A 70,902-nucleotide genomic window follows, 5' to 3' on the forward strand; every position below is an offset into this window, starting at 1 on the left:
GGAATTTTTACAGCGATTGTGTATTCTATGTGTTTGAGTTCTGTAACTTTGAAATTCTGATTACAGATTGTTTCGCAAGTGACTACTTTAGTGTTTAGATGCTAATTTGAAAATCGTCTATTCAAAGAATAAATTATCAACTGATTAGGGAGAGCGAAGCTAGCAAGAATGAAGTTAACCACAAATTAGATTAAGATTGGCAACAAAGTGATCACAAACTGATCATGGGACAAAACGGAAAAATGAAAATGTTTACAACGTGAACATCAGTATCATGTCTATAACTATAAACTTTAAATTCAAGATCAAAAATAAAATGCAAATTAAAAATGAAATTGATTTGAATATAAAAATACGATTTGACATATAGCATTTATGTCCCATCCGTATATTATTACCCCTTTTGTTGCGAAAAATGATAATGTACATTTTAATAAAATAAAATTAAAAAATCAATAACTATTGTCTGGTTATATATTATTTAATATAACTGCTGATATAGTTGACTGAATCATCGGCATCGCCTTCTGCTGTAGTAGCTTTGACTTGAATAACTTTTGCTTGATGTTGCGTTGGTACGTTTGCTTTTGTGTTCTTTTTGGCTTTCTACAAATTTCTGGAATGTGATTAAAAAATCAACAACCATTGCAGTTTTTCTTTTTGCGAGACAGTTTTGTCCATGATTCTTGTTCCAACTTTGTTCAAATATGCGGCAGCTATTTATGTTACAATTTTAATTGGAGGCATATGCGTTGCAATTGTAGTTTTGTAGTTGTTTGTTGAAGTTTGCGTTCCGATTTCTACTTTAGTAATTGTTAATGATATTTACAGATGAATTACTCTTCCAATTTTGGTTAACCTTTTGCTCATTTTGTGCGCCATTTCCATGTTTATGGCCATTTCTTTAGCTCTGGCAGGTGTTGCGGTTATTTTTAGAAGTTCTTTCTTTGTATCAAAACCCAACATATTCAGAATGAAAGTGTAGCGAATGAGGGTAGAAAGAGTAACGAATGAGGGTAAGCTCTCGGCTTAATCTAAAAGTCGTCTATAGAAGCTTTCAACAGATTCGCTTTTTGTTTTTTTGGATGAAAAGAACGCAATCTGTCATAGGTGATATTCGGTTCCGTGTTTTAATGAAGGAATCTTCCATTGCTTTCCACAAGCTTTTATGAGTCATTTTTCGGTATGGAAATGTGGATTTTTCCCTTTAAATATGCGACGTACTTCAGTTCCTATGCAGAGGTATAAAAGGGATGTTGCTTTTTGATCGCAGATTGCCCATGATTTATCACCTCAGATGATTCCGATCTCCTCAGCTTTTTTCATCCGTTTTGCCAGTTGAATTTTAGCTGATTATTTTTTACTTTCCGATCGCATTCGGATGCGTGAATGTGTCCATCGACAGGTTCTTTGTATGTTAGTTTTGCTTTTTTGCGTCTTCTCTGAGCCCACTGAGCCATGTTGTGCTGTGCAAGTGTTTATATTAGTAAACTGCATTGCAACTGTTATGTTTGAAACTTGAATGGGAATTTGTACTGCGATTGTATATTCTATGTAGTTGAAATCGGTCACTTCGATTTTCTGATTATAGATAGCGTTGCAAAGGACTACTTTTGTATTTAGATACTACGTTGAAGACCCTTTATTCAAAGTTTGAATTATTAACTGATAAGAGAGAGCGAAGTTAGGAAGAATGAATTTAACTGCAAATTAGTTCAAGATTTGCAACAAATTGATCACAAATTGATCAAGCGGCCCAACTGAAAATAATGCAAATTTTTATAACGTGAACAGACAGAATCCTGTCTTAAATATGAACAACATAAAAATGAAGATCAAAATTTATATTGCAATTTACTGAAATAGATATGAAAAAAAACGATATATCATATAGCAATGCTGTCCTAACGGTATGATAAAGGCATAGAAAACATTATCTGTTAAATTTAACAACATTTTACAATTTAGACTGGGCAGGAAATGATTAATTATGTTGAATACATAACAAAGGGAAAATTTAAAACCAATTACCAAAACGGAGATGCAAAATTAACAAGTTTAGATCCAGATGTTGGTGACAAAACCCGTTAAAAAATTCTTTTCAACAAGTGCATCAAGTGAAAGGGAATTTAAATGATGAAAGTATTTGATGCATGCAATCTTTCGTAGTGAAACTTGTGGAGAGTTTCAATCTTCAATTAGTCTTCTAAAATTTTCGTGCATGCACTACTATGTAAATTGATGTACTCTATTGATGCTATACAAATTGTATTGCCAACACTAGAATCTTGAAAGTCATTTTTGTTGTAAAAGCTCAGAATTTTGAAAGAAATTTTTTGCTTTGTGAAAAGGTGAAAACAAAATCAGTTGACTATAAGAAAAAAAGGTACAACTTCTGAAAAAGAATAAACTGAACAAAAGATGCAACTTGTTATAAGTTGAGAGAGAGAGAGAGCAATCTGTTATAAATTGTGCATATTGTAAACTTTCCATAGCTTGGCAAGCAGCTCTTGTTGTTTGACGTATACTTGGCTAGAGAGACAAGGCCTTGGGGAACGTGGCAGAACATTAGAGTGAGTTCTTAGCAATGCTCAATTTCGAGAGCTTAAAACCCGTTGGTGCAATGGTTAGCACACAAGATTTGCCATTAGAATATACTGATTGCAGTCCAGCCTTGTTCGTATGTATGGCGCGTACTTAACAGTATGGCGCGTACTTAACCCCCTAACACAACTGAATACTTGAATTTATATTCCACCTTACAACAAAAACAATCCAACCACACCAGTTCTTATGAAACCTTCAATATTTACACCTCAAAATATCCTCAATTGCTTAAGCTAATAATTGATCATTTTATTTCAATGCAAAGTGTCTGCTGCAACTAATTTACACAGATCTGTTTCAAAGAAAACTTTTGTTGTTCATTCGACGACTATATTGTTGTTATCGCTTTATAGTGAAACATAAGTTGCCAACGTTTTCATTGAAATACATGTTGAAATACATAAGTTGCCTCACTCTCTGTTTTCAAAGAGTTTTTTTCACAGATAGTGTTGTTGTTGTTTGAAAAATGATTGATGCAAATCTCAGAAGAAAAGCAATTGATTGGGTATAGTTATTCGTTTGATATCTAACATGACTTTCGTAAAGCTTGAAAAGTTTGAAAAACTTGACGTGTATCTAAGATTCCACTAAAAAATTTTAACAACTAGAATTAATTTGGTCACCGATGGTCTGAACCTACAGTGAACCTTTGAGTATAAACTTAGATTTTCATCGCCTTAGATAAACTTAGATTTTCATCGAGAATTTTAATCAAATTGAAAGGATTTTTTGCTCGAGCACTTCAATCGAGTTTAACTCTATCAACCTAGATACCAACATGCACTTTACATTAGTGGTTCTCTGTGGAAGAAATATTTTTTGTATTTATCGTACGATTTTCTAAAGTTTCAGAAATATCCTACAAAATTTCACAAGTTCGACAAATCTTCCAAATTTTAGAAATGTCACAAATTTTTTATTGAAAGTTGGCAACTATGAAATTTCTGCCCTGGACCTCTTTCCCAGATCCGATGAAGTAAACTATTAAAGGTATTATTATTAGTTTTTGTGTTCACATTTACATTTTGTGTTCACAAAATATGGCATAGTTTACAAAAAAGCAAGCAATGTAGTTATGGCGGGCAAAGCAGCCCCACATATCAAATTGTTTCCTTCAATAAGAAACCGAACAAAAAATTGAGAGAAAACAAACTAAGTAGACTTTACAAAAATATATTCTGTAAATTTAATTGTATTTTAGTTTAAATGTATTTAGCAGAAATGAAGTTTTGAGACCTGGACCAATTTCATCACACACATTGTTGAGCAATTTTGATTTTTAGATTTTTTTGGCCCTTTGAATGTGATTTTTTACTTGTTTTCTTGGGCCTAGTTCAACTGACACTTTTATTGGTTTGAGGAATCCTACGACAAAAAGACTCTTCCGAGGCCTGACAGTAGAAAAAAATAGGACATCTGTTATGAAAAATCAGGGAATTTTTGGTCGAATGGCCAATTTCAGTGTCGCTTATTCAAACCGTTTAAAATAAAAAATCAATTAAAATCTGTATATCCAATCGGGAGAGAAATCCAGATTAAATTCGAATAGACTCATTTATAAACTTCATAAATATCGGTCAAGATGCTCGAACTTGCCAAGTAGAAAGACGTATCTATACATCTAGATAGAATACTTATCAACGACTTGCAATAATTTCTCAAAATTATTTCACTGTTACATTACAGTGCAGAGGTATACCCAAATCGTCACGGGCAGATCTACCCGATGTGTGTCTCTCGTCTTCATTTTTACTATGTTATTACATTGAAAGTGGTACAATATTGCGGAAAATAGCTACTTTAGCAGAAACCGGCAAAATGGAAGGGAATATCGTATCCCGTGTTCGCAAAAGTGTCCTAATTTTAGCCGCAAAATACAAGTACAAACTCAATAACCTATCTTTCGCGCGAATTGTATCACACATCCGCTCAATTTACGTATCGATTTTTTGCACGCAATGTAGTTCGATTTCGCATATAATCCGCAATTAAGCCTAACTTAATTACTACTTATTTAATTAAGCCTAACTTATTACTACTAGTAGTACTTATTACTACTTTATTACTACTTTTAGTACTTTATTACTACTTATTAGTACTATTTATTCCTACTTATTAAAATTGGCCAGTCCCACATTGATAGACAAAGTCTTTGATGTGCGAGGGATTTTTCATTAAAAAAACAGGTTTTGTGGTTGCATGTATTTAAAGCACTTTAAAGCTTTGAAAGCTTCGGTTAAATCTTTATTAAAGTGCTTATTGCATGCTCAAAATGCGCGCGAATAATAGATACCTAAATTGAGCGGAAACGTGCTACAAGATTTGTTACCTACTTTTCGCACCGAATGTTTTTTATTTCGCAAAATTGGCGGAACCCCTTTTGCGAAAAGTAAGATACAAGGGATGTCATCTAATTTCTTTCATTTTATGTAACTCATTTTCGAGCCAATTTTACTAAGGCGGAAATTTTGGGGTATACCTCTGTTGCTCAAAAAAGAAAAACTATACATCAGATTTCATAATCTTGATTTGATGAAGATTGAAATGACCAGTTTCAGCGCTATGAAGGCTTCAGTCCGGTCGCAGAAGATGATGATGGCTAAAATCGCATCTGACCGCACAGCCAGTAGCAATTTGCGAAAAAGATCTGCCGCAACTGATAAAATTCAGCCTCTTTCTCAATTAATGGGGAAAACACATGCTGAAAATTTTAAGTATAATAAAATTCTATCTAATTTCGGGCCAGAAAATTGAATACGACCTCGCAGTAATTGAATTCACTCGGACATTTCTGCACCACCCGACTTTTTGTACAGGCTATAATTTCATTTTAGGCTTGTAAAACTATATATGACTACTATGAACTGAAATTATTATTTTGGTAGCGGGCACCAAAAAATGTTCTGAAAACGTTCATTTTTCTGCTATTTTTATCACCTTTTTGTTCGGACACCAATTATACTCAAATGGGTTTTTTTGTTCAGTCAACTTTCGCCGACCGATATATTCATTGTAGGAAGTTGTGTGTGGTATTAATAAAAAGCCCGTAAAGCTTAAAATGTAGAATTAAAAAGATTTTTTTTAATTTTGTTTTTTCCGGAGATATATTGAGGTTTAAATTTTTTTCAATAAAAGACCGATTTCCGTTGTTTTCCGTAATTTGGCCCGAATTTTCGTTAATTTTGCTAAAAAAGACTTCCTCAACAATAGTGTTATTGGTTTTACTTATAAGGATAGCGGAGGATGAACGAATAGTTTCATCTGAGTTTTTTCCTGCTAATTTTTTGCTAAATGTTTTGATTTTCACAATAGCACATCAAAAATGTTGCCAATTATGCTTTTCCAGCCCACTTTGTTTAAAATTGCCAGAATTCGAGAAATGAGAACCTGCAAAAACATAATTTCACTCGATAATTATCCCAAATGCATCATTCGTTTTTGATAAACCGAAATAATTCTTGCGCCTAACTATTTATTTCGCAACTATTTGGAGCTATTGAGTGTTTAGTTAGACTCGCACTCTTCGTGTACTCCTATAATCGAAAATTTTTCGGTCTGTATTTCTTTTTCTTTAAAAAATTACTATTTTTGTTTTTTTAACGTTGAATACTGAATAAGATGGTTTCAAGCTAAGATTCAATTGAAGCAGGCCACTTTTGCAAGACTCTGAATTCAAATGAACAAATCATAATAGCGTTTGAGTATATAATGGGCATTAAAAAAGCGTTTAAAAAAATGAATTGAATATTTGTGTTTTGCTTGCAATTTTAGTTGTTTTTGTAGACACATGACTTAGTCTCACCAATCAGAAAATCCAATTTGTGTCTTATATTGTACAGATAAAACTATACCGTGTTTCCGATTAATGTCGAAAGGCTCTGATTACTCTGTATTTTTTTTGAAAAAAAAGGAACTTGTGCATCTTCTATATGCTACTGTCGGCCTGTAACTTATTCTCAGTAGAGACAACTCAATGAGTTTTTCATGTAGAAGGGAAATGGAATTCTGTAATGGTTTTAATTTCAACTAATGTTTCTCGGCTTCAGTACTACGGGTTTCAAAAAAAAACGTTCTGGATTTTGTATGTTTGCAGATTTTTGAGGATCGAATTTGTTTACTTGGCGAATTCTCAAATTGATGGCAGGGCCACATGACATCTGAATAATGCGCAATATGATTATTTTTCTTGGTGAGTATTTTACGGTTTTGACAACTGCGACACAGTTTTCTTGCAAAAATTATTAGACTTTTAAATTTTTACAAGCGTTTGTCGTTGTTTTGTAGTGGCTCACAAAATTCATGAACAATCTCAATGGCTTCTTTTGGATGTATGAAAGAATGAATCAAATAATGGCATATTGTAGCTAATGGTTATAATGATTTTCACATATAAGAATTTCACAAAAATATTAAAGATTAATTGAATATTTTGACTTTTTTTAACTCGACATGATCTGAATCAGCTTCATTATTGATCGGTTACACCAATTTTTCGCCTATGCAAACAATAATTTTTTGTTGGCTACGTTATTTAACTGATATTTACAGAGCTTGGACATTTTGTACTTATAGGAATTTTTATGAGTTTTGTCCAATGGTCAACATTTCATATGTTTTTGTCTTTCTCACGTAGAGCCACAAAAAAGAGAACCAATTGATGATCAAATATGAACCAAACAAAATTTTAAAATTTTTTTTCATAGAAAACTTTAATTGTTTTTAATATCTGACAATATTTATGCCTTCGATACTGTGGCTTCATAAAGTAGTTTGTTTATTTTGAGTTCAGGCAATGTTCATTTTTTAGACCCTTTACACGTAGACCCATTTCCAGGTAGACCCTTTACAAAGAGAACCAATTGATGATCAAATGAGACCCAAGTACAATTTATAAACCTTTCTTTTCATAAAAGACTTTAATTTGATTTAATATCTGACAATTTTAATGCGTTGGATGTTGTGGCTTCATAAAAAAATTTGTTAGTTTTTCATTCCGGTAATGTTCATTTTTTGTAGTCATATGACTCAGTCCCACTATGAACAATTTCCATTGTATTCCAAAGAAGTTTCAAGTCAGTGTTTTGGCTGCAGTTGGAAGCTTATGGTTTTCACGACTTTGAAAATAGTTCTTTGAAAAGGTAAATATTTTTTCAGCTTTGTCACCTTTGTTTTACGTCCTTCAAAGGTAGCTTATCTCTGTACAAACAAGCTGTATCCTCTTTCTAGCAAACCATGGTCCAATTTTTCAAAAGTGTTCATCTTCAACTAATGGCTTCTTTGCTATGTTAATACGCCTTTTTACTGAAAAATTGCTATTTTGAATATCCCAGATATCTGAGTACTTGAGGTTGTTCTCTGTTTCCTTGCCGCAACCGCAAATCTGAGGGACTTTTCGGTTTGGCGTTGAAAAATTGCATTATTGAGGTTTTAGTGATTTCGGTGAATAGATAATCGGTTTAGCAGTTTAACTTTATCTGGTCAATGAAGGTTCTGATATGCTTCATTAAGAGGTAAAAAATAACAGGTTTTATTTGCTTCCTCAGTTATACATCAGGAGTTTAAAAGAATCTTTTTTTATGATTTCAGTTTACACCTAATGGTTTTAATTGCCTAGAATAAAATGGTTGGTTTTCAAACAGAAACTTATATTTCAACTTTGCCCTTTCTGCAATTGTTTTTCTAATTGATACGATTTCTCACAAAATTTCATTAAGGAGAGGTTTCACATCTTTTAAGTAATGTAGAAGTCAATTTGTTCATTTGGGTGTTATCTACTTCTATTTTAATTTTTTTTATTCTGTGTTCTTTTAAACATGGGCATCTAGTTTTGCTTTTAATTGATATTTGTTTTTTTGTTGTGCGTTTGTCTTATCAATCGCAGGTTTCATCAAACACCTAGAGCAGCATTACTCTCTTTTAGTGGTTTGTTGTAAAAGATGTGACTCTTCGAAGGTTTTCTAACTCCAGATTTGGTAGACTTTTCAGTCGAAAAATGCAGATGAGCAGGGTCGGAACATTGTGTGTGGAAGCACATTACCGAGCTCCTTTTATATGTTTAATATGATTTCTTTATGTTAATAGTAAATTTTTCTTATTTTAGTAGAATTCCAAAAAATCATATATGAATTGGTATGCTGGCTAGGGAAAGATTTTTCAATTCAAAAATGAACATCAAAAAGGGACTTATCACGGTGTTGTGCTTATTGACTGCGTTTTTGGTTTTTTCACGTAGAGCCTTTACAAAGAGGACCGATTGAGATCAAATGAGAACCAAAGAAAATTTTAAAATTTTCCTTTCATAAAAGTCTTTAATTGCCTTTAATATCCGACAATTTTATTGCCTTCGCTACTGTGGCTTTACCAAATAGTTTGTTAATTTTGAGTTCCGGCAAGGTTCATTTTTCGTAGATCTTTTACACGTAGACCCATTTCCAGGTACACCCCTTACAAAGAGGACCAATTGATAATAAAATGAGACCCAAGTTTAATTTAAAAAGCTTTCTTTTTATAAAAGACTTTAATTTGTTTTAATATCTGACAATTTTAATGCATTGGATACTGTGGCTTCATAAAAAAGCTTGTTTATTATGCATTCTAGCCATGTTCATTTTTTGAAGTCTTATGACTCAGTCCCGCTATGAAAAAGCTCCATTGTATTCCAGAGAAGTTGCAAGTGAGTGTGTTTTGGCTGTTGTTGCAAGCTTAAGGTTTTCACGACTTTGAAAATATTTCTTTAAAAAATAAATAATTTTTCATCTTTGTCAGCTTTGTTTTACGTCCTTCCAAGGTAGCTTATCTCTGTACAAACAAGCTGTATCCTCTTCCTATTAAACATTGGTCCTGTTTTTCCAACTGTTCATCTTCAACTAATGGCTTCTTTGCTATGTTAATACGCCTTTTTATTTAAAAATTGCTATTCTGAATATCCGAAATATCTGAGTACTTGAGCTTCCTCTTTGTTTCCCTGCAGCAACCACAATTCTCAGGCAGATTTCGGTTTGGCTTTCAAAAATTGCATTATTGAGTTTTTAGTGATTTCGGTGAATAGATAATCGGTTTAGCAGTTTAACTTTTTCTGGTCAATGAAGGTTCTGTTATGCTTCATTAAGAGGTAAAAAATAACAGGTTTTATTTGCTTCCTCAGTTATACATCAAATAGTTTAAATGAATCTTTTTATTGATTTCAGTTTACACCTAATTGTTTTAATCGCCTAGAAAAGATTGGTTGGTTTTCAAAGCAGAAACTTATATTTCAACTTTGCCCTTTCTGCGATAATTTTTCTAATTGGTACGATTTCTCAAAAAAATTCCTTAAGGAGAAACTTCACATCTTTTAAGTGATGTAGAGGTCAATTTGATTATTTAGGTGTTATCTACTTCTATTTTAGTTTTTTATTCTGTTTTCTTTTAAACATGAGCATCTAGCTTTGCTTTTAATTAATATTTGTTTTTTTTGTTTTTTGTTTTGCGTTTGTCTTAACGTTCGCAGGTTTCGTCAACCCTCTAGAGCAGCATTACTCTCTTTTAGTGGTTTGTTCTACAATATGTGACTCTTTGAAGGTTTTCTATCTCCTGATTTGGGAGACCTTCCAGTCGAAAATGCAGATGAGTGGGGTCGGAATATTTTGTGTGAAAGCAAATAACCGAGCTCCTTGTATATGTTTAATATGATTTTTTTATGTTTAAAGTATTTTTTCTGATCTTAGTAGAATTCCAAAAAACAATATATGAATTGGTATGCTGGCTAGGGATAGATTTTTCAATTCAAAAATGAACATCAAAAAGGAACTAATCACGGTGTTGTGTTTATTGATTGTGTTTTTGTCTTTTTCTTGTAGAGCCTTTACAAAGAGGACCAATTGACGATCAAATGAGAACAAAAGAAAATTTTAAAATTTTCCTTTCACAAAAATTGTTACGTGTTTTTAATATCTGACGATTTTAATGCCTTCGATACTGTGGCTTTACAAAATAGTTTTTTAATTTTGAGTTCCGGCAAGGTTCATTTTTCGTAGATCTTTTACACGTAGACCCATTTCCAGGTACACCCCTTACAAAGAGGACCAATTTATAATAAAATGAGACCCAAGTACAATTTGAAAAGTTTTCTTTTTATAAGAGACTTTAATTTGTTTTAATATCTGACAATTTTAATGCCTTGGATACCGTGGCTTCATGAAATAGTTTGTTAATATTGCATTCCAGCCTTGTTCTTTTTTTGTAGTCTTTTGACTCAGTCCCGCTATGAACAAGCTCCATTGTATTCCAAAGAAGTTGCAAGTGAGTGTTTTGGTTGTTGTTGCAAGCTTAAAGTTTTCACGACTTTGAAAATAGTTCTTTAAAAAAAAAATAATTTTTCAGCTTTTTCAGCTTTGTTTTACGTCCTTCAAAGGTAGCTTATCTCTGTACAAACAAGCTGTATCCTCTTCCTATTAAACATTGGTCCAATTTTTCAAAACTGTTCATCTTCAACTAATGGCTTCTTTGCTATGTTAATACGCCTTTTTATATAAAAATTGCTATTTTGAATATCCGAGATATCTGAGTACTTGAGATTCCTCTTTTTTTCCTTGCTGAAACCACAAATCCTAGGGAGATGTCGGTTTGTCGTTGAAAAATTGCATAATTGAGGTTTTAGTGATTTCGGTGAATAGATATTCGGTTTAGTAGTTTAACTTTATCTGGACAATGAAGGGTCTGATATGCTTCATTAAGAGGTAAAAAATAGCAGGTTTTATTTGCTTCTTCAGTTATACATCAAGGAGTTTAAATGCATTTTTTTTAATGATTTCAGTATACACCTAATGGTTGTAATCGCCTAGAAAAGAATGGTTGGTTTTCAAAGCAGAAACTTATATTTCAACTTTGCCCTTTCTGCAATTATTTTTCTAATTGGTACGATTTGTCAAAAAAATTTCCTTAAAGAGAAGTTTCTTATCTTTTAAGTAATTTAGAGGTCGATTTGTTTTTTTAGGTATTATCTACTGCTATGTAAATTTTTAAATTCTGTTTTCTTTTAAAAATGAACATCTAGTTTTGCTCTTAATTAATATTTGTTTTTTTTGTTTTGCGTTTGTCTTATCGTTCGCAGGTTTCATCAATCCTCTAGAGCAGCATTACTCTCTTTTAGTGGTTTGTTGTACAATATGTGACTCTTTGATGTTTTTCTATCTCCTGATTTGGTAGACCTTCCAGTCGAAAAATGCAGATGAGCGGGATCGGAACATTATGTGCGAAAGCACATAACCAAGCTCTTTGTATATGTTTAATATGATTTCTTTATGTTAATAGTAATTTTTGTGATCTTAGTAGAATTCCAAAAAACCATATATGAATTGACATGCTGGCTAGGGAAAGATTTTTCAATTCAAAAATGAACATCAAAAAGGAACTTATCACGGTGTTGTGCTTATTGACTGCGTTTTTGTCTTTTTCACGTAGAGCCTTTACAAAGAGGACCAATTGACGATCAAATGAGAACCAAAGAAAATTTTAAAATTTTCCTTTCACAAAAGTCTTTACGTGTCTTTAATATCTGAAAAATTTAATGCCTTCGATACTGTGGCTTTACAAAATAGTTTATCAATTTTGAGTTCCGGCAAGGTTCATTTTTTGTAGATCCTTTACACGTAGACCCATTTCCAGTTACACCCTTTACAAAGAGGACCAATTGATAATAAAATGAGACCCAAGTACAATTTAAAAACCTTTCTTTTTATAAAATACTTTAATTTGTTTTAATATCTGACAATTTTAATGGCTTGGATACTGTGGCTTCATAAAATAATTTGTTAATATTGCATTCCAGCCATGTTCTTTTTGTAGTCTTTTGACTCAGTCTCGCTATGAACAAGCTCCATTGTATTCCACAGAAGTTGCAAGTGAGTGTGTTTTGGTTGTTGTTACAAGTTTCTTGTTTTCACGACTTTGAAAATAGTTCTTTAAAAAAAAATTTTCAGCTCTGCCGCCTTTGTTTTACGTCCTCCAAAGGTAGCTTATCTCTGTACAAACAAGCTGTATCCTCCCTCTAGCAAACCATGGTCCAATTTTTCAAAACTGTTTATCTTCAACGAATGGCTTCTTTGCTATGTTAATACGCCTTTTTATTTAAAAATTGCTATTTTGAATATCCGAGATATCTGAGTACTTGAGGTTCCCCTTTGTTTCCTTGCCGAAACCACAAATCTTAGGAAGATGTCGGTTTGGCGTTGAAAAATTGCATATTTGAGGTTTTAGTGATTTCGGTGAATAGATAATCGGTTTAGTACTTTAACTTTATCTGGACAATGAAGGGTCTGATATGCTTCATTAAGAGGTAAAAAATAGCAGGTTTTATTTGCTTCTTCAGTTATACATCAAGGAGTTTAAATGCATTTTTTTTTAATGATTTCAGTATACACCTAATGGTTGTAATCGCCTAGAAAAGAATGGTTGGTTTTCAAAGCAGAAACTTATATTTCAACTTTGCCCTTTCTGCAATTATTTTTCTAATTGGTACGATTTGTCAAAAAAATTTCCTTAAAGAGAAGTTTCTTATCTTTTAAGTAATTTAGAGGTCGATTTGTTTTTTTAGGTATTATCTACTGCTATGTAAATTTTTAAATTCTGTTTTCTTTTAAAAATGAACATCTAGTTTTGCTCTTAATTAATATTTGTTTTTTTTGTTTTGCGTTTGTCTTATCGTTCGCAGGTTTCATCAACCCTCTAGAGCAACATTACTCTCTTTTAGTGTTCTGTTGTACAATATGTGTCTCTTTGAAGGTTTTCTATCTCCTGATTTGGTAGACCTTTTAGTCGAAAAATGCAGATGAGCGGGGTTGGAACATTATGTGTGAAAGCACATTACCGAGCTCCTTGTATATGTTTACTATGATTTCTTTTATGTTAATAGTATTTTTTCTGATCTTAGTAGAATTCCAAAAAAGCATATATGAAATGGAATGCTGGCTAGGGAAAATTTTTTCAATTCAAAAACGAACATCAAAAAGGAACTTATCAGGTGTTGTGCTCATTGATTGTGTTACTAGCCGATTGAGCCACAATTGTTTTTATCTTAACTGAATTAGGCAATTGCGGTGCCATTGCCGAACTAGAGATCTTGCATTTTAATTCCAATTCCGGAATTGAGCATTGGCGACCCGAATGGCTATTCTGAAATGAAGCTTACTTTTGAAGAGCAGTTGACTAAATTGAATTTCAATTGAGTTACTTGAGCGCAAATGAGAAGAGTGGAACTAAAGATGAAATGAAGTTAGATCAGGAGGAAGTTAGCAAAATTATAGGTTTACTCACACATGAAAGAAGAAATCAGAATTTGCTTACATGTACGAACAGAAAGTTTCCTGTCTACGAACTGAACAACACGAAATGACAATCGAATGACAAATTGAACTAAATAAAATAGCCTTGAAGATGAGGAAAGTTTAACTAAGAACTAAATACGGTAATGGATATTCTAATGACATAAATCCATTTTGAATGACATTTCCCTTGTTGGAGATTTTGAAAAATTTAATAGAACAAAATTAGAAAATTTATACTTATTCACCGGTTATATACTAATAAAATATTAAATAATAAAGTAAAATATAAAGTTTAAAGAGTTTTGAATCAGAATTATCTGACTGTTCTTCTGCCGCAAGTACTGTCATTTTGCTTGGCAGATTGGGGTTAGGATCCACTGTCCCCTGAGATTCTAGGGGAAGCTACACCAATTGAAGTTGTATCCGAATTTGGAATTTCAGGACAGTACCCCTCCGTATTCTGAATATTCTGAATAATAGACTTAGTTTAAGAATCCGAAATTGTCTTCTGTTTATTTAATTGTCTCTTATTTCTTCTTACAGTGGACATATCAGAATCAGAAGTATCGCTGACTTGAATGGTTCGCTTCTTCTTTCGTGAAATCGGGGTTATTTGCGGCGCAGATAGGCCTGTTACAGAGGGTTGTGTTGGTGGAGCCGCTATTGGTTCTGCTGGACTAAAATGAAGGACTTGCATCAGATCTGGCCCATTTTTAAATGCTTCATCATGCTTAGGTTTTCTATTGGGAATTATCATTTTTAGGGCTCAGGTTACGTTGATCGACGTAGAAATACATGATCGTCCGGATGATATGATACTTATATCATCAGGCTATTTGGGTTTACGTTTAATTTTCTTGCTCCCGAGACCTTTCAACAAAAGATCTCTTTTCAGGAGTCGTTTCATGATTATTCTTGGGCCGTCTCTCAATGTTTTGGCCGAGTTCTGTTTCACGTTCGTGTCGTGTCCCGAATTTAGCTATGTCAGAGTTGCGGAGGCGTATTTCGGTTTTATTGGGTTCCTTAATAAAGCTAGTTCTAGTCATAATAAAGCTTACTGGGGTCAAAAATTTGTTTGGCCGGGTTTTTCTTGTGTCGATGTGATGCATGTATTTTTCTAGCGATTTTGACTTTAAAGCTCCGCTCACTGCGCGGAATTGATCTCGAGATACCATCAGACCACTTCCGCCTAGTCTCCTCATCTTTCATTTTTTGTTGCTCGTCGTGAGCACTGGCGCAGCGCAGATTACCTTTTCTATCTCCACATTGGAGCACATTCCGGTATCCGCCCACTGCTTGGGATACGATCTGGGATGCGATCGATGGGATACGATCTGCATGGGATACGATCGTTGGGATACGATCGTTGGGATACGATCTGCATGGGATGGTACCTTGGTCTAAATAATATTTAATTATTTTATTGTAACTTAGATTTCTGTAATTGGATTTAGTTTTAATGTTAGAAATTGGTGTATCACATCGTCTGTCAAAATGTGCTTCAAATGGTGTGATATTTGTTGTTTTTTAAGTTGTTCGGAGGCGTTGAATAATTGCATGTATTGCGGGTTCAAGATTAAATTCTATTGAATGTGCTTTCATGCAGGATAATTGTCGTTTAATAGTTTGAATAAGACGTTAAACTGAACCTATTTCTCTATGATCATTTGCAGGTGCATATATTTGTTTCATGTAATTTTCAGTACAATATGTTGCAAACTTTTTGTCTTTTAGACGTCTAGCTTGGTCTAATCTAATTGTTCTGGGCACTCCGTGCTTATATTTGTATATATTTAGGAATTTAATAACGTTTGTACTAGAAGCGTTTTTTACCATTTCTTATATCTGGTATTTTGAATAGCGATCAATGCTTGCTAAGAAATTTTGTTCAATTCCCTTTTCTTTAATGATAGATCCATCAAAGTGTGTCTGGATTTCGTCATTTCGTTCAATGCAATTAGGCAACGGTAACCATTTGCTATACGGAATCAATGATTTTAAAATTTTACCAATTTATCTGCAGGCTTTGCACTCAATGGCCTTAGCCAGTATATCTCGGTGGGTATAAGGCCACCAGATATTTTGGGCCTGCAAAGGCATGGCAAAAGTCCCTGTGTGGGTAGAATGAATATCCTCCAAAACGGTATCTCTGATTGCCTTCCGTATCGCCTTTCTTTTGTCAGTACTAAGCATCCATGTTTCACGCTAATGTCTGGCCAATTGGAATGGATATATGGACTTAAAAGCTGTAGCCGTTCCTCATCGTTGCGGATGACGCACACTCTCACCCCGTTTAAAATGGCATTTTTTCCGTTGAGAATTGCCAATAGTTTTTTCACTGAAAATTTGATTGGTTGTATCAGTCATTCTGAGGCCATCCGCGGTATCCATGGCACTAGTAGATGCCGTTGTCTCTGTATTGGAAGAGGTGTTTTTTCCGGTTGTTGTGTTGGAGGGCGAATTCTCCGAGAAAATTACTCGGGCTTTGGTAGGTGTCGATTTATTGGATTTACCTTTCGGCATTTTTAAAATGGCGTTGATTGAAATTTTTTCTAGAGTGTAGTGCAAACTAGAGTGATTTTGGGCAAAAGGCGAGATATTTTCCTGATGGTTGTACTTATAGTTGGAATTTTGTATTTAAACTAATTTAATTAACGTAATTTAAAGAATTTGTGGAGATTATTTCAGTTGGTATCAAAATGGGCTTTACTGGGCTTAATTGTTCAGATTTTTCGTATTTTTATTCTATGACTTTTGCAGTGTAGATGCAGCAAATTTGTTAAGGGAATGTGATTTATGCAAGGGTAGATTATTCAATTATTAATTAATTAGATAATTTATGCAAATTGTGATTTAGAACTGTAAAAGGTATTTGCGACGCGATTGACGTTTTTAAGTGGGACTAATAGATTTATTTGGTTGTGTCAGTTGCGATACGAATGATAACAAAGTATTCTGAGGTGGTCAATGCGATGCAAATGTCTTAGTCAGAATATGTGAATTGGCATGAATTAAATTAAGTCTTTGCGGTGCAATTGACCTATTTGACTTTTGTAAAGGTGAAGTTTAGAATACTATCTATTTTTGTAATTTTTGTGGTTTATGTTTAATAAAGTGTTCAAATAGTTTCCAAAATTTAAATATCGTTGCTACCACAACATTTCTGTCGTAGGAAGAAATTTTTTAGCTATGGCAAAAGGATTTCTAAAAATGTAATCTACAAGGCCCGTTTTTGCACCAGGCATATGTTCAGTCGTGAAATTATACGGAAGGAGATGGTCGATCCATCTAGAAAGTCGGCAAATATATGATTTTTTCATCGATTTTCTTTTAGGATTGATACTAAAGCTCGGTGATCGGTTATTACAGTGAGATCCATTTCGTTGAGATAGTAATTAAAATAGTCAATTGACCAAACAACTCCCAATATTTCGTGTTCGTTGACACGGTAGCGTTCTTATGTAGAATTGATAAATTGTGATGCAAACGATATCGGTTTCCAACAATTAGGAGGGTTTTGCTTAAGTGCCGCCTCGAGACCGGAACGGGATGCATCACACCTTACTCGATCGTCCAGTTTGTGGTTATAGTGACTGTTTTCAGTGCTTGCAGCATTTTTTCTTTAATGATAGTGAAATGCTTTATATGTTTTTCAGTCCAGTTGATTTTGTTAGACTTTCTAAGGAGTAGTCCCATGGAGTGGCAAAGTTGTGCAAGATTCGCTATAAATTCATTAATGTATTGTACTGATCCAAGAAAAGATCTCAAACGTTTCAATGTTGATGTTGGCGGTATAGCTAAGATAGCTGCAGTTTTTTTCAATTAGTGAAATACCAGTTTGGGTAAAATTATAGCCTAGCCATTCTATTTCTGTTTTGAAAAAATGACGTTTTTGAAAGTTAATTCTCATGTTATCTTCATCTAGTTTTTTGATACATTTTGAGACATAACTGAGGAGCTCAGATTCTGATCCCATCCTAACGATAATAATATCGTTGAGAAAACAATGAGTGTTTTGGAGACCTGCCAGTGTGTAATCCATTGCTTTTTTAGATTCAGCTGATTTATCTGTGAGACCGAAGAAACCAGTTTTAAATCTATAGGTGTCTGTGGATTTTCCAGAAATGATGTTGAAATTATAGTGTTCCGCGGTAACTTTGTGTAGTTGTAATTGACTATAGATATATTTAAGGTCTATTGTTGAAAAATATGCTTGTTGACCGTTTTGTGTGTTTGTTAGATGTTGTGATACTGAGTCTATTAAAATTTCAATGTTAGGCATTTGGTATTTGTTTTTTGAATTGATTTGAGAATTTAGGGTCTAAGGCTAACTTTACTGATTGATCTTTCCTTACTGCGATTACTATTGGTGATATAAAGTGTTCGTCAGAGCAGTTAGATAACTTTTCAATGTGTGCTTTGTTTTGTAGAAGATATAACTCAACTGTAACTCTGGGTTGGAGACTAATTTGGACTCAACGACCCTTTTGATGCTATGCTGTAATCTTTTGATGAAACTTTGATTTCAATACGTGTGTCTTTCAATCCGCCCACTGCTTGTCGTTGGGATACGATCTGCTTGGGATGGTATCTTTGTCTAAATGATATTTAATTATTTTATTATATTTTAGATTTCTATTATTGGATTTAGTTTTAATGTTAGAATTGGTGTATCACATCGTCTGCTAAATTGTGCTTCAAATGAAGTGATTTTTTTTTGTTTTTTGATGTAGTTATTCGGAGGCGTTGAATAATTGCATGTATTGCGGATTCAAGATTAATTTTTTTTTAAAATGTGCTTTCATGCAGGATAGTTGTCGTTTATTAGGTTGCATAAGACGTTAAATGAAGTGCTTCAAATGAAGTGATGTTTTTTGTTTTTTATGTAGTTATTCGGAGGCGTTGAATAATTGCATGTATTGCGGATTCAAGATTAAATTTTTTTTGAATGTGCTTTCATGCAGGATAGTTGTCGTTTATTAGTTTGCATAAGACGTTAAACTGGACCTATTGCTCTATGATCATTTGCAGGGGCATATATTTGTTTCATGTTATTTTCAGTACAAAATGTTGCAAACTTTTCGTCTGTTAGACATCTAGCTTGGTCTAACCTAATTGTTTCCAGGCACTCTGTGATTATATTTGTATATATTTAGGAATTTAAATACGTTTGTACTAGAAGCGTTATTTACTATTTCTACTGTGTTGTATTTTGAAAAGCGACTAATGCTTGCTAAGAAATGTTGTTCAATTCCCTTTTCATTAGTGATAGATCCACCAAAGTCTATCTGGATTTCGTCATTCGGTTTAATGCAGTTATGCAACGTTGACCATTTGCTATACGGAATCACTGATTTTAAAATTTTACCAATTTCTCTGCAGGCTTTGCACTCAATGGCATTAGCCACTATATCTCGGTGGGTATAAGGCCACCAGATATTTTGGACCTGCGAAAGCATGGCGAAAGTCCGTGTATGGGTAAAATGAATATCCTCCAAAACGCCATCTCCGAGAAAATTACTCGGGCTTTGGTAGGTGTCGATTTATTGGATTTACCTTTTGGCGTTTTTAAAATGGCGTTGATTGAATATTTTTCTAGAGTGTAGTGCAAAGAAGAGTGATTTTGGCCAAAAGGCGAGATATTTTCCTGATGGTTGTATTTATAGTTGGAATTTTGTATTTAAACTAATTTAATAAACCTAATTTAAAGAATTTGTGGAGATTTTTTCAGTTGGTATCAAAAATGGGCTTTACTGGGCTTAATTGTTCAGATTTTTCGTATTTTTACTGTATGACTTTTGCAGTGTAGATGCAGCAAATTTGTTAAGGGAATGTGATTTATGCAAGGGTAGATTTTTCAATTATTAATTAATTAGATAATTTATGCAAATTGTGATTTAGAATTATAAAAGGTATTTGCGACGCGATTGACGTTTTTAAGTGGGGACTAATAGATTTATTTGGTTGTGTCAGTTGCGATACGAATGGTAACAAAGTATTCTGAGGTGGTGAAAGCGATGCAAATGCCTTTGTCAGAATTTGTGAATTGGCATGAATTAAATTAAGTCTTTGCGGTGCAACTGACCTATTTGACTTTTGTAAAGGTTAGGTTTAGAATACTATCTATTTTTGTAATTTTTGTGGTTTATGTTTAATAAAGTGTTCAAATAGTTTCCAAAATTTAAATATCGTTGCTACCACAAAATTTTTGTCGTAGGAAGAAATTTTTTAGCTATGGCAAAAGGATTTCTAAAAATGTAATCTACAAGGCCCGTTTTTGCACCAGGCATATGTTCAGTCGTGAAATTATACGGAAGGAGATGGTCGATCCATCTAGAAAGTCGGCAAATATATGATTTTTTCATCGATTTTCTTTTAGGATTGATACTAAAGCTCGGTGATCGGTTATTACAGTGAGATCCATTTCGTTGAGATAGTAATTAAAATAGTCAATTGCCCAAACAACTCCCAATATTTCGTGTTTGTTGACACGGTAGCGTTCTTATGTAGAATTGATAAATTGTGATGCAAACGATATCGGTTTCCAACAATTAGGAGCGTTTTGCTTAAGTGCCGCCTCGAGACCGGAACGGGATGCATCACACCTTACTCGATCGTCCAGTTTGTGGTTATAGTTACTGTTTCCAGTGCTTGAAGCACTTTTTTTCTTTCAGGATGTTGAAATGTTTTACATGCCTTTCAGTCCAGTTGAATTTTATAGATTTTTTAAGGAGTAGTCCAAGCGTGCAAAATTCGGTATAATTTCACTATTGTAGTGTACTGATCCAAGAAAAAGTCTCAAACGTTTTAATGTTGATGTTGGTGGTATAGCTAAGATAGCTGCAATTTTTTTCCAATTGGTGAAACGTGCTAACGATGATAATATCATCGAGAAAACAATAAGTGTTTTGGAGACCTACCAGTGTGTAATCCATTGCTTTTTTAGATTCAGCTGGTATATCTGTGAGACCGAAGAAACCAGTTTTAATTCTATAGGTGTCTGTGGATTTTCCAAAAATGATGTTGAAATTACAGTGTTCAGCGGTAACTTTGTGTAGTTGTAATTGACTATAGGCATATTTAAGGTCTATTGTTGAAAAATATGCTTGTTGACCGTTTTGTGTGTTTGTAAGATGTTGTGATTATGAGTCTATTAAAATTTCAATGTAAGGCATTTCGTATTTATTTTTTTGAATTGATTTGAGAACTTTAGAGTCTAAGGCTAACTCTATTGATTGACCTTTTTTTACTGCGATTACTATTGGTGATATAAAGTGTTCGTCAGAGCAGCTGGATAACTTTTCAATGTGTCCCTCGTTTTGTAGGAGATCTAATTCAACTGTAACTCTAGGTTGAAGACTAATTGAGACTCAACGACCTTTTTGATGCTGTGCTGTAATCTTTTGATGAAACTTTGATTTCAATACGTGTCTCTTGGTACCAAATGAGGGATTTAAGTGCGACGGGATTGTCTGTCTGTTTTACTTTGAATGTGAATTTATTATTATGGTTAACTCATTCACCCCTTTTAACTTGTTGTTTCTTCACAAATACAATTACTATAAGTGACCGTAGTTGCAACTTTCTCCAAAACTGTTATCGGCTCGTTAGAAAATGTTCTGAGATCTTTATCCTGTTTTGTAGTAATCGATCGTGCGGATGGTGTAATTTTGAGAATTCTTTTAGCCAGAGTCCGTGTCATGATACTGCATACACTGTCGGAGTCAATCACTGGGTTTGCTACGATTTTTCCAAATTGAATTCTCGCATTAAGGGGTTCAAGTTGATTTGCAGTATCCCTAGAAATAGCTGCTACATAGTCATCAGAATCACTATCATAAATGGAGTCGTAGACTTGATCATAGAGTTGTTGGTAACTAGGTATTTAGTTAACAGATTCCTCATCATCACTTTGATGATGGTTGCGTCAATCTGATTGACGTTTGTTTGTTGAGGTTTGACGTCTGAGCCTGTGACACTTTAGGTTTGCGGCATTTTTGGCGAATTGTCCCGTAACCCCACGGTTATCGCATTTTTTAACGTTTGTGGGGCGAATTTGACGATGATTATGGCTCCAACGCTGACGAAAATTAGCACAAATGCCAGTGTATTAATACTTTTGGGGACTAATTGGTTATCGAGTGAAGGCTTTTTTTGCTGCTTGCAATTCGTGTTGCGATTTCGTCCCTGGAAATTATTAACAAAATTTACTGATTGAGCGATGTTTTTAGGCCCCCATCTCCGTGTGGATTGCATAAACAAGAGCTTCTGTTGGCGATACATTCTGTTCAAGTATCATGATCTAACATGTTATGAATGAAAATGTCTCAATTTAATGTTGTTTCTTCATCCTCCAGACTACATTTTTCTGATTGTTCTAAAAGTCTCCCATCGAAGCTCTCCGCAGATTCAACTTTTGTTGTTTTGATGGAAATAAAACGAAGCGGTCATAGGTTATGAAAGTATCTTCCATCACACGCCAAATTTCTTTCATCGGCTCTTTTTCTATGTGGAGGAGCGGGTGCTTGCTCTTGAAAATACGACGACCCTCTGTCTCAATAACGAGATAGAGAAGTGATGATGCCTTCTGCTCACAATGCTCCCAAGGTTTATCGCCACACATGATATCTATCTCGTCGATTTTCTTACATCTGTTTTACCACGCCACCTTTAATTTCTATTGCCAATTTTTTATCACGTTCAGTCGCCTTGGTATGGATTTCCACATGTTTTTCGTACACCAGATCAGATGGGTATGTAACCGTTGTTGTGTGCCCATTGAGCACAGTCTCCAATTGTATCCCATCTTTAGCCAACAATGCCAACTTCAACTGTTGCGTCCATTTGTTCCACAAAACGGGTGGTGTGATGGTTGCCTTCTCCCAGAAAACGTCAATGTGGAGAGAAGTCTTTCGAGAAGCAACTGCTGATTGCGCCATGTAGTGCTTATTGACTGTGTTATTAGCCATTTGAGCCACAATTCTATTTGTTTTAACTGATTTAGGCGAATGCGGTGCGATTGCCAAACTAGAGATATTGCGTTTTAATTCCATTTCAGGAATTGAGCATTCGCGACGCGAATGGCTATTCTGTAATGAAGCTTACTTTTGAAAAGCAGTTGACTAAATTGAATGGCAACTGAGTTACCTGAGCACAAATGAGAAGAGTGAAACTAAAGATGAAATAAAGTTAGTCCAAGAGGAAGTTAGCAATATTATGGGTTTATTCACACATGAAATAGGAAATCAGAATTTGTTTATTGGTATTAACAGACAGTTTCTTGTCTACTAACTGAACAACATGAAATGACAATGAAAGACAAACGACAAATTGAGCTAAATTAACTGCCCCTGAAAATGAGGAAAGTTTATTTAAGAACTGAATACGTTAACGGATATTCTAATGACGAACATCCATTCCCTATGACCCTATGACACACGGGCTGACTAATCTTTGCCTGTATTATCAGCAACATTACGCTTTCAACACCATAAAATTATCATTCGTCATTGCAAATTCTGTAACATAATTTCACAAAGTTTGTTTTTTTTTGGCATTTTGGTGTTGTAATGAACTCTTAAAGAACTTGACTTTTGAGCAGTCAGAATCATAATTTGAATATAGAACGTGCAAAATGAGGTAGACCAAGACAACACACCAAGACAATATGAATTGATGATTAACAACTTTAAGCAGAGTTATAGATGTAGTTGATGACATGACGCACCCACGTTAGAAGGCACGAACCCTTGACTGCAGCCTGCCAACACTCGAAGCTAAGTCCAAAGCCATAGCACCCCCATCATTATTTTTTCGAATATTTTTCTAACACCCCGCCGTTTTTTTTTACGGACAGTACCCCCACCCAGGCAGTGGAGGTACCCCAGCCAAGTTTCGGTCTACCCAACCCACCCTCAGAGGTCGAACCCCGTGGTTTACGGACGGCACCCCCCAACCAGGGAGCGGAGGAATCCCAGCCAAGTTTCAGTCTACCCAACCTACCCTCAGAGGTCAAACCCCGTGGTTTACGGACGGCACCCCCACCCAGGGAGCGGAGGAATCCCAGCCAAGTTTCGGTCTACCCAAACCACCCTCAGAGGTCGAACCCCGTGGTTTACGGACGGCACCCCCCAACCAGGGAGCGGAGGAACCCCAGCCAAGTTTCGGTCTACCCAACCCACCCTCAGAGGTCGAACCCCGTGGTTTACGGACGGCACCCCCCAACCAGGGAGCGGAGGAATCCCAGCCAAGTTTCCGTCTACTGAACCCACCCTAAGCGGTCGAACCCCGTGGTTTACGGACGGCAACCCTCCAACCAGGGAGTGGAGGAATCCCAGCCAAGTTTCGGTCAAACCAACCCCCCCTCAGAGGTTGAACCCCGTGGTTTACGGACGGCACCCCCCACCCAGGGAGCGCAGGAACCCTAGCCAGCTTTCGGTCTACCAAGCACACCCTCAGAGGTAGAACCCAGTGGTTTATGGACAACACCCCCAACTAGGGAGTGGAGGAACCCCAGCAAAGTTTTGGTCTACCCAACCCATCACCAGAGGTTAAACCCCGTAGTTTTTCGGACGACACCCCCAACCAGGCAGTGGAGGCGCCCCAACCAAAGTTGAGTCTACCCAAACCACACTTCTCCGGTCACTCGGCAATTCCACCCGCAAGCGGCATTCCCCAGCCTAGTTTTTCCTGGCCAACCAGGATTCCCCACCAGCAACTACCAACCTGTAGCAGCTTTCTGCAGCAGTTTTTCCTGGCTAACCAGGTTTCTCAGCAGCAGCAAGCAACGACAAGCGTCTTTCCCCAGCCTAGTTTTTCCTGGCCAACCAGGATTCCCCACCAGCATCTTCTAACCAGCAGCAGCAATCTGTAGAAGTTTTTCCTAGCTAACCAGGGTTCTCAGCAGCAGCAAGCAACGACAAGCGCCTTTCCCCAGCTAGTTTTTCCTGGCCAACCAGGATTCCCCACCAGCATCTACCAACCAGCAGCAGCAATCTGCAGAAGTTTTCTTGGCTAACCAGGGTTCCCAGCAGCATCTATCAAGAAGAAGCGTTATTCCCCAGCCTAGTTTTTCCTGGCCAACCAGGATTCCCCACCAGCATCTACCAACCTGCAACAGCATTCTGCAGCAGTTTTTCCTGGCTAACCAGGTTTCTCAGCAGCAGCAAGCAACGACAAGCGTCTTTCCCCAGTCTAGTTTTTCCTGGCCAACCAGGATTCCCCACCAGCATCTACCAACCAGCAGCAGCAATCTGCAGAAGTTTTTCCTGGCTAACCAGGGTTCTCAGCAGCAGCAAGCAACGACAAGCGTCTTTCCCCAGCTAGTTTTTCCTGGCCAACCAGGATTCCCCACCAGCAGCTACTAACCAGCAGCAGCAATCTGCAGAAGTTTTCCTGGCTAACCAGGGTTCCCGGCAGCATCAAGCAAGAACAAGCGTTATTCGCCAGCCTAGTTTTTCCTGGCCAACCAGGATTCCCCACCAGCAGCTACCAACCAGCAGCAGCAATCTGCAGAAGTTTTCCTGGCTAACAGGAGTTCCCAGCAGCAGTAAGCAACTACAAGCGTCTTTCCCCAGCCTTGTTTTCCTGGCCAACCAGGATTCTTCATCAGCAGCTACAAACCAACAGCAGCAATCTGCAGAAGTTTTTCCTGGCTAACCAGGGTTCTCAGCAGCAGCAAGCAACGACAAGCGTCTTTCCCCAGCTATTTTTTCCTGGCCAACCAGGATTCCCCACCAGCAGCTACTAACCAGCAGCAGCAATCTGCAGAAGTTTTCCTGGCTAACCAGGGTTCCCGGCAGCATCAAGCAAGAACAAGCGTTATTCGCCAGCCTAGTTTTTCCTGGCCAACCAGGATTCCCCCCAGCAGCTACCAACCAGCAGCAGCAATCTGCAGAAGTTTTCCTGGCTAACAGGAGTTCCCAGCAGCAGTAAGCAACTACAAGCGTCTTTCCCCAGCCTTGTTTTCCTGGCCAACCAGGATTCTTCATCAGCAGCTACAAACCAACAGCAGCTTTGTGCAGCAGTTTTACTGGAGAACCAGGGTTCCCAGCAGCAGAAAGCAACGGCAAGCGTCATTCCCCAGCCTTGTTTTCCTGGCCAACCAGCAGCCACCAGCCAAGAGCAGCATTCTGCAGCAGCTTTCCTGGCTAACTAGGATTTCCAACAGCAGCAACCCAAATCCACTTCACCTGAGCACCCAGAATCTTTCCTCTACATCATAACTCACTTATTGTCTCGACGTCCACTGATTGTATGTGACATGCGATATCATCTTTTCAAGTCTTCGAAAACGAAGTTCATATTGATCACAGATTCGCAGGGAAGACATTTCGAATCTGGAAACCTGAATATAGTATCTCTTCCCGGCGCAACCATCAAAGACGTATATAACTTTGTTCCCCCTATCAATCAGTACTGTAAAATTATACTGTTTATTGGCGGTAACGACTTGTATAACGGCTGCAAACCTTCAGACAAAACACCAATTGACATCGCAAATCAGTTGATTGAACTCGCAAATTTTTTGACCGAAAGAACCAAAGAAGTATACCTCATAGGAATACCAGAACGAAACGAAAACAAACAGCGATCAGCAGCCGTTAACGAAATCCTCGAGAAAGTGTCCAACAGAACTCGTAGTCACAAACCCTCAGTCAACTGGAAGTATAGAGGAATCAGTCAGCATATATCAGGCGCTAAATACTTCAATCCTAAAGATCATCTTCACCTTAACGAATGTGGTCGCTCAAACCTTCACCACCTTATCAAACAAAAGATTCTGTACAAGGATTATAACGTAATGTTGAATAACAGTGGTCACAGCAAGATTTACGAGTGTAAACGGAATTCATGTACGTGCATCTGCTCAACCTGGTAGTTTCTACTTCAACTTAAATTTCACAAATCCTCTTTACCTTAAATGTTCACCAGGCTCTGTGAGTAGCCTCTTGAACTACTTGGGAGATAACAGATTACTTCCAAAACATCTCTACTAGCTGTCCCCAGGTTCCGTGAGGTGCCATTGGTCAGCTGGTAGAGACAGCATTGTCTTCTAACTGTCCCCAGGTTCCGTGAGGTGCCACCGGTCAGTTAGCAAGACAAATCTCCCCAAGTCAAAAGACCTCTTACATATTCAACGTAGTAATTCGGATTTCTTGTGACCAAATACCAACATCAAATCGTCCGCAAGAAATTATAATAGACCAACACAGCCTCAATTCTTTTGAGCATACGTAAAAAGATAAAACTTTACCTACAGAGTTCTATAGAGAAAAGTTCACCATGCCTGCCAAAACCGTTGAAAGTCAGCGTAGTTTTCACAAATATTGCGTTTCGAGCATAAACGATCTGATCGAAGACCTTTCAACTGATGAGAATCTGCCATACGACGAGTTCATAGAAGGAGAAAAGGAAGTTCAGCAGTTGCTATCTGAGCTAGAAAAGACTAATGAGTTTCTCCTACTCAATCTAGACGAATCAGAACATTGTCAGTTTTTAGATGAGACATTAGCAGTTGAACGCGACTCCCGCAGAAAACTTAACTTTGTTCGGAGAGAATTAAAAGTCAGTTCTGATCTTGTCAACAATTCAACGGATACAGAAACAAGATTACCAACAAACCTCCAACAACAAACACTACAAAACGAATCAGAACACAGAGAGATTCCGCAGGAAACTTTATCAGCTTCAACTGGTATAACACTTAGTTCCAATCAGCCGGCAACGTTTCAAAATACAGAAACATCAAACTTTTCCTTCCATGCATCAACCACAAGAAATTTGTTTGATCAAACTACGTTTCCACAACATCAAGCCTCATTTGGTCTGGCAAATTGTCAGGATCACACTCATAGGCAACAATTTATCACTACCCCGATCTCATCAGGAACTCTCCCGACACTAAAACTTGACACCTTTAATGGCAATCCCCTCACTTGGACAGATTGGATACAGTTATTCGAGTCTGTCATTGACTCGAGGCCACTTAGCACTACAGAAAAGATGACGCACTTACAATCACTTCTCACTGGACAAGCAAAGAGTTTAGTTAAAGGCTACGGTTGCAATGGTCAATGCTATCACCAAGCTCTAGCCGACCTGAAGAAAAAGTATGGCAAGTCTAGCGTCATCGTAAATGCTTACTTAGAAAAATTTGCATCGTTTCCGAGCCCGTCAGCCCAGCGACCCAAAAGTTTTGACAATTTTAGTATATTTATAAACGACTTGGTGAATACTTTTACACGCCTGGAATACGAACACGACCTCAAATCAACGATGAATACCCAAGTTGCAATACAGAAATTACCTTATAGTCAACTAGTTGACTGGAGCAAACATTGTGCACAACATCAGATTGAATCTCCCTCCTTAGAGCAGTTCGCCGAATGGCTCTCTTTGACTGCTCAAACCTTCGAGAATTTAGAACCTTTTTCTCGAAACAAGCTGGGCAGAAATGACTCATCAAATCCGCGGAGCAATCGTTCACAATATGGGAACAATCACCCTAGATATGATCAAAACCAAATTCAAGGAACATCAAGATATGTATCCACGCAAGACAAGATTTCCGACATGCAGACAACTTCAAAATTTAACAAAGAACCTAGTCAACATCAAAGGCAGTTCAAGAGTTCTAGAAATCAGCAGCAACAATTAGAAGACCAAAACGTTCCTCAAACCAGCAGAGCTTCAAAGTGTCTGTTCGAGGACGGCAACCACAGAAAATACATGTGCGAAAAATTCAAAAACATGTCCGTTAAGCAGCGTAGGGACGCCATCTATCAACTCAAAGCCTGTTTCAATTGCCTGAAAATGGGTCACTCTTCAAAGGAGTGCCCTTCTACGCAGAGTTGCAGAAGTTGTAGCAAACGTCATCATACACACTTACACGATGAGTCTAGCCAGTCAGCGAACTCAACACATTGCAGTACCACTGGATCATCAGAACGTCCTGCACTCCTTCAGATACTCCCCGTAACACTCTCAAGGGATGGTAAGTCAGTAAACACGTACGCCTTTTTGGACAATGGAAGCGTCGTATCAATGATGTTAACGAAAACTGCTTCCGCACTTGGAATCGTTCTTGACGAAAAAACCCAACACACAGAATTGCACAAAGGAATCCATGGAACAAAAAGTGTGTCATTCACCAACGTTAACCTTTCGATTAAAGGAATGAGTTCTAATCAAACTTTTGATATAGAAGACGTTCAGTTTTCGGCCGACATAGAGTTTCCCCAATATAATTTAGAATGGATTCAAAAAGTGTGTCAGGAATTTTATCACATGAAACATATTTCATACCCCGACGTTGACATCAATCAAATCTCTATTTTGATTGGATGCGACAATTTTGATCTCATTGCACCTAGAGAGATTCACTATGGTCCTCCAAATACCGCAAGAGCTATTCAAACAGAACTTGGATGGACTGCGTCAGGGAAAACTGATCTGCCCTCAGCAGTAACATGCCAGTCTCAAATTGTCAAAAGTGAGTCTACAGAGTGCTGCGAAATTGACGACACTCTGTATAACGAAGTACTCAACTGGTACAAAGTTGAAAAGTTGCCGTCCAATAAGGACGTCACAAAATCAGAGACCGATAAACGCGCATCAGACATTTTGGAATCTACTGTAGAGTTCAAGGAAGGACGATACCACGTTGGGCTTTTATGGAAAAACAAACCCGACCTGCCAAATAACTTCACTTTAGCCTTCAAACAACTCAACGCCCTAGTTAAGCGACTAGAAAGAGACCCGGAATTGTTAGAGAAATACACGAAAACAATCGACGGAGATCTGAAGAAGAATTACATTGAAGAAGTTCCCTTAGATAAAACGACTCCAAACATTTGGCACATTCCGCATCACCCTGTCATTAACCCTAACAAAGCAAAAAATAAGAAAAGTTTTGAACGCAGCATCAAAATATCATGGTGTATCATTAAATAACCAACTCATGCCAGGGCCTGACTTGATGCAAAACTTGACCGGTGTTATCTGCAGGTTCAGGCAGAAAAAAGTTGCGATATCTGCTGACATTGAAGGCATGTTTATGCAAGTAGGTGTTCGACCACAGGACCAAAAGTTTTTAAAATTTCTGTGGAAGAAAGGCGAAAAGATAATTTGCTTCCAATTTAGAAGGCACATTTTTGGAGCAAGGTGTTCACCGACATGTTGTAACTTCGCCTTGCGACGAACAGCGGAGGACAACTGTCAGCAGTACCCTTCAGCAGCCAAGGCAGTCTTACGTTCCTTTTACATGGATGACCTATATCACGCAACAGACACAGTCGAAGAAGCAATTTCCATTTCAAGAGATCTGAAAAATTTACTTTTGCTAGGTGGTTTCAATTTAACCAAGTGGTCCTCCAACTCACTTGAAACAATGAAGTCAATCCCTAAAGAAGACCAGAATCCTAACGATACAAAGGAGTCTACCATTCTACCGCCTATTCCAAAATTCGGAGAAAAAGACGAACAGCCATCATCAACTGATACCGAGAGAGTATTAGGAATACAGTGGTCTGTGTCTAGAGACTCTTTCGTTATAAACAGCAAAACATTTAAAAAAGTAGACCTAGAGAACCCCACCCAGAGAAAGATTTTGAAGAGTGTTTCATCCATCTATGACCCAATTGGGTTTATTGCGCCCTTCACAGTGCGGTTAAGAACAATCATGCAGGACGTCTGGCGTTTAGGAAAACAAAGGGACAACCTGTTACCTACCAGTTTTGATGCAACACTGAAGTCTCTTATGACAGAAATCAGAAACATTTCCAGCATCGAAATACCACGATTTCTGTTCGAGGAGAAAAAGACACCTAAAGAATCAACTCTTCATATCTTTTGCGACGCTTCTCTAACAGCAATGTGTGCCGTAGCATATTTAAAAACAGAGTATACAGATTCAACTTGTTCAATCAATTTTATAATGGGAAAAGCAAAAGTTGCCCCGATTCGACAGCAAAGCATACCTAAACTAGAACTGGCAGCAGCTGTTATCGGAGTCCGGCTAGCCTTCTTCATAAAGCAACAGCTCGATGTAACAATTAGCAAAACGACATTTTGGTCGAATAGCGCAACCACCCTACAGTGGATTTACAACTCCAAAGAAAGACACAAAATGTATGTAGCAAACAGAGTTGCAGAAATTCTTGAAACAACTTCACCATCAGACTGGCGTCATGTTCCAGGTGTCTTGAATCCAGTTGACGACGGAACAAGAGGGTTGAAATTAAACGAGTTCAAACCGGATTGTCGTTGGTTTAACGGGCCACTTTTCTTGAAACATGACCCAACAAATTGGCCTCCGACAAAAGTGCCAAATTACCCTTTAGCAGCTTCAATGGCTCTCTCAAGGGCAAACCAGCCACTCATTGACCCAAAACGGTTCTCAAGCTTTGAAAAACTTAAACGCGTTCTCGCATTTGTAATTTTGTTTATCAGCAACCTCAAAACTACAACGAAGAGTTTCCACTTGACCATAAAAACAGTCAATATGAGCAAAACTTATCTACTTAGGCAATCTCAAGAACTCTCATTTGAGGAAGTGCTAGATTGTCTTCGCAAAGACCAAACCGTTCCAGCACACTCAAAAATAAAAAATTTCTTGCCCTTCATTTCCGACGACGGAGTTATAAGAGCTAATGGACGTCTTGCCAATGCAAATCAACTAGAAGAAAACTTACAAACCCCAGTAATCCTAAGTGGCAAAGAACATATAACTTTTCTTATGCTTAGAGACATTCACAACCACAATGGACATACAGGACTCGACCATTGCCGTTTCATTGTTCAACAGTCCTTTAATGTAATCAGCCTTCGCTCCACCTTACGAACAATAATCAACCGATGTTTCGATTGCCGTCGACAAAAAGCAGTAGCGTTGCAACCTCAAATGGCACCCCTGCCAGACTTTAGAATTCCAAATACTGAAAACTTTATTTTTCAAAATACGGGTGTAGATTTCTTTGGTCCTTTCGCTATAAAGGCCAGCGACAACTTGTATCCAAAACGATACGCTTGCATCTTCACTTGCCTTACCACGAGAGCCGTTCATCTAGAACCAGCTTACCATTTAAGCACTGATTCCTTTATTCAAGCGATACTGAGGTTTACTGCCCGTCGAGGAAACCCTCACCTCATTGTCTCTGATAATGGTAGAAATTTCGTTGGCGCTTCTCGTGAACTCATTACAAAAGTAAACCAATTCGACCACCAGGAAATCAGTGACCGATTACTCAAAGAGACCATCGAATGGAAGTTCATCCCACCATACGCATCCCACTTCGGAGGAGCATGGGAAAGACTCGTGCAGTCCTCAAAACGAATTCTCTACTCAGTGATTGGCTCTCAAATGTTGACCGAAGAAACATTTCACTCGTTCCTAACTCAAGTCGAAGAAATCCTGAACAGCAGGCCTTTGACTTACGTCCCAGACAACGGTTTGTCTTATCAACCAATCCCGCCTAATCATTTCCTTATCGGTCGACCTCACAAACGTTTGCCGTCAATACTGTCAATCACTAAAGATTACAACAAGGACTGGAAAAGATGTATTACCCTTTCACATCAATTTTGGACACGACTCCTGCGCGAGTTCATACCCACAATGGCTAGGAGACCCAAATGGATAAAAGATCAGAAGCCTCTCGAAGTTGGTAGCCTTGTTTGGATATTGGAAGACATGACTCCACGAGGTATTTGGCCCGTCGGTATTGTCGAAAATTTGTCTCACAGCAATGATGGAAAAGTTAGATCATGCGAAATCAGAACTGGGTTCGGGAAACAAACAAGACCAGCAAACAAATTGGCACTAGTAATTGACGACTAGGAAACGGATCATAACGTCGAAACAGGACACAAATTTAATGAACAGTAACCACATTCACAAATTTTAACAAATCATTAACCCTTTAGGTTTTGACTACAACGCCAAAACGAGGGGGACTGTAATGAACTCTTAAAGAACTTGACTTTTGAGCAGTCAGAATCATAATTTGAATATAGAACGTGCAAAATGAGGTAGACCAAGACAACACACCAAGACAATATGAATTGATGATTAACAACTTTAAGCAGAGTTATAGATGTAGTTGATGACAGGTGTTGTTTAGCTAAGTAATAATGGCTGATCTCATAATAATAAATTGTGAAAAAAGGCACAGGCTTTGCTGTGATTTCCACTCCTTTCAGCTCAACGTTTTTTTTAACCTGAAACTATTGTTTTTCTCTACTTTAGACACTAAACATGGCAATTGAGATTTAAGAAATTAAGCACTATTTTTTTTGGTCATCTAATGACTTCTAACCGTTTTGATTGTTTAAAAAATTAGCTAATTTTTGTCATGTTTTAGATTTGTGAATACACTTACATTAATCTTTTCAAAGTTAGTGCTTGTTTCGTTATGATGATTTCGAGTTTAGGTAAAATTGCCAGGACAAACATTGGCGCCATATGTTAAAATAAAAAGATCGACTATAACTTATCTCAGAGGGCAAATTTGAGTGACCTGTTCTTCTTAGAGACCTGAACAAATTGTTAAATTATAATATCATTTACTATACTGGGATAAAAATTTTACTAACAGTGACTAATTTTAACAAGTTACTTGTCGCTCCTCGATCGAGGGAACTTTTCCTGATATCAGTTCATGTTCGATAACGAAAGACCTTTGGCTATTTGGGCTAATGATACGTTTCAGGGCTAAATTATCCGATGGCGCCCTAGTTACTATTGGTGGCGGTGGAATCCCATTCCTCCTGACGTGGGTGGATTTCAAACAGGAACACGTGATCAACTTCTTGAACGATTCCCGGAATTGAGGGTACTTTGAGGCGTAAATAACTGGATTTATGGTTGTTGCGGAGTGGATAATCCAGGTTACGACGTAGTATATGCCGTGATGGGCACTGTCATTGAAGTCGAAAGTGACCAGAAGGAACCAGGGGAAGTTGGCACACAGAAAAGCTCCAAACATCATCAGAAGAACCTAAACAGGTCTTTATGGGCGATATTGTCAAAAAAATTCTTTACTGAACTATGATTTCTTGTTAACTTTTTTTGACGAGATTTTTTTATTAAGTTTTTTCCAACTTTGATTTCTGGTTATAACATTTTTCGACAAGTTTTTATACCAAGTTTTTAGATTTTACTTCTTGTTATAACATTTTTGACGTTTTTAATAATTTTTTGATAGAAATAGTGGAAAACCGAATTCATTGTTTGCCCTAGAAGAAATCAATCATGCTCATTTGAATAACTTACGCTACTTTGTGATTGATTAGACTCTTTTTCGCCACTCTTCTCATAACAACAGTGGCGCTACAAGGAAATCGTGCCCATATGAATACCATAAAAATTATAGGACCTTTTCCGTTTATGCTCCCCCCCCCCCCCCAGCTTAAAGGGTGCATATTATTTGCACCCGCCAAGCGGAGCTGCCGCATTTTTATATAATGATATTTTATGTACTGATACGTGCTCTGTATGACATGTATTCTTGGGGGGGGGGGGGCATAACGTACTGTGGGAGGGGGTTGGGGCACAAACCTAAAGATCCATCTTATATCATGGGTTGGCTTCATTTTTGAGGCTCGGCTTTAAATTGCATAAAATGAACCTTGAGAAGTTGTATGTCTCTCTCGGTGTAAGTGCGACTGGTGTTGTTGAAATTACGCCCACTGGAATGTACTTTGGAGAATATGGAGTAGCTGGTGAAAGTCATGATGGAGAAAGAGGTCGGCAGCAACATCAGGATCTCGTACCACTGGATCGGGTAGTACCCTATAAGGACATAAAATTTGTTATAATGAAACAATAGTCCTTAAACCTATCACAGATTTTATCTACTAAAAAACGCAACGATGATAGTGTAAATTTCAACTAATATGACTAAACAAGTCCTTTTTTACTGTCAATTAATCAACATTTTTTAAAATTCTGCTTCAATTTTCTTTCGGATGAAACTTTTTATAAAAAAGGCATCATTCGAATGCAAGGACAAGTGACGAATTTCTGGCTTCATCTAACACTAACGTTCACGGTTAAAAGGTAAACTTTCTTGACGAAATCTTGTTGTTGACAAAACGCCAAAAAATCTCAAAAACAGCAAGATGTACGCTCAACACTTAATTAGCTGAATTGATCAAAAAAAAATATTTGTTTTGTTTGTGCAAAATAAGAATAAAAATGTGAAAAAAATTGGTAAATATTTGAATTTTTATTTTTTGCGTTGTTTAACTTTTTCGAGACAGTATAAACATATTTTTGAGCAATTAGCACTTCAGATATCATATTTACAAATGTACATCTAAAAAAGAACTTTTAACGTAATTTATATTTAAAGGTAATTGAAGTCCTCCCAGAAAAATAAGAAAATTTTTTAAAATAACTTTTTTCTATTTGCTTTGATTAAATCTGAAGACGCTGAAAGTAAGTTTGCGTTAATTTTTTCTGAAAAGATATTAAGCAATGAACATTCTTGTGAAAAGATATTAATTACTTAATGAATTTTGTGAAAAGATATTAAGCAATGAAGAAAAGATATGGAGCAATGAACTTTCATCATTTTGTTGCTGTCTTCCATATCAATACTTGATCCCTAAATTTTTGTTCCGACCCCACTTGTAGGGGGAGGAACTATATACTCAAATGGTTTTTTTTGTTCAGACAATTTTGGCCGGTCGATGTAATCATCGTAGAGAAATGTGAGTGGTATCACTAAAAAGCTCGTCAAGCGTAGATTTCGGAACTAAAAAGTTTTTTTGGTTTCTTTTTTTCAAGGAGTTTTTGAGGTTTAAAATTTTGTGTGAGCACGTGGTGTTTGGCATGTTTTGTTCACTTTTAGTATAAATTTTGTTCAAATAAAGATTTTTTTCTATTTAAAAAATTAATTCAAAATTACCAATTATAGGAGAAATCAAACAACTATGTGTTTCTAAAAGGCGAAAGGCCTTTAAAAAAGGCTTGTTTTGTCTCATAAGGAAGTGTACCATTAAAAAATCGATTTCTATTTGAGAGCTGTCTTTTTAAAAACCATTTCATAGTTTTTTCAAGTCAATTAGAGACTGGTTACCTTTCAAATAAAAATTCTGTTGATGACAAATCTTTTTTACAATGAAATGACGCCCAATGAACAAAAAATTTGTTTTCAAGGGCTGGCTCAAGTTTTTTTGGCTCCGCCTATGAGTTTTCGTAATTTTTATTTAAATTTTGACATTCTTGTTGAGATTTCAGTAAAATTTTGGAGTCAAATGGCATAGACTCCTTAATTATAAGTTCAATAGGCTTCCTAAAGAGCGTTAAGTAAAAGAAAGTAGAAAAATGAATGCACAGCTAATGGCTGTTAAGACTTGAAAAATATTCTTTGAAAAAAAAATCGTTTTGGACATTTACAGATGTTAAACTTGTTTTTGTCAACTCTAAGTCAGTTTCTCTCTTGATAGGCCCGCTTCTTTTCTGCTGCCACCAAAGTTAAACCAAAATGAATTTGTTTAGCGGTTTAATTTTCAAACTAATGTCTTTATGAATTCGAAGTTACAAATTTTCCAAAAAAAATTAAAATTTGTGTTATTTTTTCATATTTTTGGTTCCCATTGAAATCTTATCAAATTATCATATTTTTGACAGTTCCATCGTTTTAGAGAAGACGTTCAATTGGTAACGGAACTTTTTTTGGTCAATTGGTCGTCGAAAAGTTTTTCCAAGAAAAACGGATATTCTTAATGAGCTCCACACTGTCCTCTTGCACTCTTCTACTGTTTATTTTGGTTTTTGCCTGTATTTATGGTAGTTTTAGTAGTTTTAATTTCGTATTTTTAAAATTTTTGTTTATATTTTTTGGTTGTTTTGAAGTTGTAAATTTACAAAAACAATCCATTGTTGTTGAAAAATGACTTGAGAATGAGAAAGTTTTCACTGATTGGTTCATTTTTCAACGGCTTCGACTATTTTTTAATTTTTTTTCAATTTAATGTTGTTGCAAGTTTATTACTCTTTATGTAGTCGTAAAATGTCGAAAAGTCTGATAAGCTTCTAAATGATGGTTGACAGAAAAAAAAATAACTCAAGGCATTAGGTTTACATCAAATACTCTTAAGTTTTATGATATTTCTTCATTTAAAATTAGTTTTGTGGTTATATTAGTCAACTTGTATCTAACTCTCATCATCGACAGGCCCCATTCACCTCCTTGTAACTCAAATATTAGATTCTCTATTGATATTAAATCGTAACTGATGTGTTGTTCGTTTGCCAATAAAATGCGTTTTGATAAAAGTTTTAATGGTGGTCAATGTTTCTTTTTTCTTATTTAGGCACATTCGCAGAAATACCAGATCGCAATGATTTTCGATTGAACCCTAAGTGAACATAATTAATGTTTCAGCATAATTTTACTTGAATTATTTTAATTAACATTTGAAAGTAGATACATAAAGTTCAGGTAACAGCAAAAGATTTTTTGGCTTCACTAATTTGTGTTTTAGCAAAATGTTTGTAACCTTTTCAGTTTCGCCTCATCTTTAGTCCATTTCTGTGGCTTAATTCAACTGTGGCTTAAAATTTTGGTTGATTTTTGAGTTACGCCCAACTATTCTTTATTTTGTTGGCTTTTTGCCTGGTTTCATTAATATAAAGCCCCGTCTGCTTTGTAGTAACAAAAAAGTTTTTTTGTGTAGTAAATGTTTTATCTGATTGTGTTTCGACGTTGTTACTACGTGCTTTTAAGTTTAGATGTTAATTTTTGCCGATGAAAATGTTTTTGATTGTGCTCATTTTGTTGTTTGTTTTTTTCTCCTGTAGTCTTATCAATGGCTGATCCCGTGAGTACTCTAATGAGGCATGGCATTATTTAATTTTTTAGTAGTTTGTGTAACAACTTTTTTAAATTCAAAGATCTATTTTTGATTTTCTCTTCATTTGGTTGACAGTTAAGTGAAAAATGTAGATGAGCGCGGGTCGGAACATCATGTTCGAACGGACATTAAACAGCCTCTTTTGTTACTTTTGTATAGTGTTTGTCAAACACACCTTTAATTAGAGAAAAAATGGTCCTCAGACTGTTGCGCTTGATTTATTTGTATAAACATTAACAAATGAATGGCTTGGTTGTAAATACGCGGGTCGAGGTTTGGTCAAAAAATAATGTAAGATTAGCAGTGAATAGCGGTGAAAAAAAAACATTTTTTGTCATCACAAAGCGCCCGCATATTTAAGCGTTGAAAGCGGTGAATTTTTGCGGTTTTTGGCGGTGAAAGTTTTTTTTTCACCGTATTCACCGGATTTCTTACAAAAAAGAAACTGCCATACACGGGTTCGAACCTGTCACTTCCGGAATATCAACAACTTTATATTCCACCTACTTCAATGATATTTCCTGTGAATTTAAGATAAGCGTTAAAATTAGCGCGGTGAATATTTGTAAGATTTGCGATTTTAGCGGTAAAATTTTTTTCACCGCATTCTGCTTGTAGCGGTGAAATTTTTTTGCCGCATTCTACTGGTACCACTAAAACTTTCTTTTCATCTTTTTCTGCTGGTAGCGGTGAAAAATTTTCTTTCGCCGCTTAAGAGTTTTTTTTACTGCATTCATCGCATTGAACGCAAATCTTACACTTTTACACAAATTAACTGCAAATCTTACACCTTTTAGCGATCTTCATCGGTGTCACCTCGACCCGGGTAGCTATCTCACTATCACTTGGCTCGATCAATTAAAATTGTCATCATCGTTTTGTCAATGATTCAATTTTCCAAAAATTTTAGGACAGAAATGAAAGAAAAAATTCAAAATTGTCAGGGAACCGATTACATCTGGCTCCATAAAAATATTCTAATTATGTTGGGCAGGAGCAAGAATGGTCATTTATTTGTTCTTTTTTCTGTGCGAGTACTGTGAACAATAATTTTCGCTCCGTACAACATGCCTTCAAAATATGTTTCAACTCAGAAAATGAAAATGGACCACCGATGGTATCGGAGAAAATTTTTAAAATATGGACTGGCTAGCAACTTGGATGGAAATCGTTAAAATAACGGGGAAAAGTGGGGGATCTATGAGCTGTAATTTTATCAGCTTATGATTTAGCGTATGACGTCACGACTAAATGTTTTATCCTAATAGTTTTTGAAATGAGCAGATTTTGAAAATAGTTTTCAGGACGAAAGCAAAAAAGCAAAATTTTAATATCAGAGGCCTGAATTTACAGCTTCTTCCAATTGATGCCTACCCGGGTCAATTTACACTACCAAAAATTTGTGAGAGGGGTTCTGCAGTGGGAAGATTCTCTTAGGAGTCATCATATTGCTGCCACTTTACACCAATTCACCCTCCTGGAAGCCCAATCTTATCCTTTTACCCCTGTATTGACGGACTGACAAAGTCGCCCTTCTAAATAACTTAACCCCTACTCCTAGGATATTTTATCCCTCTTGACGAATCAGCCCCTCATTATTACTTCTTTTCACTCACTTTCGCAGCTACAGTAATCTTTTCACCAGTAACCTTTTCAGGTAATTCTCTGCTTACCCGATTCTGAGAAATACCAGGGTGGGCAAATGAGTTGCCTCCTGTCGTACGTGAACGCATCTTTGCCCTTGACAACAGCAGCCATCATGATAAGAAATGCGAATGCCCACGGACTCAGCAAGTGAAGAGGCATTGTGAATTTGTTGTAAACTCGGTCATAATAGTCGCTCTTGCAGATCGATATGTACCTGTAACATTTTATATGTACCTGCAACAAGTTAAATGATCTATTCAGTACCCCCCCCTTCAGCTTAATGGGCATATAACACTTATGCACCCCAGGCGCACGTCTTTTACATAGTAACGTACTAAATAACAGCACAAAATTTGTAAGTCATAAACACCCTTGACTTTCGGGCGGAGCAGAATATACACCAGTCAATTGCATCTCAAGGTTGCAAGACGACTCCTAGGTCGAGGTTTTCGTTTGTCTTCGTTATGTTTGTTAAGTTTTCGTTTGTCCTGATAAAACTTCCCAGGGTCGAGGTGTCACCGCTAAAAATCGCTAAAAGATGTAAGATTTGCGGTGAATTTGAGTAAAAATGTAAGATTTGCGCTCAATGCGTTTCTTTTTTGGAAGAAATCCGGTGAATGCGGTGAAAAAAAATTCACCGCTAAAAACGGCAAATCTTACAGAAATTCACCGCTTTCACCGCATTCAACGCTAAAAGATGCGGGCGCTTTGCGGTGAAAAAAGATTTTTTTTCACCGCTGTTCACCGCTAATCTTACATAATTTTTTGACAAAACCTCGACCTGGGTTACTAAGCCCGCCTGCTCCAGGACGAAACACTTTCACCCTTCGCAATGACTATTGCAGATACCAGATCTATTTTGTCTGCCCTGCGGTGTTTTTATAATGATACATAGCACGCTAGTATGCAAAAAATGACATGTTGACCAGGGGACGAAAAGTTAGATGCGGCAAAGATGCGAGGGACGGGGCAAAACAGAATAGATCCGAGATATCTAAATGTTGAAAAACCCCAAATCAAACTAAGTTTTAATTAGTGTTAGTCATCAAATTAGCAAGGACAGTTAATGATGTGCAATAACACATTATGTTCCGAACACTCGACCAGTCTAGATTTCGAATAATGAAAAGAACAATTAAAAATCTAGTAAGACAATATTGAGCATGAGTATTGAAAATAGTGGAGATCAAGGTGCAAAAAAAAGAACATTGTTAATTTCCTCTGGTACACATAAGTATAAAAAGCAAATGGTAAAAGAGGCAATGTAAAGTTAAGAATATAACATTATGTAAAATTATAAAATCATTAAATTACTTAACTAAAAAATTGACCTTAAATTATTTAAAAATGGCCTAAAATGCGAGCATAAAATGTTCTCACAATTTTATATGTACATCATGAAGATTAAAAAATAAAATTAAAATCTAATGCTCTCAATGTCATCTTTTATATCAGTTATTTTTGGGTCCTTCAAAAATTCTTTCCAAAAAAATTCTTTCAGTTCTTTTTTTAAGGAAGCTTTCGACGTTGTTTTCAGTCTAATATTAGAAGGCAGACTATTATAAATTGGAATGGCTTGTGCAATAAAAGAATCAGTTAAAAACTTATTGTTATTTCTTATATCGAACGTTACTTTTTTGACATGTCATGTTGTTTTATTCTCATGGTAGAGAGAAGTTCAATTTTATATGCTGGAAGATCGTTGCTGAGTAAGCGAAAAAAAACACTTTGAGCAATGGTATTTCAAGAGAAAAGAAACTGGTAGTAATTTGTTGCGAAGTTTGAGATCTGTAGACCGATCGTATTTTCTCCTATTAAAAATGGATTTTATTCCCCAATTCAGTTGTTTTTCTAAAGTTGTGAGTAATGACTTTTGCATTCCTATCAGAATTAGAGCGGAATAATGTAGATGATTTATTACTATTCCGTTAAGTAATAAGACTTTCGTTTTCTCTGGTAAACTTTTACTTAGTGTATTCAAAACTTTTATTCCACAAGCCATTCTCTGAAGAATCTTTTTCACTTCTCCATCAAATTTTAGTTTGCTATCAATAATTACGCCAAGATACTTCACACTCTTCGATTCTGCTATTTTTTCATTGTCGACATTTAGAACAGTATTTGTTAACCTCTTCCTGGTGCTTAACACAATATATTCTGTTTTTTGTTTGTTCACTACTAACTGGGACTTTGCAAAAAAGTCAATAATTTTTGAGATGTTAAGTTCAAATTTTGTTTTTGACGATATTTCATCAGTGTCCGATGAAAAAGAAAAGTGTCGTCTGCGTACTGGACGACCGTGCAATCCTTTTCTACAATCTTTGCCAAATCATTGACGTAATTGTTAAATAATAGAGGTCCTAAAATAGTACCTTGTGAAACTCCTCTTTTCAAATTTATCCAATCTGATTCAATTTAACTTAAAACAACTCTCTGCGTTCTTTCACTCAAAAAATTCTCTATTAAATTGGTAGCATGTTCGTCAAAACCTATTTTTTCAAGTCTCCGTAACAGTATTTTGTGGTTTATAGAATCAAAAGCCTTTGAAAGATCTAAAAACGCCCCTGTGATATTTTTTTCTTGTTGAGTTCTAATGTTATTTGTTCTGTCGATTTCAGGATAGCATCAATTGTTGAAATTTGTTTTCTATAACCAAATAGACTAATTTGTTTTCTATAACCAAATAGACTAGCAGACAATAATTGCTCCCTTTCTAGGACACTTGTGATTTGTGAACTGAACGCCTTTTCAAAAATTTTTGACAAAGCAGAAGTGACAGAAATAGGTCTATAATTGAGTGAGTCTTCGGGATTCTCTCTTTTGAAGAGTGGAGTTACACAAGCTTTTTTAAAGATCTTCTGGAAATTTTCCTTCTGTATTGAACTGATTAATGAGATAACATAGTGGTTCCGCTAGCGCTGCTTTAGCATCTTTTAAAGCCCAAGCTGGTATTTTTGAAGAACCGACTGGTTTACTTGTATTCAATGAATCTATGAGCACATTTGTTTCCTTGGTTGTTATATATTGGAACTTGAAACACGTTCCCGGAGCAGTTTTAGGAGGAATGTTGTTTGTTTGTTGCAAGCCAATGAACTCTCCTAGAGTGGAAAATCTGTAATTTAGAAGATTTACAATTTCCATGGGTTTTGTTATCTTGTCATCAAAACTGTTTAATAAAGATTGAAGTTTTGCTTGAGTCTTTTCTTTATTACAAAGATCTTGATTGAATTTCCATCTGGATTTTTCACTGTTTAACTCCATAAAACATGAATGAAATTGTTTTTCTTTTTGACGAATTAAATCGTTTTTAGTTTCATCATCGCTAATTCTTGAAAACTGTCTGTTTGTTTCCTCACATAGCCATTTTTCTTGAAGCAAAAATTTTGGTTTATCTGTTCTAATATAACAGGCATTAATTGGAGTATGTAGTGCTAAAACTCTTTCAATAATTCTTTGAAATTCTAAAAACATCATATCTCCTGTCACTGCACCGTAAACAAGCAAAACTTTATTCATAAGTCAAGCAAAACTTTATTTTAGAACAAACTAAAGTCGGGCATGATCTTTTCATGGGTAGAGCAAAAAGAATTTTTTTACGTTCTTAAATTTGCAAAACGCGCGCATTAAAATACAAGTTCCCAAAATCGGGTTTTTTGTCTTTCATTCTGTCAACTTAATTTCCTATTTTCAACCAACCAGAAACTATTGTAAAGAGAAGTCAAACACAAGCAAATTTTAACTGATTTAGTTATCTAATAGTGACTTTGTTTATACTAGGAAGAATCAAAGAAACTATGCTCATGCGCCCGCAATACCTTAGTTTTTTAGAAAGCACAGTTGAAGAACATATTCAAATATCCAAAAAATCTACCGGAAAAAAGTCTCCATTTTTATTTTATTCCAATTTACCAATAATTCTTAATTATATCTTGATCTCTTTAAGAGATCTGCTACCAACTCTAACATATTGACTGTTCCTCATCCATAATCAATAGATCAGAATGAACCAAAAATACAAACTAGTGGAAATTATAGATCATATTTTAAAAGAAACAATCTACTTTTATCTACAATGATAAGGGACTTCAGTTGGTTTTACTTGTTTTTGTCCTCACCATCAACAGGGAGCTACAAAATATCCAAATGGAATAATTCAGTTTAACCACTACGTGTTTAATGCAGAAAATTGGAAAATTGGCTTTTTCTGTTTCTCCTCCAATCTGGTCACTTCAAGAGTTCTATCAGTACTAAACAAAATACTAAGAGGACGTTAAAATATGAGGTCCAACGATATTGAAAAAAAGATACAATATTGCGCCAAGATTGTTAACCTTTTCGGAATTTTAATAGGCAGATATCGAAATTCTGCTGTTCAAAAGTCTGCATATTAATAGAGCTGCCCATGCCGTTTGAGGTTAAAAAGAGACAATTTGCATAAAGGCAACGATATACAAAGAAAAGCAGTTAAAACGCACGACTAAAATTGAAAACAAAGAAAATTTTTCAACCCAGAAACTTCTTCATTTGTACTCCAACTCCTTTAAGTGCTCATTCAAAAAATTCCACATATCCACGTTTCCCGCCAAATATCAACAAGAAGGCTCGGTAATGTGCGATTGCACATAAGGTTCCGACACCGCTCATCCACAATTTTGACATAATTCTCCAGCAAATGAAGAACAGATAGAAAAACCCAAAAATTCAAGCCTTTTTCAAAAAATTGTTTTTTAGGAACGAAAAGATAGCCTCCAAAGCAAATAACTCAGTGCAGTAAAAAATGATGCATTAAATTATTGAGATCTGCCAATATTAAGAAAGCGAGTCAAGACGAACACGAAAATCTAACAACAACAACAAACATTAATGACATCAAAAACTTTATGTCCGTCTTACAAAACAAAACTTAATAACAAAGTCAAAATATAGTCAGATAAAACTGAATCTAAACAAAGTAAATTGTAATTCGCCAGAAAAGATATGGGCCAGTCCATAATAAGGCTTGATAACAGTTAGACAATAAAGAACAAAACCAGTAAAATTTAAAAAAAAAATCGCTTATAATTATTAAAAACAATTAAAGTAAAAGTAATGAAAACCATTAGAAATCACCTAAAAAATCCCATAGATTTGCATTTAACAATGCTTCCATAGAAATGGACTAACAGCCGTTGGTATTACATTGTTTATGCTGTTACAAAAAGAACAACAAATAGACAACAAACAAAAAATCAATTAAAACTTGCCAGAAAACACCTTCTAAGCCGTAAAGACATAATTTGGCCCGCAAAACTATGTTCGATTACACTTTCATCAAACACTGATTATGTATTATGTGACCCTCTCATTATAAAAACTAGTTAACGAGTAGACAAAATGGAAAAAAAAGGCAGAATTAAGAAACACTTGTTTTTTTTTAGAAGAAAAAATTTTTTCCAAAGACATGAAAGCCATTAATTACAATATGAAATACTTAAATAGATTTATTTATTATTCCAAAAGAAGCCCCTGAGATCTGCAAATATCCAGAATATATCTTTCGTCTAAATAAAGGACGTCAAATATGACAAAAATCAAAATTAAAATTATTTTTTTTTGTGAAAAACCTGTGTCGAAGCCAGTAAAGGCATAACGAAATCTTTAAAAAAGTATCCTTTTCGACAACTTTTTTTGACAACAATATTGTCATATTTAGCTTGTAATTAGCGAGACTAGGTAACAAACATTCACTAAAAGGAATCAAAATGCAAAATTACTGTGTTTTTTTTAATTTTGGAAAACAATTGTTTTCAAAGTCATGAAAGCCATCAGCTATCTATCAACAACTTAATATCGGCTTATATTTTGTTCTATGAAAGCCAAAGAGATGGGGTCCTTAAACAGGATATTTCATACAATTAAAAAGACAAAGTAAAAACGACAGTTAAAAACAAGATTGAAAAGTTCAATTAAATTCTTCGAGAAAAAAGTGTCAAAGCCGTTAAAACCGTAATCTAAATCTTTAAGGATTTTATTTTGGTAAACTGTGCTTTTTTAACGCCAACAATGTGATAAATGAACTGTCAATAACGTGATAATGCGACAAAAATAGAAGACATGAAAAATGGGCAAAAAGATAAAAATTCAGTAAAATCTAGTAGTATCTGAGCAAGAAAACCATAACTTAAGGCGTAAAACTTCTTTAAAGAATGAATTTGAATTCAGTAGAAAGAAGAGGCATTCTCTCATTGCTGACACTGAGCTACAAGTTGACAAAGTAAGTAGAAAACGGAGGCAAAGTTCAATAAGCCATTTTTTATTTAAATATCAATTATTTTTAAAAGTCAAAACGACCATAAACGCTCAAGTAACAAATTAGATACAATAATTTGGAGCTAATTAATAAGCCAATTGGACCTATCACTAGAAAGCTTTGACTTGAAATGTTCTGTTATTTAATTAACATAAAAAAGATTTAATTTTTTAATAAAAAAGACCTACTGATTACAATCCAAATTATTTTTGGATTGTAACAGTTCAAGATCGGTCCAAAATTAGCCCTGCTAATAATGTTTCTCCATTCGGAACACCTAACTTGTCGAATGTCATAGACATAGATATTTTAATACAGAGCACTCTCAACTGAAGTTGAAGGTTTTACTTACAGAGCACTCTCAACTGAAGTTGAAGTAGAAATTGCCTCCCTTGGAATCGACAAAGATTGTTTCAGTTGTGTTTGTGTTTGCATTTCCTGCAAATTTAATCAAAGTGGCCTGAAAAAACTTATTTCGTGCTGTTTTTGATGAAAAATTCTGGATTTTGAAATATTTAGCCAGATTTTTCGACAAAGAAATTAAATAGAAATCGCCGAAAATATTTTCTGTCCTTAAAAAAAATAAACAAGGCTTTCTTACAAAATTATAACAAATTTTAGCAAAATTAGTGAAATTTTTCTGTCAAAATTCCGAAAAATGTGAATAAAATCTACGGAATTCACTCTATTTTCTCAAAAGTTTAAACCTTAAACCTCGATAACTCCCTGTAAAAAACGAAAATCAAAAAAAAATATTTTTAATTCCATATTCTACGCTGGACAAGCTTTCTAGTGATACCAGGCTCTACGATGAATATATCGATCGGCCAAAATTGACTGAACATAAAAAAACCCATTTGAGTATATTGTTCCTCCCCACTCAAGAGGGGTCGGAACAATTATATATCAACAACTAATAACTAAAAAATGAGGAAAATGAGAAAAAAATATTAAACTCATTCAATTTCTAGAGTCACAAATTGAAATGGCTTACACTTTAAACAATGAAACTAAAATTTTGCCAGCATTGAATCTAAATATGTTCAGCAAAAGAAACAAATGTTAGTTAGTGTACAAAAATTTTAGTGGTAGTTAAAGACCGTGGTGAATCACTCGATTCAGCTAAGTTTTGAAAATTGTGAAAACAAAAGTAATTCACAGAGCTGTGTTTTTTCACAGAGGCAAATAAACACCGCTTTTATCACTCAAATGTCAGTAAACAAAATTGGGCCATTTAGCATCCCTTAGCCGCCTCCCTCACCGCTACCAGCACCGCTGCCGCCACCACCGCAGCGGCACCATCAACACCTGGTCTTTTGTTTTCTGACCGTTTTAGTTTTTTGTGCTATAAGTGTCCGGCTCTATCTTAATCTTCTAGTTGGGCAAAAATGCCCACATGCTCCACTTAACAGTAAATTAATTGCCACTTGTTACTAAACTCTTTTGTTGCTTGTAATTTGCAATGTTTGCAATGTATTTAAAAATTAAAGATGCTTCAAAAACAACGATAGTAAGGTGTTTGAAACAACGGCAATGTATATCCCCTATTACTATAAATATTCCATAATGTCAGGTCTGCATTTTTCGTGGGGGTGGGGGGTGTGTAAGGGAAAATATCGACAATTTAATCATCAAGTATATTTGCTAAACAAAGGATAAATTATTTTCCTTGTTTCCAAAAACTTGAGTGACTTGAGTGCCTTTTGACTATCTCTTTGTAATCTTGCTGTTTTCACTTTTGGGGTCTATTTTTAGTGCCTTTTCAAAAAATATTGCTAACAGCTTGAAGCCACAAAACTAGAATTACGCAAAGAAGAGGTTACTTTTTGTATGTTTTCCAGTAACTTCAGAGGTTAATAATCTGAAACGGTTCGCATTTTTAAAGTTTCATCATCACAAAAAACAATTATACTAGTAATGACTATTATCAATTTTAAAAGGCATCTATTTGATATGCAAGGAATTAATAGTCTTTTTAGAGCGATCACCGCCGTTTTATTGGTCCAATCAACATATTGCGAAATAACAAAATTAGTATGGTAAATTATACTTTTTTAATAAACTATCATATAATAAGCCAAATCATAAAATATTGAAACAATGAAATTCGAAAAATATTACCGTTGCATATTGTTATATCCTCTTAAATTACTGAAAACATGTGACTTCTATCTTCTTATTAAAAACTTTGTCGTATTCATATTGCAAATTTTGTCGCTTAAGATGAATTAGGACGTTGAGAATATGCGTCATGCGGGGGGATTGGGAATTAGTTAATATGGGTTCAACATCCTACTCTTTAATACAAACTAACAGCAATTTTAGAATATAGCTCTTCAATAAACGACAGTAATTTTAGTTTAATTTAGAGCGGTTTAATTTAGAGCAGAAATTCTAGTTTAATAGTCTTTTTCCAGCGATCACCGCCGTTTTATTGGTCCAATTAACATATTACGAAATAAAAAAAATTAGTATGGTAAATTATATTTTTAATAAATTATCAAATAATAACCCAAATTATAAATTATTAATATAATGAAGCCCGAAAAATGTTACTGTTGCATATTGTTATCCTGTTACATTACTGAAAACATCTGACTTCTATCTTCTTATTAAAAACTTTGCCATGTTCATTTTGCAAATTTTGTCACTTAAGATGAATTATCCCGTTAAGGATATGCGTCATGCAGGGGGGGGATTGGGAATTAATTAATATGAGTTCAACATCCTACTCTTTGATACAAAGTAACGGCAATTTTAGATAACAGCTCTTGAATAACCGACAGTAATTCTAGTTTAATGGGCTTTATTCGACAGAAAATCTGAACTTAATAACGTAAGAATGAAGAATTGAAACCCTAATGACCACATTTATTTATGTTTTCAACAAATTTGAACAAATGTAACTTGAGCAAATATAATTTCTAAAAATTTCATTCAGTCATTCAAAAATTCTTCAAAAAATTTTATTTCAAACGTGGACAATAAAACGGAATTAAATTGCTGCGATCGCTAGCTTCTTTAAAATTAGAACCCAAATGCTGACAAGTCCTGACGTACAATTCAAAGAAATTTCAGTGACTAAACAAAACAACTAGACCTAGAACGGACTATGAGTGAATTGGGAGCACCATTTAGAAAAAAATCGGATAAAAAAACAAAAAAACAGTAAAAATCAAAGTTAATTTCACATATGTGAAGAAAAAACCACTAACGAGAAGAGAAATTTGGTTCAAACAAAAAACTAGGCCTAGAATTAACTATTAATGGATTGGGAAAACCATACAGAAAAAAATCCAGTCCAAGAAATCGAAAAAACAGTAAAAATCACGGTGAAATTGCCGCATGTGAACAAAAAAACCACTAGCGAGAAAGCGAATTTTTGTTCAAACACCGTTTTCTCACTCTTCTTTAAAATTAGAGCGAAAAAATTCACGCCGCAAAACCACTCGCTTTTCGCTCCAATATCTGTTTCGGCGTGACCAAAATCACTACTCCAATTTGACTTCAAAAATCATGAAAATGTATGAACAGATCTTAAAAAAAGACAGCGCCACAATACAATTCAAATTCTTTGAATTATAAAAACCTTGAATTAAACCGAGCCTATTTCAGCAGAGATCAATTAATTCTTCACATGCTTTGTGTTAGATGATGCCGGACCTGAGTCTCATAATACTTTGATACTGAATCATAGTATTTTTATTGTGATTTTTATTATGCCCATAGTTCTGATCATGACACTTTACAGATATTTCATGGTAAAATTCATAGTAAAATTCTGAGCTCAGTCTTAAAATAAGGAATCTTTTTTCTGATAATACTCCGAAACAGACTGCTTTTCAGCCTAAATTTTATAAATTTTCATACTGTTTAGCATGAACATTATACTTTTCTCTTCTTAGTTTAAAAAATAACTTTAGAAATGTAAGAAATTAAATTACAATAAACATTTGCTGAAAAGAGGGTGTAAGCATTCAACAACCGTCACAAAAAGCAGTTTTAGCCCTTTGTCTTTATTTGATTTCAGCTGACGCCAGTAAGGTTAACATTTGAATTGTCTGTGACGCCAGCTGGCTAACTGCAGCATGCGACACTTAATCCGTTTTATACACCCTTTTATACTTTTCATATAAATTTACTTAATTTACTAAATTTTCATATAAACTCAGCCCATTCAATATATGTGCACGTTTACAGGTTACTGGTAACTATCGACTCAGCAACGAATCCTTTCCTCACATTTTGAGGTACGAGAAGTTTTCCCCAAGTCATGGTGTCCGTTATAGGCGACGGCTTTATCGATACAGGTTGCGTGTACATCACCCTAATCTGTGAAGGAGTACCCTGACTGAAATCCTCCGCCCAGAAAAAGTCCCAATTTTACTGAAGGGAGGGATGGAAGAATGGGGGGGTGGAAGGCTGGCGGCGGGGCGGTCGAAGGATGGGTAGTAGCTGATGAAGCCCCTTCTTCTCTTCTTCTGCTTCTTCTTCTTCTTCTTCTTCTTCTTCTTCTTCTTCTTCTTTTTCTTCTTCTTCTTCTTCTTCTTCTTTTTCTTCTTCTTCTTCTTCTTCTTTTTCTTCTTCTTCTTCTTCTTCTTTTTCTTCTTCTTCTTCTCCTTTTTCTTCTTCTTCTTCTTCTTCTTCTTTTTCTTCTTCTTCTTCTTCTTTTTCTTCTTCTTCTTCTTCTTCTTCTTCTTCTTATTCTTCTTCTTCTTCTCCTTCTTCTTCTTCTTTTTCTTCTTCTTCTTCTTCTTCTGCTTCTTCTTCCTTTTCTTTTCTTCTTCTTCTTCTTCTTCTTCTTCCTTTTCTCTTCTTCTTCTTCTTCTTCTTCTTCTTCCTCCTTTTCTTTTCTTCTTCTTCTTCTTCTTCTTCTTCGTATTCTTAAAACACTCACGTGCACATTTTAAAATACCGAAAACCTGCAGTGCAAGAAGTTAAAATGCCAGATGTTGACTTCCGTTGACTTTCGTCAATTTAAAACGTGAGCGTTTTATGATTTCAGCATGATTAAGTGACTCTGCAGAAGTCACTTTGAAAATCTGACTCAATATCTCGAACTGCTTCGCGGTTCTCGATAAACGCTAGAAGTTCTCATTGACTTCAAGCAGTGTCACTTAACCATTACTTCTTCTTCTCGAGCCGAAGAAACTTGCATTTATCGCAATTCTGGTCTTTTAGCTGACTGTGGTTTACTACTGGCTTGTATACATGGTGCATTGCTTTGCTAAATAGCATTTTCATGCTGAACCAAAATATTTTTTTGTTTATATCGAAAATTTCGTTTTTCTGCTGAATTTTTTCTGAACATTATGAAAAACTCCTTCGGTTAATAAGATTCAGTACTAAATTGTCGATTTTTTTTGGAATAGAATGATTCAGTACTGATATACTCTGACATTAGGGTCCAGTATAGAAATAAATATTTTTAATTCAGCGGATTTCAGACCTTTTCATCTCTAGATGTTTTAACAATACAGCCATGATGGGGCCGAAATTACAATATATTCAATTTAGGGTGCTACGGGCCATGGTTAGGTTCATATTTTGATTTTTCCTATTGATAATGACTACCTCCAGTTGGCCCTCTTTCATTCTTCACGTTCTAATAATCATTATGTGGGTCTTTTATATAAAATTCTGCTGTTATGCTTTCAGTTCATATTGTGAAAAAAATTTATTTTTAGTCCCCTGCCGGAAGTCTAAAACTAAACATGTTATGAACTCAAATGTCTCCTAAGTAACAGCACATCACTTCTAAAATAAAAATAATTCAATAACTTCTTCAAGCAAAATAGTTTTTTTACTGAAAACTGTTAGTTCTGTTTGACGAATTACTCAACAGAAAGAGAAACTCCTTACCATATAACGCACTATTTTTTCATATGTTTATAGTTTCTCCGAACAAATTAAAGGTGATTTTGACGTTTTCAGTTTGAAACAAAAAACATTTTATAAATGGTCGGCAGAATACTGGAAGAAACCGATTACTTTGTGAATAAGAAGCAGCTTCCTCTAAAGGCAGAAAAAAAGGAAATCAGTTTTTACGACTAATTCAGATCCAGAAGAAAATCAAATATTGTTTTCAAAGACAAACTTTTAAAACCACAATAAGCTGCCGTTACCTTGGAATACATATTGACGCAAAGTTATTGTTTGAGAAACACCTGAATTCCGTTTTAAATCAAATGGCGATCGCTTTTTCTTCAGTATATTTTTTGGGAGGATTAACATCCCTTTGGAAGTTGAAATTGTTGTTTTCAAATAATTAGTGTTTTCACATGTATAATTCACAGGCGCTAGAATTTTTCAACGTAGAAATCGTCAATTTAACCGATAAATACAATTGACACTGGTATTGCGACAGCTGAACTGGTCATTTCACAAATTATCTGAGCAATTCAAACAGAAAACAGAAAAACACTCTTGGGATTATCTGGAAACTTCAAAGGTACTACAAATCGCCTAAATTGTAAGCAGAACTTAATAAAAAAAACAACTCATACAAAAAGAAAGATGAAAAATAGAGTAAGGTAATAGAAAATGTTGTTAAGTGAAATAGGTTGCCCTTGCGAGTTTGAGCTTGGAAATCTAAGCATACTTTTAAACGAGCTTTAAATGGTTTCCTTTTCACTCAATTTGAAAAAATACCAATTAATTGATATTAAATTTTTAGTCTTATTTTTTCATATGTAGGAGGATATACCCGAAGCCTCATTCCAACAGTTAGATCACTGTATTAAACTTGCATCCAACAAAATAACGCATGGTGGTTTGTAATTTGCTATTTTTAGCCTGTGTTTTTCAACATGACAGTTATGCTTTTTACATATTTCCTCAGAATTAACTACTCAAGAACAACACACAATTTCCCTAATTTTCATTGTTCTTACCTGGCAATGTTGCAGAAAAAGTAACTATATAAACCATGATAGTTTCCAGAGCAGCTGATCGATGGGTTTGAGATATTTCCTGATGTAGCGATTAATCGAGTGAGGGGAAGGATGTATCAGAGCTTCGCAGTCTGATTTTGAATCATTGATTTCAAACTCTGCAGGTTTCGAATTTGAAAGTTCAGCAGGCTCGACTGAAACTTGGGGGGGGGGAGGGGGGTTGTAGCTTTGGACAGTTTTTCCAACAAAAAGAGGCTCAAATTGCTCACAAGGTAAAGCCTTCTTCGACAACTTGGTCCTCAATTTTTAGTAACATTGTATGAACGCTGGCAATATATACCACTGAAGGTGATCGAACTAAATACAATGCAGCAAATATAGAGAAAACAGTCACCAAGACGAGAATACACGAAACACACACGAAAAGTGGCCAAAAATAGTTCAGTGATGATGACTCCAACATAGACCAGACCAATCCCCGAATGAGGGTTCCTGTTCCTCGGGTCTTCTTTCCCAGAGAAAGACACCATTTATGCACATTACACCGACCGAAGCTGCAGAGATGATATTGAGACAAACGTTATTCATTCCTGTTCAACCAGCAGCTAATGAAAGCTCAAAAATTTATGTCTTCACCTGACTTGTCAAATTTCTAAACTTTCTTTTGGTCTCTAGATTCATGGCAAGCTCTCAAGTTTTTTGAATTGAAACACTCTAGGGGGGGGGCAATTCGTTAGACCTATCAAAGCTAAACAGTTGCTCTGCAAACCCAGAAGTGTTCTAGCAATCAAGATGTGGTTCAACGACCCTAAAAAAACACAGTGAGAAAACATGACACAGATAATAAACTCATTTGAATCAAGATGAATATTTTCGGTATGCACCCGACACCGTTGAGAGAACCTGATAGAGTTAGATATGTGCGTATATGGACCAAGATCAAAATGTTTCCATAAGAAAAGTTGTCATAGATCGTATGAAAAATAAGCGCGCGACAATCAAAAATAGATGTCTAAAAAAATCGTTACACAACCAAACTTCTAATTGTGCCTCATTACAACCCTCAAAAGATCTGCCATTAATAAGACTATGAGAAAAAAACAAACAACAAAATAAGTAAAAACAGAAATTTCACGGCAAAAACTCATTATCTAAATTTAAAAGCACTAAGTAACAACGTCAAACTACAATGAGACAAAAAACTTACTGAACAAATGTATTTTTTCTTAACTCCACAGCAGATATGATTTCTCCTTGTTTAGACTAGGTAACAAGTCGACAAAAGAATAATGAGGCGAAATTCAAAAATCAATCAACATTTTAAACCAAGCAAGTTCAAAAGTCTTAACAACCATTAGTTTTTAACAAAATAAATCTTGATAAAATTACAAAAAGCCAGAATGAAACCAATAGGACCTGTCTTTGGTTAGACTAAGCCATAGGAAGGCACAAAAGATGCAGAAAAAATCAAAAAAATAGGAACAACAAATAACAAACATAGCTAAAACACAAATTATAATCATTATAATCATTAGCTAAAATCTGAATATTATAGATTTTAATTTCAATTCAGCTGAATTTTTACTGAAAGAATAAAAAAGTTCTATTGGACCACGTTTGAAAATAATTGGGATCTGTGTATGCGACCTCTCAAAGATGAGGATAAGTTACAAGTTGACGAAAATAACAACAAGAACTGGAAAAATTGAAAACTCCTTAAAAATTTTGAAAACGTATAATATCATCAACTTTAGGACCATTCGCCATCAACTGAATGCTTTGGGAAACATCATTTCTTTAATCCTCGATTACGAGAATATTAGACTGGTCAGCATTTTACGCCAACCTAAAGAATAAAAATAACAAGCAAAAACAGCAAATTCAAAAGAAATTGAGCGAGAAAAGTGTCGAAGCCCTTAAAAATCAAAAATTGAACTCTTCAGAAACAATTTTTCAACTTTCAATTACTTTTTAACAGCAATGAGATTCAGTTTGACAAATTTGAGTCCAGTAAATCAACAAAGAAACCACGAAATTTTTGTGGAGAACCCGTAGTTTCAACGCCATTAATTTCAGTAGCTTTCAACGGAAGCTAATTAATACGCAAAACTGTGCCTCGATGAGACGAAAAAGTTGCTTGTCATTCATAACTCATCAAAAAGACGTTACAATAAACAATTGACTATGAAAACCAACAAATACAAGCAAAATCCAAAAATTAGGTCGGAAAGTGGGAGAAGAAAGTGTCGAATATAATTAAACCATAATCTTTTCTCTGAAGACTTTATATTTAATCAATTGAACGTCTCCGGAGTATTTTTTTAAAAAAATGAAAATGCGTGCATTGGAGCCATAACACCAATATTTAGAAGATAAAACCGCTAGCCAGATTAATTTTGGTTTAAGTAGAAATTGAATCAATTGAAACTCGTGCATCGGAGTCATAACACCAATACGTAGAAGATAAAACCGCTAACTAGATTACTTTTGGTTTAAGTAGATGAAGAGAAGACGGGTTATTACTCAGATTGACTTACAGTTGACGAAAATAAGCTTACGAGCGGTTAATGTTTAAAAATTTTCTCGAAAAATCGTTTAAAGTTTTAACAGCCATTAATTTCAATAGCTTTCAACAGAAGTTTGAAAAAACGCTCTGCTATGCCTTTATAGGCGGACAAAGATATTTTTTATGCATTTGTAATCAATAGGACACCATAATAAATGTTATGACAATGGAAATGACAACTTATACAGGCAAAAAAAAACAAAAATTCAGTAGAAAAAGTGCGAGAAAGTGTCAACGCCATTTAAAACATAAGTTTTTATCTGAAAATTTTATCGATGATACATTGAATGTCTTGTCTAAGTCAAAAGGAGAAATCAATATCAGGATAATGTGATAAAATTTCAAAAGGAAACAATAATACGAAAACGACCAAAAAAATGTTCTAAAAATTTTTGAAATCTTGTGGCATTGAAATCATATATCAAATAGTTAGATGATAAAACAACTAAACAGAATGTTTTGGCTGCAGTAGAAAGGACAACGGTCCTGTTATTAATGAGACTGTCATACAGTTCACGAAAAAATTTTAATGTCCGTTAATTTTGAAAAAAACATCCGGAAAAATCATTTCTAAAATCTTAACAGCCATTAGTTGTCAACTCAAAGCTCTATATAGGTTCATCTAATGCTCATTACGAAATCTTTTACACTTTTAGTCTACAAGTCTATGCCATAGTAAAAAGCCATGTCCCAAAAACTTAGTAAAACCTCAAAAAGGAAATCAATATTTCATTTAAAATTACGAAAACTCAGAGTCGAAGCCAAAAAAACACGAGCTATTGCTTAAAAACGCAGTATTTGTTCATTGGGCTTCATTAGACTGTAAATGAGGTTTAACATTAACGGAAATTTGATATGAAAACTAACTAGTCTCTAGGTCACTTAAGAAAACAATAAAAATATAAAAAGTTTTCTAAGAAAAGAGCTCTCAAATAGAATTCGAGTTTTTTTTAGTAAATTTTCCTATGAGACCAGAGCAAGTCTTTTTATCGCCTTTTGTGTATTAGGAACTCACATTTGATTCATTTTGTGGCGTGAAAAACAATTTTGAATAATTATTTTTATAAAAAAGATCTTAGTTTGAAGAAAAATTACACTAAAAGTGAACAAACCATGCCAAATATCCCGTGTTCACACAAAATTTCAATCCTCGATACCTCCTTTAAAAAAACAAAAATAAAGAAAATTTTTTTAAATTTCGAATTCTACGCTGGACGAGCTCTTTAATGATACCACTCAATTATCTCTACGATGAATATATCGATCTGCCAAAATTGTCTGAACAAAAAAACCCATTTGATTTTATAGTTCCTCGCCCCACAAGTGGGGTCAGAAAAAACGCTTTACAAGATCTAAATTTATTACTTAGTGCAGGAAATAACTGTAATTTCTATAAGAAATTTATAAGTGTTTAAATTTCAATTTCTTGGGTTTTTATTGTAACTCGGAGCGCTATGTCTAATTTGATAAATGAAGTGTTAATCATGAAGAACACCTTTAAAATAAACTAAAATCCCTCATTTCTAAGTTCGGAATTTGGAAAAATGTAACTTTTTTAACCACCAATTTCCTTTAACAATAGTTTTTATAAAAATTAAATGTCCTTTTCACCCAGGTGGAGGTCGCGCTCGAAATCGCCTCTGATCAGAACGTCCCAGACAAGTGGGACCTCTGATCAGACCGCCCCAGACCGAAGTGATCTCTGATCAGACGAGTGTGCGCTCGAAGATCTTTATGCGCTCGAAGTGCGCTCGAATCCGCCTCTGATCAGACTAAAGTGCGCTCGAAATAGCTTCTGATCAGACTGAAGTGCGCTCGAAATTGCCTATGATCAGACAAAAGTGCGCTCGAAATCACCTCTGATCAAAAAAAATGCGCTCGAAGTTGTCTCTGTTTAGACTAAAGTGCCTTCAAAATAGTCCGATCAGAGAATGATTTTGGACATGAACAAATCTCTCAATATTGTTATTATATATTCATTTCATGAAAATCGATGTTATCAATCTTATATTCGACTAACAAAAAACCAATCCTAAAATTATTGCTAATGAAATTAAAGCCCCAGAAAATGCTCAAAAAATTATTGAGTATGCCATTTATCTATGTTTTTAACTGAATAAATGAATTTAGACACCTTTGCATAAAAACGTCTTGATCTACTGATTCAAAATCTTTCCTTCAGGGTACCGGCAGTTGCTATCAACTGGACCACTTGGTTCTAATCAAACCCATCAGATTTTCGGATGGAGTTCTTATCAGAATGGTGTTTTATTGTTGACTCTTACCAGATACAACAAACGTCAGTAAAAAAAAACAAAAAAAAACTTGAAAAAAAATTCGCTCGACTTGGTCTCTGGTCAGACTAGTGTGCGCTCGAATCGGCCTCTGATCAGACTAGTGTGCGCTTGAAACTGCCTCTGATCTGACCGTTCCAGACCAAAGTGACCTCTGATCAGGCAGGTTCCAGACCATTGTCCAGACAAAAGTGCGCTCGAAGCCTTTTCCAGACCAGGTAATTCGAGCGCACCGAGAACATGTGTGAGCTCGAAGATGGTCTGATCAGAGCTCAATTCTGTCTGACCACCTCGACCTGGGCAGCACTGAAACAGAGTTAACAGGTATTACCCAGTCCTGTTCAATTGAAAATGAAATAAAATTAGACAATTTTTACTGCACAGAACACAAATAGAATGCATTATAACTGATCATCATGTTTTTATTGCTGGCTTTCAACTGCACATGCTGTCTTTTATAAGACCAGTGATTAGTCCACCTGTGAGACAGCATGTGCATAGCTAGACCAGCAGTATCAGGAATTATGTTCAAATAACATTCAGAAAACTGCGCAATTTTACATTATCTTCCTTCCAAGGAATGTCGTGAGCAGCAAAATTGACAGTTAAAAATACATGATGAAAAAATATGGCCATTACTAAGATTATCTGTGAGTTAGATCCGGACTATGAACAAGTATAAAACAGAGTCTATTTAAAATCACCAAGAGTCTTACATTGTTGCAAATGTTTCGTCAACAAAACCAAATCACTGTTCCGAGTTATACTGCCACTTTAAAGGGGTACGTTTATTTCAGTGTTTGCTGTAGTGTTTTCTGTCCTTGGTTAAGTGAAAAAATTGTCAGTTTTGCTTGGTAGAGTTTCGTTAAACAAATTTTCGAAATAAAAACAGAAACAAGACTTTTTGAATAAATGAATGAAGCTTCATTTACGTTTACTGTAGCTGCGAGTAGGACTAATGTGCAATTTTGCCAATACTTTCTATGTTATAGCCGATCAGAAAAACAACTAGTTTTCAAAATAGTTATTAATCAAAAAGAAGATCAGTTTTTTGTTTTTCTGGAAAATTGACGGAGAAGACCGTTCTGAAAAACTTCTCGTTGTTGCTTGTTCGTTGTAGCTATTGAGCCATTTTAAAGTTTTGTAGGTAATGCAGTGGGTAACAAAAATGCAGGGTAACAAAAATGCAGGCTCTTTAAAACTTTTTAAATGAGATGCTGGTGCTGTTTGAAACCTGTGCGCCGTATTTCTTGATAAACTAGATTTAACTCAGATGCACTGAAAAGGAGTTCACACAAGCATGACAATTGTAAATACATTCTTCGTCAAAGTCTAACAAGCCAGAAAATGGCATGAACAAGTGTCGGAATCAGTGATGATATTATTTGTGATTTGTGCGATTGGGTTTGATTATTTTTGATTGGGTTTAAATTTGCCCAGTATTGATTTTACCCCTGCAGTTCACTACCTGTTGATTGCAATTGCGCAGATGCATGCGATGGAGCATCGACATCCGATTCCACAGACATATCCAGTGATGAGACAGAGGGAGTTGTACCTGACAAGGACTCCCTGGTCCCACAACAGTACCACCCAACTACTGACCACATTCACACACGATACACTCAGGTCACTCAGGGACAAATTAGCCACTTGGATCAGGGGCACAGTCCTATGAAGTAAATATTATCATAATGATCAAAAAACTATAAGATATAATTAAAAACTTTTTTCAAACCTTAAGAAAATAAATAAAGCCAAGGTTTAGCATCATGATACAATTAAAAAGCACCTTACAGTATAGGATATGGTGACAAAGGAACGATTATGCTTATAGATAGTTTATATAATGTCTGTGTACTTTGTCGCCAAATTTCATAAATTGGTGCAATGCTAACTAACAGGGTGTCCCGAATTTTCATCACTAATTGTTTAAACCCCTATCATTTCACCCCTCCCTCATTTCACCCCTCCATCATTTCACCCCTCCATCATTTCACCCCTCTATCATTTCACCCCTCCATCATTTCACCCCTCCATAATTTCACCCCTCCCTCATTTCACCCCCTCCATCATTTCACCCCTCCATCATTTCGCCGCTCCATCATTTCGCCCCTCTATCATTTCACCCCTCCATCATTTCACCCCTCCATAATTTCGCCTCTGTATCATTTCACCCCTCTATCATTTCATCCCGTTTTTTAATCCTTTATGTAATTGGTACTGTTATCGCTCGCACTATAATCAGTTGGTCATGCCATTAGAAGTACGGGCGGTGGATCTTTAAGACAAGATCTTGCATCCATCCGGTTTCGACTTGGGAAGTGAGAGAGAAAATTGAGAATTCACTTTAACGCCTTCAAACTCGCCAAAATTTTTTTCTAAGATTTGAATTAAAAAAACTTAATTGCTATGACACAGGACTCAGATCAATTGCCCACCCAAAGTGAATGTTTCTGATCTGATTATGTCAGAATGTTGTCTCATTTCTTGTTACAAGATACTAGCTACCAGTTAAACTATTTATAAATACTCCTAATTTTCAGTGCCTCAACCTGCAAAGTTACTCCAAAGTAACAGTTGTAATAAGAAATGATGGGAAAAATGGGAATTTACTTCAACTCTTTGAAGCTGGCAACACTCAAAATGACGAGTAGATTTCCAGGAATACCCACTGTTAGCCAGAGTAAACTGACACACAAATAAATGTAGTCCCAAATTGGCTCCAACATATTATCAGTGGGTTGCAAAAACCCATCTTTTTGGGCAAATTTCCCGGCGCTTGAGAAATCGTAAACTCCCCCCACTGTTTCTTGGGAAGCAAGTAGAGCAGATTGGGCTGTGCTGAACTTGGGAATATTTTCAGGAATAATTGAATAGTTGTTGTTTTTGAATACCATAATTGGCAAAAATCAAGAAAGTATTACATTCGAGATATAAATCAAAAAAATAAAAGACGGCAATTTTAAACAGATATTCTGAAACAACTAATGGCTAGAAAAGAAGTCACATTTTTGCTCTAAAATTTGAAAATGCTCTTTATTAATTGAAGGCGCCGGTGGCTTGCTATTTAAAAGCCGAAAGAATAAGAAATCTGTCATCTTCAAAAATTGACATATACTAAATTGATGAAGAATTCGAGAAGCAGAAATAGAATATCTTTCATGAAGAAAATGAAATAAATTTTTTTGCCCACAGTCAAACGGTAATTCCCCTGGGGCTAATAAGAAATTTAACAATTTATCATTTTTTATTGTCTCAATTGTGTGTATGAAGTACGTTTTTTAATAGATCTCAAAAAAATGAAATTTTGCCCACGGTGTGAAATCGGTCGTGAATAATACACTCCAAAAAAGGGGGTAATTCATACAATTATAATTGGATGAAAAACGCAACAATGCATTCTTTATCTAGTATACCTATTTCATAAAAAGGGACAAAATATCCCCGTTTTCTGTTTTCCACAAGATTAAATTTTATTCAACTTGGAAGTCTAATTACATCTAGCTTAAGAATCCTCAATAATATCTTTACCCCGCCCCCACACCTCTAATGAGCTTCATATCAAGCTTAAGAGTCAAAGAAGAGATAACAAAACGGCTAGTTTAAATTCTCGAGTGGTAACAGAAAGTTTTAACAGAGTCAACTGGTGAAAAAATACATGTTGTCAAAAAAAAGATGGCATTAGTTTTTTTCACTAATTTATTCTATCCAATTTCACAAAATGCCAAAAAAACATTTTATCGAATCTGACGACTCGACTATTGAGAGCACCTAGACTGAAAGGAAAAAGTTAAAATTGCAAAAAGGAATAAGTTGTCGTTTTCTCACCAAAACTCTTATTATTATGTTGTCCAGATAACTTGCATTAAATATCCATTTAATGTTATTTGTCAATTTATGACGGTTGAGTAAACATGACGCCCATTGAAAAAAAATAAGGAAATCTTTTGCAGAAAATTAATAATTTTACGGAAATGTTGTTTTAAAATGGATAGGATCAGAAAACGAAAGGGAAAATTTGTGAAAACAAATATCATTTTATCGATATCATTTATGAAAAGACTCAATTAATCTGGTTGGGGGAGCAGGGTCAATATTCACCAAAGTTGCACACTCGAGCTTGATAGTTAAGGTTCTGCAAAAGTCTTTTCATGGTTCGATCAAAATCAATTCATAGGACTTTCCGGGTCAATCATGTTCTTCTCATAGGCTTTTTGGGTCCAGCATTGTCTCTTGATGGGTCGAACAAATGTCTTTTTAGAAGTGCAAAAAGTCTTTTTGCTCTGTTGTCCAGATAACTTGCATCAAATAACCATTTAATGTTATTTGTCAATTTATGACGGTTGAGTAAACATGACGCCCATTGAAAAAAAATAAGGAAATCTTTTGCAGAAAATTAATAATTTTACGGAAATGTTGTTTTAAAATGGATAGGATCAGAAAACGAATGGGAAATTTTGGGAAAACAAATATCATTTTATCGATATCATTTATGAAAAGATTCAATTAATCTGTTTGGGGGAGCAGGGTCAATATTCACCAAAGTTGCACACTCGAGCTTGTTAGTTAAGGTTCTGCAAAAGTCTTTTAATGGTTCGAGCAATATCACCTCATAGGACTTTTCGCGTAATCATGTTCTTCCCATAGGCTTTTTGGGTCCAGCATGGTCTCTTGATGGGTCGAACAAATGTCTTTTTAGAAGTCCGAAAAGTCTTATTGTTCTGGTGTCCAGAGAACTTGCGTCAAATATCCATTTAATGTTATTTGGCAATTTATGACGGTTGAGTAAACATGACGCCCATTGAAAAAAAATCAGGAAATCTTTTGCAGAAAATTAATAATTTTTTACGGAAATGTTGTTTTAAAATGGATTAGATCAGAATACAAAAGGAAAGTTTTGTGAGAACAAATACCATTTTATCGATATCATTTATGAAAAGACCCAATTAATATAGTTGGGGGAGCAGGGTCAATATTGACCAAAGTTGCACACTCGAGCTTGTTAGTTAAGATTCAGCAAAAGTCTTTTCATGGTTCGATCAAAATCAATTCATAGGACTTTCTGGGTCAATCAAGTTCTTCTCATAGGCTTTTTGTGTCCAGCATGATCTCTTGATGAGTCGAACAAACGTCTTTTTAGAAGTCCGAAAAGTCTTATTGTTCTGTTATCCAGATAACTTGCATCAAATATCCATTTAATGTTATTTGGCAATTTATGACGGTTGAGTAAACATGACGGATATTGGAAAAAAATAAGGAATTCTTTTGCAGAAGATCGACATTTATTTACGGAAATGTAGTTTTAAAATGGATAGGAACAGAAAACTAAGGGATTTTTTATGAAAAAAAATACCATTTTATCGATTTTCATTTATCTATTAAAAAAACAGAAGACGTCCTGTTTTCTCTAAAAAAAAACATCAAACAACTCAAATTGGAGGCAACTTTTTTCTCCGGTGCATAGTGCCTATTGTCATTTCAGTAAATTAAAAAAACTAAAATCAGCTTGTGATGAGTATATATACTGAGGATGGTCGCTGTTTTTCGCACACATCGATCAAGATCAGGAAAGTACGCGAGTGCGAAAAAAGGTGACACGCTCAAACTCTGGCATATGCGTCGTTAGTTTCGGCGAATTAAGTGTGTGTATAATGGGGACAATTTATTGGTTACAATCTTTTGACCTCATCGCGGACTCTAATCTAGACCTTTGATGTGGGAGGATAAATTGACAATATACGCATTGCTGCTATCACTGAAATTCGAGTCAAATATTAAGTAAATTTTGTTTCGATTGATTTAGTTTTTTTTGTACAATGTTCACTTGGTCACTGTTTTCAGCAATGTGGTTTTCATACTGCAATATTATCTTAAAAAAAGTCTTGATGGAGAGCAAAAACGGCAAAAGTGGAGGTCAGGCTAAAATGAATATAAAGCGACCACTTGCATAATAAGCTTGGATGAAAGTATATGGCTAAAAGAGAAGTGTGAAGATACTCAAAATTTTTTCTTTTCATTTTACTTTGATGTTTCGTGATGTTTTCGATGTACTTTGAGTTTCATGATCTCCTGTTCCTGATGCCTTTATCACAGGCATATAAGTCATCATTTTCCAGAGTACCCTAGTCCAGACATGACTTATCAAAAGACCCAAATAATCTAGTTGGGGGAGGAGGGTCAATATTGACCAAAGTTGCACACTCGAGCTTGATAGTTAAGATTCAGCAAAAGTATTTTCATGGTTCGGGCAAATTTTTTTCAAAGGACTTTTTTGGGTCAATCATGTTCTTTTCATACGCTTTTTGGGTCGAGCATAGTCTGTTCATGGCTCAAGAAATTGTCTTTTTAGAAGTCCGGAAAATTGGTTGTAATGTTTAAGCAAAAATGAGAGGGCGAGATAGGAGTAACACAATTTAGGAGTTCCAAGTTTAATTGAAAAAACATAATAGACAAATTGAAATCATAGACAGAACTAATACTGATACGTCACCTCCTGCTCGTGTTTTTTGCACAATTGTGAGAACTTCAAACCTGTACAATAGAACGATTTAACCTGCGAACACACGCACAAACTATACACGCACAAACGATTAGATGCTCGAAAGTGTACACTTTTACCAATTTCCAGCTTCAAATTTAAACCAATAGCCGACAGCTATTTTGAATTAATAAATTTTAGGATAATTCTTTTTTGATGAAAATTTGCTCCAATGTTTTGGAATCCTTCTAATGAGTAAAAAAAAACACTGAATTCCGATCCACATCAACGAGTACAATTGATATTAGTCCGGCAGTGTAATTATTTAAATGGATTTATTATTTCCATATTATAACAGAAAACTTGAGTTAAATTCAAACTATGTCGCATATCTCAAAATAAAAATTAATTAAGTTTATAAAGTCAACCCAACCTGTAAACAGTAGTTCTAATTCATTTTCCAAATTTAAAGTCACGCCATGTTGAACAAGTAACCTTCCACAAAAAAGGGTTCATTTTGTAAGCTGAGGAGAAGAAAGTTCTAAGTTGCTTGGGGAAACTTTTTTGTCTTGTTTGATTTTAATTTCGCTGGGTAGTTCATTCCAATCTAGTATCGCTAATCTAACAAACGAGTTTTGCCTTTTGATAGAGAAAAATTTTTGGTCCCAGAACAATTTTTTTGTCCTTATAGACTCATGGAGATTCCAGGTGATTAAAAGACGTCCCGATGTTGGTGAAAAAACAGGTCGTAAATGTTTTTTTTTATTTTCCAAAAGTATTGTAATCTTTTTGTTTTTAAAAAGAGTTTTACGGGTAGTATATTCCGACTGCATTTAATATCTTGAACAGATTCAAATTTCTGTCTAAAAAATGTTGCTCGTAATAAGCAGTTAAGCTGTTTTTCAAGAGACATTATTAAATTTTGCTCAATTGCGTGAATGATAACCGCTGAGTAGTGCAAGTGACTTAATACTAGGGCATTTAGGACAAGTATCAATAGTTTTTGTGGAATTGATTTTCTAATAGCATAAATTGTTTATATTCCTCCGGCCATTTTTTGTAAGATATGTTTCACTTCCTCTTGAAACGTTAAATTGCTGTCTATGTGAACTCCTAAATATTTTACTTCAGGTTTCTCGTCTATTGGAATTGAATCTAAAATTATCTGTTCACTGAAATCTTTTCTTTTGCTCTTACCAAATATCATGAATTCAGTTTTAGAGGTATTAACTGTGGGGTGATGTTCATGAAAAAATCGAATAAGTTTGTTTGCATTTTGCTCTAACTTGATTTTGCTTTTGTCAATGGAGGTATCAAAAGTTAAACTAACGGTATCGTCACTTTATTGTATGAGTTCAGTTTCATTGTCAACTCTTGTCGCCATGTCATTAATGTACAGATTAAATAGGAGCGGACCAAGTACTGTTCCTTGTGGTACACCTCTATGAAGCATTAGTTCATCTGATATGCAATCTTGTAGTATAACAGATGGGCGGCAGTTTGTAACGAAACTTCTTAACAGATTTTTTGAGTTCTCATCAAAACCTAAGTTGCCTAACTTGATATCCAAAATGTCATAATTGATAGAATCAAAAGCTTTTGATAGATCAAGAAATGCTGCTGTGACAAAACTGTTAATGTCAGTTTTGTTTCTGATAAATTCTGTGCAAAATAATAGGGAATCGATGGTAGAAAACTTTTTCCTAAAACCATATTGATTTTTACTTAGTAATTTGTTGTCGTGAAGGTACTGACAAATTTGATCCCTCAAGATGGTTTCAATGATCTTAGAAGGGCGTGGGGTAATGGAAATTGAGCGATAGTTATTAGGTTCCTCAGGGTCACCTTCTTGAATAGTGGTACAACATGTGCTCGTTTGAGCTCATTGGGGAAGCAAGATAACTTGATGCAGTAGTTCACAAGGAAATTTAAATGAGGAACAATGACAGAGCTTGAGTCTTTAATAGCCCATGCAGGAATATTTGATGGTCCAATCGGTTTATTTCTCCCCAGTGCCCTAATTGCGTCATGACAATCTTTTTCCGTTACATAGTGAAAGCTAAAAGTTTTTTGTTTAGGATTGCCTGTCCCAGAAGTCTGTAGTGGATGCTGAGGGCCTTGGAATTTCCCAAGTGTAGAGAAACGATAGTTCACCAGGTTAGCAAATTTTTTTGTCTGGGTTACATAATCACCAAATACATTTCTCAAACTGTAGATGTTGGGTTTTGTTTTTTCAGAGTTTCTTACTTCATTTATCAGCATCCACATTTTTCTGTCATTTTCTGCTGCTTCAATAAGATTTCTATGAAATCTGTTGAAATCGTTGTCATTAAAAATACTAAACTGGTTTTTTAGATCAAAGAAATTTTCATAGTCTTTATCATTCAAAAACCTGTCTCGATCGACCATCAGTTGTCTTGATTTTCTAGTTAACCATTTGTCTGTTAATGTAAAAAAATTTTTGTCATTACGGTTAAAACATTTTTTAAGTGGAGCCCTTTTAGAAAGTGCTGTCGTAAAATTTTCAGTGAAAACTTGTAGCATTCAATCCAAGTTGTTCTGAACATACATTTTTTGCCAGTTTTGTTGTTCTAGGCAGTGTTTAAAATCAAGTGCATTATAGTTCTTTTTATCGAAAAATTTTTTCTGTACTGGTACCTTTTTAGTTTCAACATGAAGCCCTAATATACTTAGAGTAGCAAAGTGGTCACTTTTTACTATGCTATCACAAATTATAGTGTCGTTTATAGTTGAACAGTCAGTAATAATGTAATCAATAAGGCTTTTGGTATTGTTGCCCCGGTTTAAACGAGTAGGAATGGTTTGGTTCTTTATATGTAAATCATAAGGAAGTATTACTGTTTCAAGCCTAGATCTTTCCAAGGTATCTAAATAGTTAATGTTATAGTCGCCCAGAAGTACTATGTTTTCGTTTTTCGTAATTGCATTATCAATGTTAAATGGAAGTTGGTCCAAAAAATCAGTGCTTTCTTGTTTATTGGGGTTATAAGTAACATTCACTAGTAAAGATGGACAAGTTGGTATTTTCAATAAGACCCATACACTCTCAAAATTCCTCGTCAAAAGATTCAAATCATTTCGAATTTTCGGAGAAAAAACCTTTGGAACAAGCATCATAACTCCACCACCTTTTTTCGTTTTCATTCCGGCAGACGAAATACGGTCAGATCTGAAACAACAGTATCTTTCGTTTTCAGGATTGAAAACGTTTATATCATCAAACTCACAAAGCCATGTTTCTGTGAAACAAAAAATGCAGTTAGCACCAAGATTGTGCACTAGCGTCCGTAGTTGTTCTTTCTAGCTAAGAATGCTTTGTACATTAAGACGATAAAATTTTATTTCCGACTCTCTTCTTAGAGTCATTTTGATAGACTCATTGTATGTTAAAACAGGTCCTGGGTTTGTTTCTATATCACCAGCCCTTAGGAGTAGCGTTAAGCTAATCAGAAAAAGAAATATAGTAATACTTTTACATCCTACAAATAAAAACCTTGTTTGTGGAAGGTACTTAAAAACTTTTCCAAAGCCTTCGTCGAAAGTTTTTGTTTTGCTATGTAATGTAATTGCCACTGTTGACGCGGGAATTCTTGAGGCCAACAGTAGCAAAACTAAATAAAAACGTTTTGATTGTTGGGTTGACGAAAAGAAGATGTTCAATGTCAATTAATTTAAACAATTGCAACAACAGTTCTCTAAATCATCAGTATTACAAATTATCGTTTTATTGGAATGGGGGTCTTTGATAGGACTGGGCATAATAGTTAGAAGCACCTCTATAGTTTAGTGCGGAGTATCTTTGATTCACAGGCTGATAACTATTGTTATAATTCGATGAAATCCTTCTGTTTGTTTGGGGGTAGTTGTATGGTTTATTTCAATAATTAGAGCTGTAGGCGTTTCAAGGACTTTTATTAATTTAATTTTTGTTTTGTAGAGTCCTTTGGGACAGATGCTACCATTAGACGTCAAAAGAAGATGAGAAAGCAGCCAGTTTTTGAGAAGAGGCACACCATGCTGGTAGTTTAAATGCACATTATCAAAATATAAGAAATTATGTCCAATGGAATCACTACTGTTATTATTATCCTTGATTACTGCACTATTTACATTTTTATTATTAGCATTAAGAAAAGATATCTTGAAAGATGGTTTATCGGAATAGTAAGATGTAATAAGATTATTTATATCATCAATTTTTTTATTTTTATCCCGATACTGCTAAACGTTTTTCAATGGTGGTATTTCGCAAACAACGCAAACATCTGGATTGAATTTTTCAATGCTTAAGTCAATTAGTTTTTTGTGTTCAAGGAACTTTTCGCTGGCAAATTTACTATTATGTTTCAGCACGTTGTTTGTTCCGTCTTGAATTACTAATGTTCGGATTTTTTTTTTGGGTCGTATTTGTTCAAAACTTTAATTTTCGCGTTTGTAGTGGACCCACGATAAGCATGAATTGCGCAGTCGATTGGAATAGATTTGTCAATCTCAAGCTTGCCTATTATACTACTGCCAATAACAAGGTTTTCGCATTCCGGTGACAGTTCTTTTTTTGGGAAATCGCGAACCAATTCGTTTGCTTCCGTCATGGTGCCTATTGTTTTACATTCTTTTGCTATTGGAACCCCACCCTGAACCGTCTCACCCCCTACCAGTTAGGGATTAGCCATATACAAACCAGACTTCATCATCTTGGTAAATTTTGTAATTGTATCCTCTATAAATTTCTCTTTTTCTTCCAATTTTTTGTAAGTTTTAACATAGAGCTGGTAAATGTCTTGTTTGTTCAGAGAGGAATACTGTTTATAATCGATCATTTTTGTTTATTAAACAATAATACTGCTTTACTGTTTGATTTGAGAGTTGTTATGTGTTTAGAAAAGCATGAATAATGCTCAGAATCGAGTGTTTTTAACAAAATTCTTTAAGGTCAAAGAGGAGAAGGTCAGACTCTTTAAGGTCAGTGAGGATATTGTTCGAAAGTTGAGTAGCACACAATGAAAAAAAAACATTGAAAACTATTGTTCGCCAAAAATAGCTTCATTTTTTTTATCCATAAATAAAAGAATTGTTTCTATAATAGAAGATATAAATGTTTAATTTTATGTTGCAACGTTCTGTGGCACGCATATTCTCGGGTCAGTCGTATTTGGAATGACTTAGAATTTGAAGCTTGTTTCCATCCCTGCGACCGCAGTTCAATTTCAGCTTTACAAGATTCTTTCTGTTTATTAAAGGGCAAAAAAATACCCAAAATTGGCTGGTCCGGAAGTCATTACAACACCGGCCTTCACAATATCGATTTTTCTTTCCTCCGTTGATGTTCTTTTAGTCAAGACACATGTAAGAATTTCAAACGTTCTGAGGACAATTCTTTGCTAATGGATGGAGAAATGGATGTCAAAAATATCTCATTAAACATTAATCGTTAAAGTTCTTTAGCTTTGGTTTCCATAGTCTTGGAACATCTTCAGTGACTTTTACATTACAAGCGAAAATTTTTCCCTTGAAACTGCTGGAGACAAGTCTGGATCTCGACATCATGACAGACACCATTATGAGAATCCGAAGTCAGTCTCTTAGTTCATTTTGTATGTTTGCTTTTGTACACAGAAGGGACTGAGAAGCCTTGTATTTTTCATTACCATTGCATAATGATGACATTTTCATGGGCTGCCAGCCAGAGCGAAGAGCAGTTCCGGACCTGAGTCTCATGATATTTCAGTATTGAATTTAAAAAAAAATCATTTTGGTTTTTACTATGGCCAGTGTTCTGATCATGGTACTTTATAAACATTCATAGTTAAACTCATAGTAAAATTCTGAAATTTTTCTGAACACTATGGGCTTTAATTCTAAGAATACAAGGAACGTTATGAATTTTTTGGTTGTAGTTGGACTGAACAGTATGAAAAATCATTATATACAGGAACCTGGCAACAAATCGCCTACAAGTAATAGCTCTCAAAGGATTCAGAGCTATTAATTTGTCTTCAAAACAAAGAAACCCAACCAACGTGCTCGCCTAAGCCATCCTTTTGATAAAAAACTTTTCGTGGTACACAGTCTTACAAGGAATGGATGCAATTAAACCTATAATGGCAAAACAGGACGAAATGTCGCTACTGAGATTTCAGAAGGTCAAACGAAGGATCTTTGTTGGTCAGCTCCACAATTTTGCTGTTGTGGTCATTGGCAACTCAAAGCATTATGCTGAGGGACCCTTGAAACGAATTAGAACCCCGTCCAGTTGTCTCTGCAGTTGTTGCAGTCACATTGAACCTGGCAACTGCAGGCGTAAGATTTGGAGAAGTTTTCACCTACGAACTTCGACATAAGAATAATTAAGTGATTTTCGGTTGGCGTCCCAGTGGGTTGATAAAGTTCGCGGTTGAAAGAAATCCCTTATGGAACATTTAGGCTTGCTCGCGACAAGTGGCCACGAGAAATACCAAACAGAACTCGAAGAATTACTAATTTGTAAAGACCTAGCTTCTCAATTCCCATCCCACCTTGCACATTATATTTCTTCTCACCATATAGAAGATTTTATTGGCCTTTTTCAACCAACTTAACCATAGCTTCAGGTTGACCATAGCCTGACCAATGTTGGCTGCAATGATGGTACCACGTGAAAGTCTCAGACGCAAAAAAAAAGTGGCCATAGTCACCAAAAAAAGAGCAATGTTGCTCACTAAATGAACAGTCTGAGATGTGGGGAATAATAGAAAAAAAGGACAGCTGAGAACAGGCTACTGAAGCCTAATGCTGCTACGCTGCGATTACGCAGAAACAAATTATTTTGTTATATTGATGGGTCCAGTTTTGGTCATCGGTAGCGAGGAGTCCGAGCTCTTTGACATTAGATCTCCACTGAACAGCTTCTTGACGCCCTGATAAAATTTTGGAGACATTGCTGACTACATGTTCCATCAT

At 35.3% G+C, this 70,902-nt stretch overlaps 2 protein-coding genes across 2 annotated transcripts; one reads left to right on the forward strand and one right to left on the reverse strand.

Moving 5' to 3' along the window:
* Positions 1-29,871: 29,871 nt before the first annotated feature.
* LOC142349193 (uncharacterized) lies at positions 29,872-32,748 on the forward strand. Its single transcript, XM_075400604.1, has one exon. The coding sequence runs from the start codon at positions 29,872-29,874 to the stop codon at positions 32,746-32,748; it is 2,877 nt and encodes a 958-aa protein (XP_075256719.1).
* Positions 32,749-33,448: 700 nt separating this feature from the next.
* LOC142349518 (melatonin receptor type 1B-like) lies at positions 33,449-60,611 on the reverse strand. The gene is made up of 5 exons (XM_075401134.1): positions 60,078-60,611; positions 58,930-59,133; positions 39,446-39,633; positions 34,538-34,701; positions 33,449-33,907 (listed from the first exon to the last, which is right to left on the reverse strand). The coding sequence occupies exons 1-5, from the start codon at positions 60,359-60,361 to the stop codon at positions 33,515-33,517; spliced, it is 1,233 nt and encodes a 410-aa protein (XP_075257249.1). The 5' UTR covers positions 60,362-60,611; the 3' UTR covers positions 33,449-33,514.
* Positions 60,612-70,902: the final 10,291 nt, after the last annotated feature.

This window comes from Convolutriloba macropyga, chromosome 11, assembly GCF_964194025.1.
Source record: "Convolutriloba macropyga chromosome 11, txConMacr16.3, whole genome shotgun sequence".
NCBI classification, from domain to species: Eukaryota; Metazoa; Xenacoelomorpha; order Acoela; family Convolutidae; genus Convolutriloba; species Convolutriloba macropyga.

Coding starts and splice junctions, on each gene's coding strand:
- LOC142349193 (XM_075400604.1), top strand. CDS start 29,872: ATGCCAGGGCCTGACTTGATGCAAAACTTGACCGGTGTTATCTGCAGG.
- LOC142349518 (XM_075401134.1), bottom strand. CDS start 60,361: ATGGTATTCAAAAACAACAACTATTCAATTATTCCTGAAAATATTCCC. Junction 34,702..39,445: donor CTGGTATTTCTCAGAATCGG/GTAAGCAGAGAA, acceptor ATGTCCTTATAG/GGTACTACCCGATCCAGTGG. Junction 33,908..34,537: donor GAGACATACAACTTCTCAAG/GTTCATTTTATG, acceptor AGACCTGTTTAG/GTTCTTCTGATGATGTTTGG.